General features: G+C 30.5%; 7 protein-coding genes across 8 annotated transcripts in view; 4 read left to right on the forward strand and 3 right to left on the reverse strand.

Annotated features, from left to right (window-relative positions):
- Window positions 1-2,663: 2,663 nt before the first annotated feature.
- LOC114370600 lies at window positions 2,664-4,996 on the forward strand. The gene is made up of 6 exons (XM_028327998.1): window positions 2,664-2,852; window positions 3,012-3,170; window positions 3,352-3,432; window positions 3,703-3,828; window positions 3,940-4,011; window positions 4,612-4,996. Exons 1-6 carry the CDS (start codon window positions 2,759-2,761, stop codon window positions 4,692-4,694), a joined length of 615 nt encoding a protein of 204 aa, XP_028183799.1. The 5' UTR covers window positions 2,664-2,758; the 3' UTR covers window positions 4,695-4,996.
- A 3,381-nt stretch (window positions 4,997-8,377) lies between these two features.
- Window positions 8,378-11,644, forward strand: LOC114371109 (PITH domain-containing protein At3g04780). Its single transcript, XM_028328525.1, has 8 exons — window positions 8,378-8,516; window positions 8,603-8,689; window positions 8,859-8,982; window positions 9,305-9,353; window positions 9,421-9,478; window positions 9,595-9,641; window positions 9,754-9,831; window positions 11,350-11,644. Exons 1-8 carry the CDS (start codon window positions 8,478-8,480, stop codon window positions 11,396-11,398), a joined length of 531 nt encoding a protein of 176 aa, XP_028184326.1. The 5' UTR covers window positions 8,378-8,477; the 3' UTR covers window positions 11,399-11,644.
- Window positions 11,645-13,133: 1,489 nt separating this feature from the next.
- On the reverse strand, window positions 13,134-16,798 carry LOC114371108 (probable aldo-keto reductase 1). The gene is made up of 7 exons (XM_028328524.1): window positions 16,636-16,798; window positions 16,393-16,560; window positions 15,971-16,174; window positions 15,690-15,862; window positions 14,821-14,917; window positions 14,539-14,692; window positions 13,134-13,610 (listed from the first exon to the last, which is right to left on the reverse strand). Exons 1-7 carry the CDS (start codon window positions 16,675-16,677, stop codon window positions 13,429-13,431), a joined length of 1,020 nt encoding a protein of 339 aa, XP_028184325.1. The 5' UTR covers window positions 16,678-16,798; the 3' UTR covers window positions 13,134-13,428.
- A 23,107-nt stretch (window positions 16,799-39,905) lies between these two features.
- LOC114371765 (uncharacterized mitochondrial protein AtMg00810-like) lies at window positions 39,906-40,481 on the forward strand. The gene has a single exon (XM_028329108.1). It carries the CDS (start codon window positions 39,906-39,908, stop codon window positions 40,479-40,481), a length of 576 nt encoding a protein of 191 aa, XP_028184909.1.
- Window positions 40,482-42,402: 1,921 nt separating this feature from the next.
- Window positions 42,403-43,464, reverse strand: LOC114369170 (calmodulin-like protein 8). The gene is made up of 4 exons (XM_028326360.1): window positions 43,275-43,464; window positions 42,913-43,073; window positions 42,727-42,807; window positions 42,403-42,603 (listed from the first exon to the last, which is right to left on the reverse strand). Exons 1-4 carry the CDS (start codon window positions 43,348-43,350, stop codon window positions 42,472-42,474), a joined length of 450 nt encoding a protein of 149 aa, XP_028182161.1. The 5' UTR covers window positions 43,351-43,464; the 3' UTR covers window positions 42,403-42,471.
- Window positions 43,465-55,141: 11,677 nt separating this feature from the next.
- On the reverse strand, window positions 55,142-58,621 carry LOC114371997 (GDP-mannose 3,5-epimerase 2). 2 transcript variants are annotated; one of them, XM_028329358.1, is made up of 7 exons: window positions 58,472-58,621; window positions 57,328-57,738; window positions 57,117-57,210; window positions 56,884-57,013; window positions 56,623-56,755; window positions 55,980-56,187; window positions 55,142-55,598 (listed from the first exon to the last, which is right to left on the reverse strand). In XM_028329358.1, exons 2-7 carry the CDS (start codon window positions 57,735-57,737, stop codon window positions 55,443-55,445), a joined length of 1,131 nt encoding a protein of 376 aa, XP_028185159.1. In that variant the 5' UTR covers window position 57,738; window positions 58,472-58,621; the 3' UTR covers window positions 55,142-55,442. The 2 variants fall into 2 exon arrangements, with proteins under 2 accessions (XP_028185159.1, XP_028185160.1); XM_028329359.1 differs by lacking the exon at window positions 58,472-58,621 and adding an exon at window positions 58,306-58,328.
- An 11,541-nt stretch (window positions 58,622-70,162) lies between these two features.
- The window catches only part of LOC114372291 (light-inducible protein CPRF2-like), a 3,211-nt gene continuing 1,284 nt past the window's right edge, over window positions 70,163-72,089 (forward strand). The window contains exons 1-3 of the mRNA XM_028329777.1: window positions 70,163-70,691; window positions 71,409-71,505; window positions 71,788-72,007. Of these exons, the coding sequence (XP_028185578.1) occupies window positions 70,338-70,691; window positions 71,409-71,505; window positions 71,788-72,007 (671 nt within the window). The 5' untranslated portion in view covers window positions 70,163-70,337. The remainder of the gene's footprint in view (window positions 70,692-71,408; window positions 71,506-71,787; window positions 72,008-72,089) is intronic.

Consider the following 72,089-nt stretch of genomic DNA (forward strand, 5'->3'; position numbering starts at 1 on the left):
CTCTTTTATTAGACAAAATATTCGAATATGATTTAGTTTCTTTTTCAATAGTATAATTCTTTTATCATCCGTTATTCCTATTTTAAAGGCTGCAAACAAATTTATAGGATTTTATTAGTCTTCCCTTTATATTAATTTGATTATAAATAATTTAAGAATTAAAATTTATTTATTAAATTTATCCATGGGATAAACTTAATTACCAGCACTATGTATGAGATTGATAATTTGAGGTTTGAGACACGTTAACAATATCGGATTGTAGTAAAAATATGTCAAAATTTGTTTTTAGGTATTGATATCGTTATGATACAACATTCTTCTTCTAGTTTTCAATAATGTAAAAAGCATATTCTTTTTCAGCGATTATTGACTACTATTGTATGATGAGTAACATGATTCTTTCTCATTTAATAGATTTTAGATCATAATTAATAGTAACTTTTCCTAAAAAAAATGTGATTTATGTAGCCATGTAGTACTAATTTTGATTATAATTAAGTTCATGATTTTTTTTTTGGCTGCCCCTAATATTTATTCCCGGCTCCGCCCTGGGACCATGCAACATAGCAGTATGTTTAATAGAAAATAAAAATGAGAGAAGTGGTATTGGTGAAGTACAACTTGATACATGACAAGATATCCTCCAAACGTAAAAGACAAAAGGCAGCAAGGAGTTTGAAAACAAAAGGAATATGGAACAAAAGTTGAACTAAGATTTAGGGTTGAAAGATGGGATAATAAAGAAGAGCCTAAACTAACTTATGCTGACAGCAGAACTTTAATTTCAATTACGATAACAGTAGAGAATAGTAAAAATCAAGCTAAGAGCCACTTGGTTAAAAAGACTCAAGGTATCCCAAAAGCTTAACGCCCAAGGAGAAGGGCCTAAAATGGTTTTGATCTATAGCTCTAACAACAGTAATTACACTACAATGGGACTCCAAAGTTATCTCTAGTTTTGATCTATATCATTGGTTTTAATTTTTTATCTATATCATTGGTTTTAATTTTTCTCTAATGGACCTATCATTGTCGTCAAGCCGTTGTTGTTTTCAGTGAATAGAAAGATCCTACCTCTCCCTCACACGGGTCACTTTTTAGTAATTTCACATCATAAATTTTTTTGTGACGCCTTAGAGTCGTCAAAACTTTTAATTTTTTAAACTCCAAATTACATTTTATTACAAATTTATTATACTCCAAATATATAAAACCAAACACAATATCATTCAATGCTATTAAATTAATGAAAGCATAATTTCCAAAAAATATATATGTTTTCTAACATACCGAATTTGTAAAGAATTTCTGTTCTTTTGACTTCTGACACAGCTTTATACGTTAAGAATGGCTTGGTGATTCACTGATTCTATATTCGCGTATATGTCATTGGGTAATACCCTGGTGTGACCGTAACTAATTATTCTGAATTGTTTATATGATGCGCAAATCTCACGTGGCTTGGGCAAATATATTTTTTCATATACCAATATACCATACTAGAAGCAAAATAAGGGATAGATGGTCAATCCTGCTATTTAACTTCAACTCAGTATCTAGAAGTTAATGTTGAAGTTGAACATGGACGCATCAAAATTAATTACTAAATATTTGACTTGACTTTCATCCCATTTCCCGTTACCCTTCTCATTTTGATATAGTCCATGATTTTAACTAAGGTTATCTTCTTTGTTGTAGATCACATATTAAATAGAGATATATGATAGTCTATTTATATAAATAGAAAGTAACTTACTTTTTTTTTGAAAGGGGAAGTAATTTACTTCATGAACTTAACTTTTATAACGAAATTAGACTCAAAATTCTAAAATTATACCAGTGTTTACTTTAATGGTTATTGTTGGATTTATTATTAAATCATCCGTGCTAAAATTAGACTCGTCATTATAAGACTACTTACAACACAAGTATTCAATCACACAAACTTTATATATGTTAAAGATATTTAATACTCTGAAAAAAAAAATATATCGAAAATCCCACATTAAGTAATATTACCGGTTAGAGTTAAACCCAAAATCTAATTCTAAACCATTTCAAGTCACACTTAACGAATCTATTATAAGTTGATTATAGATATATGTATTTATTTTGAGTAAGATAATATTATATCTGTATTAAAAAAATCCAAATTAGACTTATATTTACACCAGTGACAACTTAAATACTTGTATTTTAAAAAAATACAAATTAAACTTATATATATTCAGGTAACAACTAACTTGTACCTTAGGTTTAGATTTATTAACTGCAAGCAGCTACTCTTCCTCTGTTTTGACTAATTCACACACCATGATTGAATAGAAGAAAGCTTCCTTTGCTTACTTTTCACTCTTCTAGATGACAATAACACGTAAATTTCTTCGAATAAGGGGCAGCAGGAGAAGAAATTTGGCGATAAAAATTAGTAATATAATTGTTTTCTGTTGTCAATGGAACATGGGAAAGCTATTTCCACCGTTTTCTAACTCAAAAAGTCTGGGTATGTGAAGCATACGAATGGCTATACCTATGAAAAAGACAAGAAGTATATAAAATAGGAATATAATAATAAAGTTGTATAACAAAAATCCATGGGAGTAACAATATTCCTAAAACGCGTAACAAAAACACAATATATAAGGACTAAACCCAAATCCTCCTTCGATCACACACCTTCCAAGTTTTAATTCTTCTTCTCTTACTCCTCCCATCTTCAAGTCTCTAATAATTGGTTATATTATATCCCTAACAAATGGGTTCCTCCAAGTTATTGGGTATTATGGCCATGCTTTTCATAGTGCTTCTACCCATGGCTGCCAAAGGGGATAATATTACTGATTTCTTTGGTGCTTAACTCATCTCTTTCTTTTACAAAAAAAAATAAAAATAAATCATCTCTTTCTATTTTATCTATTTATCTAATGTATGTAAATGCAGGGCTACAAAGTGGTAGTAAATTAGTGTACTATAACTTTAAATGTGACATAGGATATGAAATATTGCAGATAAGGTTTGTGAAGAAGTGGAATGTGGTAAGGGAAGCTGCGTAGTAAACACAAGTTACCCATTAAACTTCGTTTGTGAATGCGATTCTGGCTGGAAGCGAACCCAAGATGACGATGATGAATATGCCACTAGCTTTCTTCCATGTGTCATTCCCGAATGTAAATTTCATTCCCTAATTAATTACTTGGAGTTTACAAGATTACCCACTAATTTTATAAATATGGTTAAAGTCTTCAAGAATTCATACACTAACGTGTTCAAAATTTTTGAGACAATTATTATTATTATAAAGGTAATGCCTAAAGCTAATTTAATGAAAATCGGCCGTATCATCTGCAGGTAGCTTGAACTATGGTTGTCAGCCAGCACCACCGCCAGTTCCAGAGAAGAGTTTTCCACATAACTTCTCAGCTTTTGATCGTAAGTTACATATATTGTTCTGATCGATGATTTATAAACATGCTTAATAATTAATTATTGCCATTAAGAGTTTCAATTTAATCATCAATTCTAAAAAGTTCACATTATTAATGAATTATATGATGATACTTTCTTATTTAATAGCATAAAAAAGAAGTTTACCTTGATAGCCGATTAAATTTTTGCTCCATCTAACAATAGCTTTGGCTATAGTCTATAGATTTTTTCTTTTTCTAATCATTTCCTATGCAAAATAAAAATATACGATAGCTTGCTATTGGGCGTACTGTGGGGAAGGTACATGCACCAAGAACAGAACACATACACACAGATGCGAATGCCAACCCAATTACTATAATCTTCTCAACATCTCAGTTTTTCCTTGTTACAGTGAATGTAAGGATCCAAAACAATTTTTTTTTTAATTTCTTGACAATGATAATAGAATATTAAGAAAAAAATTTGATTAAAGAGATATGCTTCTGGTTCTGTGCTTCTATTTTCAAGGTACTCTTGGATCTGATTGTTCGAGACTCGGAATCAAAGTTGCAAATTCATCCACTGATAGTGGCAGTCAAGGTGAGATTGGACTATTTCTTCTACTTTTTTTGTTATTAATGTTGAATTTGCAAGTCCTGCACAACTCACAAATCACCAATTTCTTTGGTGCCATAAATGAGAACATTAAGCAAAGTTGATATATGTTTATATAATATTAATAGACTTAAATATAATTTTATCTTTAATAAATATTTAATTTTTATGTTTATCTCTTAATAAAAAAAATTTATTTTACGTTGAGTTTATGATAAAATAATATTGATACTTATTTTTAGTCTTCGATAAATTAACGAATTTTATGTCAGTTACTAATAAATTTTTTTCATTTGTAATTAATTGGGATTAGAAAAAAATTGTTAATTTATTAAAAAATAAATTCAAAATTTACAAATTTATTAGGGATTAAAATAAAATATTAAAGGTTAAAAATAAAATTATTATTTTATTAAAGACACAATGTAAAATAAAAATATAATAGAAAATGAACTAAAAAATTAGTATTTATTAGAGGTAAAAATATATTTAAGTGATATTAATATTTAAAAAGTAAAAGATAAAAACAGACAAGTTTCTAGAAATGTGAATTCTGAAGCGTGTCTGTTTTGGTATTTTCTCCAGATAGCTCAGCCTCAATCTTCACAGGAAGGTTTCATTGGATGGTTATGTTGTTGATGTCCACGGGTATGGTTATGTGGAGCTAGTACGCAAAGGGATAGTCAAAATTATTTTGGCGAATTATTGATTTGATTGTTGTTCATCAATTGGCGTTTGATGACTACTGTGTGATGTACTGTATACATATACATATATATAGTTTTTTGTGTAATAAAGGGAGTGAGATTTGAACTTTAGAGCTTGTATAAACTAGTTATATTCCACGGTTAGTGGATTATACATAGATAATACTATTACTGCAGTGTTATTATTTTCTTGTATAATAAATTAATAACATATCTTCTCCCATTAGCAGTAATTGTAAATTACTGTTCATTGTATTGGTTCATCATTTTTAGTCCTCTTGTTGTGCCATAATAAAGCAGTAAAATAGAAACATTTAGCTTTTGATTTTGCTGCGATTCAATATTTAGGAAAAAAGAATATTCAATATTTAAAAAACTAAATTGGTGGTTTTTAGTTTATTTTTGAATGATTTACCCACGCTTTAAACAAGTTTTGCTAAATTTTTTTCATGTTGCCAGTGGTTAAAACTGTGATTAACAAAGAAAAACCAGTTTCAATGGTCACCCCTACTTGTAAGAAGGAGCAGACGAGGTCATTCCACTATATGAATATTGAGTGAGACTTCCAAGGATTTTGATAGATGAGGGCCTAAGTCTAACTGTTGAACACTACCAAAATGTTACCCACTTCCTAGAGCATAAGTAAGTGAATCTTAAGTTGATATATCTTGTGAAAGGAACATGACTCTTTTAACAGAATTTAGAGACGTAGGAATGACCAAAACCCATCCATTGGTTTTTGTTCCATCGTCATAACAAAACTTTGGACAATATTGTTCACGTTTGCGTTTAGCTTGCCGACACATGGGTTGATTCAAGTTGTATGTGCGTGTTAGTACTCTCCTAGGTTTTAGTTGTTTGGACAATGGGCTGTTACACCTTATATACAAGGATATATTTTTATTTATTTTTATTATTATCAAAATGAAGATAGAATCTAAGTTCTTAAGTATCTACCTTAAACCTACCACAGGGCACAGGTCAATCCTAAACATTAATTTCATCTCAATTAATACTTTTTTAGAGGAACAATATCATTAGGAAACGATATAAAAAAGAATATAATAAAAAACATGAGAACTAACATAAGATCTTGCACTTCTTGTTAAGTTGTGAACTACACGATTAATTTGTCTCTTTAACAAAATTCATCCTAGAGTTTGTGAGAGTAGATAAATTTGCTCTATATTTTTGTAATAAAACATGGAAATCTGTAGGGCCTTTCAAGTTTACAATCAAATTATCAACAACAGTTTTGCAACCCATCTCAAAAATGATATTGAGACTGTTATGTCCATTGAATTGCTTTATGAAGAGCCCACGCTTCAGCTTCCTTCGGTGTTGGTTTGCCATTTGCGATTATTGTCATAGCCTTGTAGAAGTTGTCATTGCTGTCTCTCCAGCATATATATCAGCCCCAAACAAGTTGGTATCATTAAAAGTTGCTGCATCAAGGTGTCCATTGTGTGTTGTTGTCCGATGTGGTGGTTTGGTGAGAATGGTGGACAGAATTTAAGTGCTGCCATTGATGGAGAGTTTGTATGGCCTGTGAGAAAGCTACAGATGGGCTCATGTCCTTCTCCTCCCAAAGCTTGGTGTTTCATGAATGCCATATACACTAAAGGCTTGCAACAATTTTTTCTCTCACATGGACATTAGAAAACTGCAAAAGAGAAAAGATTAGAGTAGTGAAACTCTCGGCCTTGTCCCACTCATTCTCTATAATTTGTCACAAATCTGCATGGAACCATATTTGCTTTGCGTAGGGACATGAGATGAATAGATGTCATTCATTTTCAATATTGGAATTGCAGCAAACACATTCAAGTGGACCCGCAAATTATGACGAGTTGGTGCGCATCCTCAAAAGAGTCTCCAAAGAAAGTGCTTGAATTTGGGTGGTACAGGAAGCTTCCATAGTGTTGGTCAATCACCTTGTTGCACCTTAAACTTGCTTCATCATTAATACCTGAACTTCACACCTTTCTTTTTCCAACTAAATACCATGAGTTGCAACTTTTGCTGTGTATATATCATGACTTTGACAAAAAAAAAAAAAATCACGATATAGATGATTTTAATATTAATTGTAAATCATGACACAATTTTATAATTTTGATTTAAAATATTTTAAATATTAATTGTAAAGTTGGAGAAAATAAATAAATAAATTGAATTTCTTATTTGAATTTATTTAGTTATATAATAAGTTCAAAATTGACATCAGTAAATAGAGATTATGAATAAAAATAGATTTACTTTATCTGTCTGAAATAAAGTTATTTAATTTTTTTTAATAAATAATAGTATAACATAAATAAATATAGAAATTATTCAATACTTAGATATGAATTAATGTTTTCTATAAGGAAATATTTTAAGATTTGATCATCTAGGTAATTATTATTCATCTTCCATATATTCAACGATATAAAATATTTTTATAGTACTTTTTAAGATCCTTTCATTTTCCATTTGTTTTTACTGAATTCTCCATTTTTCCATTTTTTTTATTCAGGCCAATTACATATCATAATCTTTATGCTTTTAGAAAAACATTATGATATTTTCTTACATTAAAAAGTTATATTCAATTACAAAGATGGTTTGTTTAAAAAAATGTTTATATAAATGAAAATAATATTTTATACCTATTTATTAACATATATTTTTAAAATTAAAAATTATTGAAAACGTGCGGAAAAAATGGGGAGAGGATTTTATAAACACATTTTTTCAATTTCTTTTAAATTTTTTAAAATAAAATCTTAATTAAAAAGTATTTTCCAAAACTTAAAAACAAAGAAAAGAATAAGACCCTATTGTTCTCTATTTTTATTTTTTTTTTTTTTAGTTACTTATCAGTCGTGTTTAAAATTAAATTAAATCAAACATAAAAATAAAAATTACATAAAAATTGATGTTTATTAGTTTGATTTTTTTTATTTTTCAAACTATGTGATTTAGTTTGATTTGATAAGTAAAAATCAAATTAAACCAAATCAGACCGCGAACATCCTAAAAGTTATTATTATAATTAGTGTTTTATTATTAGATATCCAATTGAGTTTCATAGTTGGAAGTATGAATATTGTTTTACTTTCTTTTTTAAGTTCAAATAGTTAGAACTTGAAAACAACTAATACATGTTGTTTTTACTTTTATGTTGATCGGTTACTTTTTAAGTTAAATGATTATTATTTAATTTGAAAATAATTATTATTTTATTTTATATTCAATTATTTAAAACTTTTGTTATTTATTTATACCGTTAATTGTTACAAGTTTTGTGGAATTAATACAAATTTTTAAGTATTTTTTTAATACTTAGTAGAATTTTCAAATTACAATAGCTAAATCCAATCAAATTATAAAAAATTAATTTGAATTTTATAAATAATTTAAGTCAAATTAAATCCCATGCTATTTAATTTTCTTGTTTGATTTAATTTAATTTTAAGCAAAAATTACATTAAATCACACTGCCAACATCCTTTATCGGTACGCTGACCTGGCAAAAGCTGTCAGTCTAACGTCGTCGTTTTGATCCCGAATTTTTCTTTCTTTCAATTGTCTACTAATTAATTAATTAAATTGATCAATACTATTAATTATATTAATTAATTTAATTTATTTATTAATAAAAGCAGGAGGTTCCGGCGTAACCTTATTCGGAGCTGGGTTTGTTTTCGGCCTTTGATCTTCGATTCTCTCTCTTTTTCTCTCGCGAAAACCGTATCAGCAATGTCTGGAGAATCAGCCAGCGCTATTCACAAGGGTCAAGTAAGATTCAAACCCTATCATCATCTTTTCGATTCGTTCAGAGGGAACCACGTTCTGACCTTGAATTATGTTTTTTTGGTGATTAGGTCGATCTCTTAGACTTCATTGACTGGTCTGGGGTTGAATGCCTCAATCAAAGCTCCACCCACTCTCTCCCCAATGCTATCAAACAGGTTAGGTTTCCTTTTTCTATCTTCTCCCCCTTTTATTTTCAATCCCCAAGTTTCTTTTCCTGCGATTGATAGTCAAGTTTTGTGCTTTTTTCAAAAGGGTCCTTTTTAGTGGATAACTTTTTTGCAATTGGGTTTGCTGTGTTATCTTACTGTGTTTGTTAATGAACAGGGTTATAGAGAAGACGATGGTTTGCATCTGGAGAGTGATGCAGACGAGCAGCTTTTGCTCTATATTCCTTTCACTCAAGTCGTTAAACTTTATTCCTTTGTTATCAAAGGTCCTGAAGAAGAAGGTAACATGTTCATACACATAAAAACTACGCCATTCATTGAATTGAAGACATGGAGCCTAAAATATGCTTTCCTCTCACAGTAGTTTTTACCTAATAAAGTAACAGTATCAGAGCTGTCGGTGCATCATAACTTAGTTCATTCATTTTACCTGAGATGCAAAATTTTGCACTAATAAAGATGAACTTGTACATCTGCCCTTTTGTGTTTTTGAACTCGTTGTCTATTTGTTGAATTTTGATGCTAAAGATGATTATTCGGTTTATATATAAATGATCTTCACTTATTATTTGCTGCTGTTCTTGTTCTCATGTTGTGTTTTAGGCCCCAAGACAGTGAAGCTCTTTTCTAACAAGGAGCACATGGGATTTAGGTATAGTTTTACGAATTTTGTTTGTGTCATATGATTCAATTGGTTGCTGATTGTTTGTTAATGACAGTAATGTCAATGATTTTCCCCCAAGTGATGTGGCAAATTTGTCTGAAGAAAACCTTAAGGTAGTTATTCTATAACTCTTCTAACAAGTTCATGATGTATGCCCTAAAGCAATTTGAAGACGTCTTTTCTAAATGTGTATGGATAACGTAACAATTATTTAATTTTTCTCTGACAGGGGAAACCGGTACTTTTGAAGTATGTCAAATTCCAAAATGTTCGTAGGTATGTCGTATGTTACTTTCCTGAACTTCTTCGTTTTGGAAGGTGCCTGCCTTTAGTTAGTGTCATCTAATTCATGGGAGTAGCTGCTAATTTATGTTAATTACTCGATCAGCTTGACAATTTTTATTGAGGACAATCAGTCAGGTTCAGAGATCACAAAAGTTCAGAAGATCGTGCTGCATGGTACAACGTAAGTTATAAACCATCTATTAAGTTCAATTATGACGATTTCTAACGTGCACTAGTCGTTCCAACTTTGGCATTGTGCACAAGTAGTATTGTGGGCCGTCTAATATGGGTCCAATAAATTAACTGCTGTATTAGTAGGCACGTGGAAAAGAAAACAATTTTTAAACTTTAACTGTGTTAGTAGGTGCATGACCCAACAGATGGTCCATGTGACCTAATTTGATCTTCCACCATCCCACATTCTTGTTGATGAGTGAAGCCCAGTGGTCGTCCTGCCATCTTTGCTGGTTCCGTTCACCGATGAAGATACACCAATACACACACTGCACACACAAGCAAACACGATAAACTGTTCATCATACCAACTGTTAAATTGTGCAATCAAAATACTGCGAATGGAATCATACCCCAAGTTTTACAAACAGCCAGATCGAAGGACATACCGACACCCAACGGTAGAGGAAGCTACTTGCTGGTCGCCGATGTGCTGTCAAACACTAGATCTGCAGAGCCTATAGTCTCCGGCGAGGAATATGCTGATTGCAAAATCAACTGGTCCACAACTACGGTGACCGACTGCAAATAACCAAAAAAACAAATGGAAGATAGTGACCACAGACGGAGGCAGCGCAGACGGCAAGACAGCTGCCAGGATCCACTTGTCGACCAGAATGTGAGAAGAAGGAAGATGAAATTAGGTCACCAGAAGAAGTCCAGAACCAACTGTTTGGCCATGTGGTCAAAATACTGATTCTTTTTCCACGTGTATTATTAGAAAATACATAACAGACAAATTAAAAAAACCATTTATAACAAAAAACCCACAGCCGTTTATTTATTAGACACACATGGACTGCACACAATACTTGTCCACAATGCCAAAGTTGGATTGACTTGTGCACGCTAGAAGTTGTCGTTCTGTTACCCCCTTTCTCACATACAGCTCTAAGTTTCCTTTGTTATGAGTACAGAACTATCACATCCTCTACCACATGCATTTTATTTGTCTGTTCCCCTTAATTGGATTGTGATTTTTCTGTCTATTCATCCATTATTCAATGTCATTTTTTATGTAGTTTTATTGTCAATTGGAACTCTACAGGATCCAGATATTCATTTAATTTTAGTTGCAATTTTATATTACAATTTACAAATTACTTTGTGTATTGCTGTGTCAGAAGCATTTGTCATTTTGGAATTAACACTTATAGCATGTTTGGTTAAGCTGAAGTTACATTATGCTGAAGCTGAAGTTACGTTATGCTGCTTCAAGATTTTTGCATAAAATACGCACGTTTGGTTGGCTCACCGCCAAACCAAACACGCATTTTATTGACCTGCATGTGGATTATACCTTTTTTCTTTAGGGAATGAAAAAAGGGGTGGATGGTGGAAAAACTACAAATTGAGCAGGCTTATTTGTGCAAATTTTCTAGTTTACAATCTTATCTACATCTTAAGGGCTTCTATTCAGGCCATATAAAAGTATTATTAATGCATGGATTTTCTGATATTGCAGAGTTGAAACAACAGACATGAAGGGTCTGAAGAAGATTGAGGATCATTAACCCCTGGAAAGAGGAGATTCAACTTTGCTCCTAATCCCTCCTTAGAAATTTTGATTGGAATTGTAATGTTAACTTGGTGAATGATGGTTTATGACTTCTAATGTCTATCTGATTTCAAATAAAACAGATGCACAATATATCTACATGGTTGTGACAATTTGTGATTGGAGGTAACATTCAAGCTGTATGGTTATCTATTGTGTCTTTTTACATGTTTTGAAACATGTAATCTTCATTGAGGAATTATACCTCGAATGACTGAATCTGGAACGAGCTAGATTGCATTGAAGGTGTCATCCTAATCAGTAAAACCACTAGGATTTGGGAATATCACCCCTACCTGCAGCAAATAGAGTCTTGCTTGTGTTTTCTGTTCACCCTTTTACCCATTATTCTATTTCTATATCATCATCACTTAAATCAACAGAAGAGTTGTGAACTGTAGTTGAGGCGTATGGCTAATGAGCTAGGCGTATAAATTTTATCTTCACAACACAACTATAGTGTAGCCTGTGATGCATTTTGCAATATCAGTTGTCAAGACGTATTTCCATAACTATAGTCGCCAAATTTGTGAAGTCACTATTCTGGCAAAATCAAATACTTTAGAAACTGCCCTAATCTGGTTTAACAGGTGCGAGTTTATCTCGATACAATATAACGACAGTGTTGCTTGTAAAATTTAGTGAGTTCTTTATGAAGACATTACTCGTTAAAATCGAAATGGATCAGATAACTAGGAATCGGTAAGGACTTTTGACAATCTAAGCAATTGACAGAGCAAAACTATTTTTCTCTCTCTCGATGTTCCCTATATAACAGAGCATTCCCCACAACATTTTTTCCTTGCACATTCTGTCTAATTTTCAGTCTGTCTCCTCATTTAATCACACGAAAAAATTGAAAAGTATAGACGTTATGAGACTAATCAGAATCTCACCATAGCTATTAGATCACATAAGATGTGATTAAATTTGGAAAGCATTGAAAGAGACAGTGAGCTAGCAAAAAAATGAGTTGAGGCTTGGTGCAGAACCGGTATATCTAGCTATGGTTTGCTGGAGTATTAGCAAACTTCCACGAGCACCGCATAAAAGGCTCAATGTTTCGATCCCCTACCACCTCAGATATTGGTATCGCCTTTGTTATTTCCTTCAAATCGTCATTGCTGAGCTTCACTTTCAATGAACCAATGTTATTGTCAAGTTCTTATTTTTATTTTATTTTTGTTGCTCCTACAAGATGAGGTTCGGGAAAAATGTTATCCATAGTCTAAAACTGTTGTAACTTGTAAAATTGATTTAGAACTTGCATAACAAGTAGCAAGGCAGTGTATAATATATTACAGGTGAAGTCCACGAGGGAGATAGTTCAAATGTGCATTTGACCCACAAACTGTTAACCAAGGAGTTATAAAAATGCTCAATTCAAAGCAATGATATAAAAGAAATAACAATAATGCATTATACACCATGCTTAATCCATACAGTGGAGACAGCGCTTGCCACACCCGCCATAAACTTTTTATGCCAAAGATTCATCAACGAAGTCATGTAACCTGTCTCTGCCCTCTCTTCGGTTGTTTAGTCATGCAGGGCAGAAATTACCGTCTACTTTAAATTTTAAAAAGGATAAAATAATATTGCTTTGGCAAAAAATTCAGAATAACAAGTCTTTTTTTTTTTTGTATCTACTTATAATGATGAAATTAATCTATTCTCTTAAAATTAGTCAGTTAGGTGTTGAAAGTGTTCTCGTATCATCTTTTCCATACACAAAGCTTACACATAAAGGATTTAGGCTCCATCGGCATCCACTGAGGTCTGAGGCCAATACACATGTAGGTAAAATAAAGTCTAATTTAAAAGTACACTACGATATCCATAAATTTGGAAAGACATAGCAAATTATAACTTGAGAAGGCTCCCTATGGAAATTACTCAAATTAGTTACTAATAAAGCTGATAAATATAATATTCCGTACCAATAATATGATAATAAAAAAAAACTTGAAAAGGTGTTGCCCGCATCTAGCTATGCTTTGGTGGAGTATTAGCAAACTTCCACGAGCAGCGCATAAAAGTATCAACAGTCCGATCCCCTACCACCTCAGATATTGGTATTGCCTCTGTAATTTCCCTCAAATCATCGTTGCTCAACTTCACTTTTAATGAGCCTATGTTGTTGTCAAGATTTTTTATTTTTGTTGTTCCTACAAAACATATGAGGTTCAATAATACTGTCTGTCATCCATTGCTTAAAACTTTTACAAGATTGAAAGCTCACGAAATGTTTTAGATCTTGCACAACAAGTAACAAGGCAGTACACAAACTACAAGGGAAGTCCATGACTCATCATGAGGAAGGTGGTTCAAATGTTCAGTTGACATACCAAGTGTTACCCAATAAGGTATGGAAAACCTCAATTCAAAGCAATATTAATAAAGGAAAAGAGAAGAATACATTGTTGGAAATTCTTCCATAATTAAGACTAGTTCAAATAAGTAAACATGCAAATTCAAATACATGAGAAATTGAAGAGCACATTCCAAGACAAACATAGGAGTTGCGGAACACTTTTCAAGGCTTTGGAATTGGTTCCTTTCACCTTGAGATTTACATACTCCACTTGAAAAATTGAATATTAGAGTTACAAGGAGCTTTGTGAATGTAACTCATTTATTGACATCCACCACTCACTCTTGAAAGAAGCTACACCCCTCTCCTATAAATAGGGAGACTTGTGAAGGGTTGGAGCATCCAATTTCATTCCATACAAAGAGAAGCAAAGCAAGAGTGAGGGTGAGAAAGAGAGTTTTAGTTTCCACCACACTTGGTGAGAGTTGAGAGGAATTTTAAACCATCCTTGTTGGGTGAGGTTAAGAGGTATTCTCTTGTATTGAGAGAATCATTGTAATCCTACTTTTAAATAGTGGAGATATTTACTGGCTTGGTCTCATGGTTTTTACTTTTCACATTGAAAGAGTTTTTCATGTTAAAAATTCTTGGTGTCATTTTTCTACTCTCTATTCTTGTTTTTTTCCGTTTCCGCTAAGTGCCTATTTTGAGTCTATAGAGAGGGAAATTGTGCTAATGTTTCCTAACATACATGTACATTATAAAATGGAAAAATCGCTCACCAGGGATGGGTACCACATCGTTCCCTTGATGAAGAAGCCATGCAAGAGCAAGTTGTGGTGTTGTACATCCATGCTTCTCTGCTAACTTTTCCATCCTAAAATAAAAGGTCTTGTTCTTGTCGAGCTTCTGCCCCTGAAACCTTGGCTGGATTGCCTGATGAAAAAGGATGTTGCTTAACCATATATTGTTATGAGAAACAAGGAAAACAACATAACATTTTCAAAACTATGATCCATATCATATCGTGATGTATTAAAAAACAGAAACTATTGGCTTCATACCAGATAACTGTCTGCAGGTATACTTTCTATGACCCCCTTACCACCAAAAAATCCACGGCCAAGGGGACTGAATGGTACTATTCCAATTCCAAGTTCCCTGTAAAAGTTGTCACCGTTCACCAAAATTATTTAGTGAAGATTTATTAAGGATATGGACAGGTAGGAAGAAAGGAATGAAACAAACTTGCTGAGCTACATTCTCCAAGAATCCAAAGGTTCCAGTTTCAATATATATACATAATACACACAAGGGATTTACTTCCCTGCTGGAACAAGTTTAACAAGTCTACTGAACTTGTTCCATTTATGCATCTTTAATTTATCTAAAATTTGATATTCATTGTTATCAAGATGACATATTATATGATTCAATGGATATATTTATTAAATTTGCATTTTACAAATAAGGTATATTCGACTTTGAACAAAATTATCTCATATGAAAGATACATTTAAATTTGTACTAAAAATATATATAAGATATTAAAATTTTCGAAATAACACTTTTATAACGTTTTATACAAAATAGTCCATAAAATTAATCAAATTGATAAACTTAAAATTATTAAAATAGTCCATAAAATTTCATTTAATTTAAAAATTAATTTAAATCGTATCCCATTACTTTATGCATACATATCTAACTCATAAATATATTTAAAATACAAATAAATGTCTACTATTAAATTACATTTTTAATGGTAATATCTATCTCATTTAAAATTTGAGAGATATAATATATCACATAATTTACCCTGCAGGCTTCAATTTACAAGCTTGATTTTGTTGTTTGGCAGAAGTTATTAAAGGTATGATATGAATCATGATCCAATCCAATCCAAATAATGTGCAAAGTGCAGCAAATTTACCTGCAAAGTGGAAGGAGTTGATCTTCAATTTCACGAGACCAAAGGGACCACTCCATTTGCAGAGCAGTAATTGGATGAATAGCATGCGCCCTTCTAATTGTGTCTGGGCTAGCTTCCGACAATCCTATGTATTTTACTTTTCCCTCTTCAACCAACTTTTTAAGCTCTCCCATCTATTCATTCATTCATTCAAAATACAAACCGATAGCAACCTCATCCAACACCAAATAAAACTATAAAAGACACCAATGTTGTCTGACTCATTGTATTGTACCACTTACAGTTTCCTCAATTGGTACTGTTGTGTCAATCCTGTGCGGATAATAGAGATCAATATATTCCACACCAAGGCGGCGCAGGCTTGCCTCACAACACGACCGAACATATTCAGGATCACCTCTTACAATGGCATCATTGGACTCAACTTTCACAATCCCAAATTTTGAGGCAATCTGAATTTGATCTCGTGGCAACTCCTTCAGTGCCTGAGAATCAACAGTTTATTATTTATTCACTTTCCCATCAATCCACTCACTAATTGTATTAACACTAAATGTAATTGGGGTTAGGATATATAGATGTGAATCATGAGAAATGCTAGTGATATTCTCTTTCTCTCTCTGACACTGTCATAATAAGACTCTTTATGATCAAAGAAAGCATCCTTAGCATTCCTCTGTGTATCATATATAATATAACATACCTTTCCTACGAGAACTTCATTAGTGTAGGGACCGTAAAAATCGGAAGTATCAAAGAAAGTGATTCCATTACTGAATGCATACTTGATTAGAGAGATGACAACCTCGTCAGGAACAGGGCCGTCAAACACTCCACTAAGCCCCGCACAACCAAATCCCAACTTGGAAACCTATAAAACATGACAAAATTAGATTCACATCACAACTAAGGCTATGTATGGATCAGTGAAAAAACTTAATGTTACCTCCAGGCCTTGGGTTCCAAGTTTCAGACGAGGTATATCCATTTTCGCTTTTCAACGATGAACGCCGGCGCCTATTTCACGCGTCAAAAATAACTTCAGCCAATATGTTTTCCTTTTTTATTCCTGGGCAAAAATTTAATTAATATGTTTCCTTTTTCATGACCATGCTCTTTGAAGTAATTTGTGTATATCTAAAAATGATTTAGTTAATATAATTCAATCAATATTCGTTTTATGAATATTACTCTTTGGGGTAAAAAATATCACAACGTAAATCCACTTATTACAAATTTACTTATAATTAAAATCAAAATTTTAGAATTATTTTCTACTAATCAAAACACCCCAGAAAAATAAATCTTGAACTGATCGATCACTTAATCAGATCCTCCTCTGGCCACCTATGAATGTCCCAAAATCCTCTACCAAATAAACAAAAGATAAAAGGAGATTTGCGTGTTTAATTAAGTTAGTATAAAAATCAAAACATTGGGTGAAGAGGTGCATAGGATCCCACTTGTGTGTGCATGTGCTGCTGTTGATAATAGATGCACCCTAACCTCCATACAGCACACATGTTCATTTTGCACTTGAGATCATTCGTACAAGTTTAAAGCCAAGTATTTATGATTTCGATCCAAGGTTTTTTTTTGTCTTTGCGTATGTTTTGTTTTAACTTTTGTAAAAAAATCATTTTTTAAATGGTAGAAAATTAGTTTTGAAAATGAATTAATTTAAACCTGTATTTATTAGAAGCGTAATTTATGAAGAGTGTTAATTGATCTTATGAAATGGTTTTGAGAAAAATGATCTACGAATTTATTTCATGTTTGTATAATGGATTTTTCCTTTTGTTTCCATGTTATATTTTGATTGAAAGTGGATGTTAATGGATGGCATGTCATTTGATAGTTAAGATAATCAATTAAGTTTCTCAAACTACAAAATATTTTCACTTTTAAAAAAGATTTCAACAATATAAAAATTAAATTATTTTCAGTTTCAACAATTTAAACATAAAAATATAAATAATTAAAAAGAAAAAAATAAATATTAAAAAATTAGAAAAAAATTTAATAAAACCAAATAAAATATTAAATGAAATAAAAAAAACATAAAAAATTAAAAACAAAACCAATTCATAACATTGTTTTGAAAAAAAATACTGTTCACAATGTGAAAAATAAACTATATCATTTGTATAAATATTTTTTACCTGCGTAAATATTTATTTTATTTATATTATTTACGTAAAAAAAGTCTAGTATTTGTTTTTAAAGAAATATAATATTTTATAGTACGGGAAATACATAGATAATTAAGATGGTCTTACTTTAATTTTTCATTTTTTTCCCGTTTGTTTTATTCATTGTTGGCTAGCTTTTGGCCTCAAAATGGGGTTATGCTTTATAGTCTATTCTTTATCTTCTACTCTTAAGTGTACGGCATTAACGGAAAGAAATCAAGCTTGGAGTCTTAAAGATGATTTACATCAAGATAATGATGGGAGATGTATTTCCCGTACTATAAAATATTATATTTCTTTAAAAAACAAATACTAGACTTTTTTTACGTAAATAATATAAATAAAATAAATATTTACGCAGGTAAAAAATATTTATACAAATGATATAGTTTATTTTTCACATTGTAAACAGTATTTTTTTTCAAAACAATGTTATGAATTGGTTTTGTTTTTAATTTTTTATGTTTTTTTTATTTCATTTAATATTTTATTTGGTTTTTTTAAATTTTTTTCTAATTTTTTAATATTTATTTTTTTCTTTTTAATTATTTATATTTTTATGTTTAAATTGTTGAAACTGAAAATAATTTAATTTTTATATTATTGAAATCTTTTTTAAAAGTGAAAATATTTTGTAGTTTGAGAAACTTAAGTTTGTGATAACAACATGGAAATAGAAACATTTCATAATGGTATATTTATAATCATGTATTTAGAAAGTAAATAAAGACTTGAAGGAAATGAAATAAAATATTTAACATCACATAATGAAATAATAAACTATAACAATTTTTTACAAATATTAAGAATACTCACAAACATTCTGTCATTTTTTAATATATTTTATTTTTTAATTCATATTCCAATTATTAAATAGATTTATTTTAAAATATTTTACTAAAATAAAATAAAGTTAATTTAAAAATAATTTAGTTAAAAATAACAATATTTAGTATTTTGTTACTTTTACATTTTTTAAATAAAAAAGATTGGATAGTAGTTCACCTTAACATACATTTCATGTATTGTAACTATATATCTAATTTTTTTTAATATTGTCTATTTTTATTTCTTAGTTTAAAAGTTCTTCTGATGCAATAATTGATTAATTGATCATAATTCTATGAGTAGTATAGTGTAATCTCATTACTCACATAAAAACTATATAATATTTTATACCAAAATTAAGATAAATATATAGAGAGAGTGTTTTTATTTCGTTGTATTTTCATTTTATTTGATTATTAAAATACATATTTAAAATTAAAAAAATACATGTAACCAACAAGTTGAATTGAACTAAAATATTTAATATATAAAATTACCAACAATAAATAAAATATTTAAAATACAAAAAATATGATATAAATTTAACATTGTTGGCTTGAGAGTACCGAATAAATTTTCTTTGGATGATTTAGGATGTGACATATGGAACATCACTTTTGTTTATCTGGTTTTCAGATATTCATTTCGGTGTGGATAAAAAGAAAACACGACTATTTTTATAATTTTTTTCTATAAAAAAATTAAAATTTATTTGTTAATAAAATTTTTCTTTAATCCACAATTTATATTTAGGGACCACATTAACATTTGATCAACAAAACAACATAAATATAAACATAAATAATTATTTATTTATCTAAGTCACATATTTTAGATTTACTTTATTTATTTATTTAAGCCTTTTTTTTAGTCTACTTCAATTTAGATGAATTTGATTTCATTTAAGGATTAATTATTATTTTTTAAATACTATTCTAGATCAATTATATTTTTTATAAGTTAATATATATAAATTAGTAAAATAAAAAAATAAGACAAATAAAAAAATCAGTTAAAAAAACTATTTTAAAAAAAGCACACTTCATGAAATCAGGTCCTAAAAAAACCTCAGTTTATATAATTCCAAAATTGGCGGGAAGAACTGATCTTTAAACTAAGATAAAAAAAAAAGTTAGCTATTCACGTTGAAAAAATGATTTTTGAAAAATCGATTTCTTAACGTGAATAGTAATTTGTATTATTTATGTAAATATTGTTTCACTTGTATTATTTTAGTAAATATTTTTTTTTGTATTTTTTGGATAAAAAAGTCACAAATACTATATATATATATATATATATATATTTATTTATATATAATTCAAGTAATGAAAATATAAATAATAAAAAAGCTGTATTTTTTTCTGTCAGAAAAACAAGTTGTACTTTTTTGTTAATTAGTGTAAGAACTCATGCAATGTATAGAGAATGTTGGAATTACATAGCATTCAATTTGAAAACAAGAAAATAAATTAATGATGTTTTACGAATGAAAAATGCAGACAACATTAGCATTTTTTATGATTCAATTTACTAGTAAAATAATGTTTGTAAGTAAAAAGAATAGTGTTAATACTATTCATATAAGAATATGCAAGATTTTTCATTAAAAAAAAGCATTTTATTCTATAAAAAATATTGTTGAATGTAAAAATAAAAGAGTGCTCTCAATACCAAAAAAATAAATTAAAAGAGTGATCTTTTTTATAAGTAATATACATACAATATGAATAACTTGCAAAGCGTCATGGGTACATGATTGTAATTAGACTCATTAATCCTTATTACGAAGAAAACATTACGTCATCAAAGATAAAAAAAAGTTTTACAAATATATAGTGACAACAACCGTTCTTGTGACTAGTGTTAGTAGTCATCGAAAAATATAAATTGTTGTTTTCTCAAACTTGACAGAAATAAAACGATATTAAATTTTTCTTTGAAATATAAATATTGTGTCTCCATTTTTTTTCCAATGAGGAGACAGTGACTCTAATTACATTTTTTCCTAGTCATTTTTTTTACTGCTTGCCTAGTCTTTTTTTTTTTTTAGAAGAACTGTTTGCCTAGCATTTATATTAGTATTGCTTCATCACAAAAACTAAAATATTTCCCAAAAGCATTCAGTAACAATCTATGATTTAATTAGAATTCAAAAACATTTATATCATTCAAAAACTCAATCGTAAATCATTCAGCTTAAATTTCAAAATCTTCATCAGAGCAACAATATAATTAGTATTTGAGCTTCGATATTCTTTTACTTCTTTAAAATAATTGAAAAAAAAAACATTTGAACGTTGGACCCAAAGTTACTCTCTTTCTTCAGCATTTAGAACAGGTCACACTACTTAGAAAGTTATGTTACTTCCTAAGTGAAATAATGAAACTATTTTAATTCACGACATTAAATATGTAACAATGAAATAAAGCCATAAAGAATGAAAAGTCGAAACAGCAAAATAACCAAACCAACTTGCTTTATTGATGAAGGTGAGGTGATATATATATATATATATATATATATATATATATATATTTTGGCGGTTAGTAACAGAAAGCAGTTACAACAAACAGAAACTATTCCTAACTTGGAACACAGATTCTTAAACATAGATGGAGGTGAAGTTTTAGTAAAAATGTCAGCAAGTTGCATGGAAGACGAGATATGGAGAAGCTTGATGAGACCTTTTTGCACTTTCTCACGGACAATATGGCAATCTAAGTCAATGCGTTTAGTGCGCTCGTGAAAAACCTGATTAGAGGCTATCTGAATAGCGGATTGATTATCACAATAAAGAATGGCTGATTGAACAAACGAAATGTGGAAATCTTGAAGAAGGTAGGTGAGCCACTGCAGCTCGCAAGTTGTATCTTGAGGCTAAAGCTTGATACTCGGCTTCGGAGGAGCTGCGAGACACCGTAGATTGTTTCTTCGAGCGCCAAGAAATAATGGAGTGGGCGAGATAGATGATGGAGCGTCGAGAATCACGACAGCCTGCCCAATCGGAATCGTTGAAGGCTTTGAGCTGGAGAGGACCAGTGGCGGAGAAGAAAATACCAGAGCCAGGAGTACCCTTAAGGTATCGAAGAACACGAGAAGCAGCTTGTGAGTGAGCAGTAGTGGGGTGAGCCATGTATTGGCTCAATTGCTGAACAGAATGGGCTATGTCAGGACGAGTGTTTGTGAGATAAATGAGGCGGCCAACCAAACGACGATAGAAAGATGAAGCTTCAGCAGATAGCGGATCACCTAATGTGGCATGCAAACGAGTAGCATAGTCCATAGGAGTGGTGTTGGGGCGAGAACCAAGCATACCAAAATCGGAGAGGATATCTAGGGTGTATTTTCGTTGACACAAGTGAATACCATGTTGGGATCGAGCAACTTCAAGACCAAGGAAGAACTTTAAAGTACAAAGATCCTTTATTTTGAAAGCTCGATCGAGAAGAGTCGTGATATGACGAATAATATCAATGTTGTTTCCTGTTAAGACAATATCGTCAACATAAACAAGAAGTGCAGTAGTTGAATTACCTGTGAAGCTTAAGAAGAGGGAATGATTAGCAGAGGCTTGTTGGAAACCATGAGAAAGAAGGAAAGAAGAAAGGCGAGTGAACCATTGTCTGTTTGCTTGTTTTAGACCGTATAAGGAACGCTGGAGACGACAAACTAGGTGTGGATTATCAACAGAGAGACCAGGAGGAAGTTGCATGTATACCTCCTCATCGAGCTCGCCGTGAAGAAAGGCATTGTTGACGTCGAGTTGTCGTAGGTGCCATCCATTGAGGGTTGCTAGGGCTAATAGGAAGCGAACAGTAGTAAGCTTTGCCACGGGTGAGAAGGTGTCCAAGAAATCCAGTCCCTCCTTTTGTGTATAGCCCTTGGCAACAAGGCGTGCTTTATACCGTTCGATAATGCCATCGGCATTGTACTTAATCTTGTATACCCATCGACATCCGATGGCATCTTTATGAGGTGGTAGAGTAGTAAGAGTCCAAGTGTTGTTCATTTGGAGAGCATGTAACTCGGCTGACATTGCTTTAAGCCAACAATCATGACGAGAAGCTTCAGCATAGGAAGTGGGTTCGGTAGTAACAGAAATGGACATAATGAAATGACGATAAGATGGAGAAAGACGAGAATAAGATAAAATTGAGTTGAGAGGATACCGAACATTGGTCGAGGCAGTAGCAGTCGTTGAAGTGAGAAAACGATGATAATCTTGAAGATAGGTAGGAGGGTGTTTATCTTTGGACGAGCGTCGTAAGGTCGAGGGTTGATGATTATCAATGTGGTTAGTGGGTACGAGTGAGGAAGAAGCAGGTGAAGGGAAAGGCTTAAAAATGGTATGATTATTTGTGAAGGGTGCTGGAGAGGGAGAAGAATTATTTGTGTGGGAAGTTTGTGTTTCATGGAGAGAAGGAAAATGGTCTTCGTAGAAAACAACAACATGGTGTGATGCATTAATATTGTGGGAATGCAAATCATAGACCAGATAACCTTTGGTATGAGGTTTGAAACCAAGAAAAATGCATGGGTGAGCTCGTGGGTCAAGTTTTTGTCTATGGGCTTTGAGTGTACTGATGTAACACAAGCATCCAAAAACACGAAGATTGGAAATATCACAAGGGTTACCATGAAGCTTTTCATAAGGTGATATGTTTTGCAGAAAAGGAGTAGGAATGCAGTTTATTAAGTATGCAACATGAAGTAAAGCAAAACACCAAAAACTGTGTGGAAGATTTGCCTGAAATAGAAGAGCTCGGGTTACATTCAAAAGATGTTGGTGTTTACGTTCCACGATTCCATTTTGTTCAGGAGTTTCAACACAAGTTGTTTGATGAATTACTCCTTTTAGGGCATAGAAATCATGCATGGAAAACTCAAAACCATTGTAAGTTCTTATAGTTTTAATTTTGCTATTAAATTGAGTTTCAACATATGCAGTAAAATCTATAATGTTTTTACGTGCTTCAGCTTTTGTATGCATGAGATGAACCCAGGTAAATTGAGAATGATCATCTACAATGGTGAGAAAGTGACAATGACCATTCAAGGAAAGCTTTGAACATGGTCCCCATATGTCTATATGCAGAAGATCAAAGCAACGTGATGCACATGAATTGCTAGAAGGAAAATGGAGCTTTTTATGCTATGCGTAATGGCATGTATTACACACAAAATTCTTATTATTTCGCAAGAAAGGATAAGAGGACTGCATGAATTGTAAGCGCTCAAAAGATGGATGCCCCATGCAAAAATGCCAAAGGTCTATAGGAGTGATGTTACATTTTGGGTGAGTGATGACAGATTGCACAGTGTGTGCTGCTATATGGTTTGGGGTAAGATGGTAAAGCCCGTTTCTCACTTCAACTGTACCAATCCTCGCTTGAGTGTTCGTATCCTGTAATATGCATGAAGTGGAAAAGAAAATGAGTTTACAGTTAGTAGAGGAAACAAGTTTAGATATTGAAATGAGGTTAAAAGTAAACGAAGGAATGTAAAGAATGTCTGACAAAATTATTGAAGCTGAAAGATATATATCGCCTGAATGGGTAGCAGTAACATGATGACCATTTGTTAATTTGACCATAATGGGAGGGTTGATTTGATTATAGGAGTGAAAGTGAGTTAGTGAAGACGATACATGATCAGTTGCTCCGGAGTCTAATATCCAAGAAGTGAGTGTGTGTGTGTGTGTGATTTACAAAAGGCAAAGGTTTACCCGTGATTGATGCTGGATCAATAGAACATGAAGAAACGGAGGCAACTTGTTTGACATTAGACGAAGTAGACGCTGAGTTCCCATGAGATGGTTGTTGGATTAAAGCAAGTAATGCCCCGTATTGCTCAGGTGAAAAATGAACTTCTTGAGACTCGTGATGTTGCGTTTGGTCATCTGTGACTTTGCTATCTGCTGTCACTATGTTGTTTGTAGTGTTCCTTGAATTGGAAAACCTGTATCCCAGGGGGAATCCATGCTTTCTATAACGTACATCAACAGTGTGTCCGCTTTTCCCACAATGAGTGCATGTCTTTCCATTTTTGATATTGCTTGCTTTGCTTCTCCCATCATAATTGGAAGGAAGGCCATGCTTTTTGTAACACACGTTCTCTATGTGTCCAGTTCTTCCACAAAAATCTCAAGTGGATTTTACGGCATTGATCAAGCTTCCCTTAGGTTCAAGATTGATACCTGCCATGCGATTATTTCCTAATAACTGCCATTATTGTTGTGATACATACGAGAAAATCTTCGATATCGTAGGCAATGGATCCATAAGTAGAATATGTGATCGAACATTGCTATACTGTTTGTTTAAACCACGTAGAAATTGCATCGCTCTATCTTCGAGTTTTCTTTGCACAATGATGGCAAGAGCAGAACAGGTACATCGCACAGTACAAGAACAAACAGGATTTGGTCTAAAATTTTGTATTTCATCCCATACAATGCGTAATTTGGTGAAATATTTAGTAATAGAAAGATCACCTTGTTTCATTGATGATGCCTCTTGTTGAAGATCATAGATTCGAAGGAGATTACCTTGCGAGTATCGGGATTTCTGATCACGCCATATTTCTTCCGTTTTGTCCATCCATAGAATATTCTGTCTAATGGATGTGGATACCGAATGCACGATCCAAGATACGACCATGTTGTTGCAGCGACGCCATGCACCATGCGTTCGATCTATTTTTGGTGGTTCAGGTACGCTTCCATCTATGAATTCCACCTTATTTTTGGCACTCAAAGCTGTCATCATCGATCTGCTCCATGAATGGTAGTTAGAAGAGTCTAGAACTGGGGATACAAGAGCCACTGTTGGGTTCTCGCTTGGATGGAGGTAGAGGCAACTATCCATGCTAGGTGTTTGCTATACTCTCTCACTCATGGTTGATAAAGGATAGAAGAGGATAAAGGGAATATATCGAGTGCGCAATAGAGCTCTTCCTAAGGGCTCTGATACCATTACAAAATGAAATTAAAGCCATGAAGAATGAAAAGTCGAAACAGCAAAATAACCAAACCAGCTTGCTTTATTGATGAATATGAGGTGATATATATACACTGATGAAAGAAAGAAAGTTGGCGGTTAGTAACAGAAAGCAGTTACAACAAACATAAACTATTCCTAATCTTACTGGATAGCTAAGAATATGGAAATAAAAAATTAAAATATAGAAACAATGGATGAACTAAACTTACTTTGTCGTCTTCAAACTCATAAATTTTTAATTGTTGCATTGTGTTCCAAAGAACTAAAGGCAGGAAAACATTTTCAATTATTTTACTTTGGAGAGTCTCTATATTGTTTTTTTAATAAATACAAGTTGATGATTGGGGTTTTATTGGCTGCAAGCTGAAATCTGCAACACACCATGAGTTATAAAAGTTTTACTTGCCTTTTTTTGTTTTAAAAAAATAGACCTAACACAGTAACACTTTGAATGGAGAATCGGTTTTTATTAAAAGAAAATAGATTTTTTGGTCAAAAGTAAAAAAAAAAAAATCAACTTTTAGGATCTCGTCTTATTTAGTAAATGCTAACAAGCAGTATGGAAAAGGCCGGATTGAATCCTGTTTTTGGTGACATGCTTGACATTTTTTTTTAAGAAACCAGCTCAATTCATTTCTATTTATTTAAGCATGCTTTGACATTTTGGTTATTAACATATTTAGTTTTTATTTTTTTATTAATTAAAAAGTTTATTTAATTTCTTGATTAATAATTTTTAAGTTTTTTTATTAATATATAGTCTTGATAATTTGTAACATTTTTTGAAATATTACTTCAAATAACTTTTTTTAAAATATTAATTTTTAATTTTTGTTTTATTTCACTTTTATCGTATTTATTTTTTTTCCTAATATTTTTTTGAATAAATTATGATTTTATTATTTTTTTTTTCATTTTTTACTTAAACTAATTTATCAAATAAGTTAATTTTTCAACGTCTAACTAATTTTTCGACTATTTTGCCTAACATATCATTTGTAGACCAAATTTCCTTAAAAAGAAAAAATAAACTATAAATAGAAAAAATGATTTTGCAGTAGAATCTTGAGAAAAATAAATTATGTTAAAACATTTATAAAGAATGAGAAAAAAAAGAAAAATTAAATATAAATAACAAAATATATTTTAATCTTTTTCTAGCCCCTTTGTTAATATATTAACCAACGGGCCGAACTCATATTTGACAGTCAGTTTAAATGGATTCGGCAGAAAATTATACATTTATGTGTTTCCTATTATTAACCTTAGTGGAATTGTAGATTATATATAGGTTAATCCGCAAATTGTAGATTATATATAGGTTCATATTTAAGCTTTTCCAATATGTCAAAGAAAAAGTTTATGGTGGATAAGTTAATTTATACAAACTTTTTCATTTAATTCCTTTAAAAATTGATTTTAACTTATGATAAAATTTTAATTTACTTTACTATCTAAATAGTTACTGAGAAGTTTATTCAAACTTTGTCATGCCAACAAATGTTTTTATTGTTAATAATAAGGATTTTATTTTATCCAATAAGAATAAATTAGTATTTAAGTCCGTATAATAAATATATATTTTTATTAAATATATTTGAAATAAATAAGTTATATTATAATTAAAATATTTTGAACTTATAAATTATATTTTAAATTTATGATAAATAATTTATTGTTATACGAGGTTATTTTTAATTATTGACTAATTGTTTTAAAAATGATTGAAATTTAATTTGAAAATAAAGATAAAAATGGCAAATTAAAAGACATGAATAGTTTTTAAAAAATTAACTATACAAAGTTTCCGAAAATGTGAAGAGAAGCAAGTGAGCAACTATATATATAAAATTCCCAATGCAAATTCAAAGCAGGCGGTCAAATGAAGCTAACAATGGTTTTGTTTAGTTTTTGCTTGTTTGACAATTTCACCTTTGCTTGCACTTCTACAAGACTACAACACCACACAATAACACTTTCTTTTTTATTAAACCTAACAATGGTTTTTTCAAAAGCTAATACTAGTTGACCAGTCAAATTGCTCGTCAACTTGAAAATTCAAAGGGTTTGATTTTGCTTCGGTATTTGATAACACTTTCTTTTTTATAATACATCGTAGTCTTAATCCCGCGTGCTCAAATATAGAGTAAGTTTTATTATAATGCATTTCACGCATTTTCTTTATTCATACATTATTCTCTGAAATTAGCAACAATAAAAAAAAAAACTTCCCATATATGTCAACGCAGTCTAATGCCACAAATTTTCAAATTTAAAAGCTTACCATATAATTTATTCATATTAAATAATTATATTCAATAAAAATCAAAGCAAGTTTCTTTATTCTATCTTATGTCACAGTTTTAAAAGGATTTTAATAATTTCAAATTTGATAAATTAGTTTTTCTTAGGATATGCAATAGTTATTTTACAAGTTGTACACTAATGAATTATTCATGTATAACTACCTTTTGTTAAAATCTTACTGACACTCTTATCGGAAAGCTCAGAATTTTATTCAAACCAACATCTTATTGATATTATAAAATTCTATATTTTTTTATTGTTTTACTTTTTATGAAAAATCAAGATTAACAATTATTATGATAATATTTTTATTGTAATATTTTTTGTGTAATAAATTAAATTCAAAAAATTATATTATTGTTCTTATTGTATTTGGAAAATAATGACCAGGCTATTTTATAGAGCATCAGGTTGTCATAAAAATAACTGATTATAATTTTTTAAGTTTTTATATCTAATTATTGTCAATATTATATGAATTTTAATTTTATATAAATAAAAAATAAAACATGTCTTCTTTTTTAATGACTAAATATTTATTTTATAGTTATTATATTATACATTTCATAATTTTTTTTACTTAAAATATTATAAGAATTACATAATAAATACGAATAAATTAATACACTTTGTAATATAAGATAAACCATAAGAAAATCAAAATGAACGGAGAGGGAAAAAAAATAAAAATAGACAAAATTAAGTACCAATTTTTAAAATGTATTAGCCAAAGTTAAACGTTAATTCATTGATTTATTGGGTTAGTTCGGATTAAAAAAGAAATATTCAAGAATCAAATCAATTATAGCGCATGTTTATATTGTTGTGCAAACAATTTCAACCTACATTTCCAAAAGCATTTTTTTTTATTCCTTTGTGGTGAAGGATCAGGATGATAATTGATTCCGTGGCTTCTAATGAATACAAATGTGTTACTTCAAAAAGAGGAGTATATTGTAGCTTGACACAGAAAGTGTTATGTCACAGAATAAGCTCATGTCTACTCAATTGGAGGCTATTACAAAAAATTTGAAGGGCTTACAAATGGGAAATCAACAACCTCAACTTGGACCATCAGGCTCGGGACATTAAATCAGCTACTTGAGAGGTAACCCAAATACTCGTTCATTTTAGTTTCACTTGTTTTAAGTGTTTAGATTGGTTTTTATTTTCTCTTATTTGAAATTCATCAATGGATGAGTATGATGACACATTATTTTGACTTTATCGTAACAAGTGTTGTATTCTTATAAAATTAACGGAGGTTTTTCTTTTCCTCTCCTATAATAGATGTCCTTTTCAACTAGTCATATTGGGCATAAATTAATAAGCAGCATTATATTTTACCTGCAGGGAAAAGAAAAGTACTTCCTTTTTTTTTACATTTCTTTAAAATAAAATGAAAAAAAAAAAGAAAAGAAGAGAAAGGACGGATGTTAAATAGAAGAAACTGCCTAACTGGTGTGAGAGGTTTGAAACTGAATGAAAATTAATTAAAGAATAAAAGGTCTTACAAATGTAGACCCCAATTTAAATCAAACTATCACTTTATTAATTGTTATGTTAAACATTAACAATGTTCACTGAGGGTTAGGACCCTCTATTTTAAGTAACTGCTAAGAAAAATAACACATTAACTCGTTTGCTTAACTTAATTATCTAAGCTAGTGCATGTAGTGTTTTATTTTTATGTTTTTATCATTTCAATTTATTTATAATAAATAGTATTTTGGAGTCAAATGTGTTATTAGAAGAATTTGAATTAAGAAATAAAATAATCAAAATTAAAATCACTAGCAATTTAAACATGCCGTATTAAATAACAGTAAAACTCCTTGCTATTGTAACTGCCACCAAAGCATATGAAGGCATGTAATTCACCGTTGTTTTTAGTGACAAATTTAATACCCACAAAAATATTATTTTTTGCGGTTAATACATTTTATTTATGATTATATTATCTATTGCATAAAATGGATACTAATAAGTATTAAATGTTTCTAGATGATATAAACAATGTACCAACGTAATTCTTTAATTGATGTTTTGCAACCTACATAATTGCAACTTCCTTGCATTTGTATTGGTGCCTTTCTCTTCTTTACGAAAAAGGGACGTGATAGCTTTTGCCTTAAACTTTTCTACCTAAACTTCCTCTCAACCATGTTATCTCAAGTTAACCTCAAAATTAAACATCATATATATCTGACTTTCACACATGATAAGAAATTAGGTAAAATAAACATTTGATTAATTTGGGTCTGTTTTGACTTGGGAGGTTCTTATTTCTTTTTCCTTTGATGCTTTCTTCTTAGATTCATATGGACCGAATACTCTTGAGATGCAAGCAAGCTGATTCGATACACACGCGTACACATGAACACCTTTTTTTTCTCCAACAACCAACTATATATAGGGTAGAGGTAATAAAGAATTACTTAACTATGCCACAAAAAGAGAATGAATGGGTTAGTTTTTTTGGCAGTGTGTTAGTGGGTTATTAAACTTTATCACTTCGGTATGATTAATTGCTCCGATTATTTCTGATCGTTTAGTGAGTTCAGCCAGCCTTAGGATACCAAAAAAGAGCTTAATTATTAATTTTGTTAACCCAAGAAAAGGAGTTTCTACAGTAAAATCTCGTTTTACCTTGTCCCAAATATATGATTAATTGGTCTCCATAAAGTGATAATAAGAATTATTCCAATGTTGTGTACATGGTGTTAGAATTATCAAAAAGAGGTTCGTTTGGCTCGTAAAAAATGATAGTGTCTCCGATTAAAAGTTTGATGTTTCGATTTTATGCCACGAGGGGAAGAAACGCCGCCATGATGAGAACTGTCAAGGTTCGTTGTGATTAAAAGTGTGCCCCCAAACTAGTGTTTCATCCCAACTGCAAATTCTCCCTCCAAGGAAGAGAAAGCATTTTGAAATGAGACAATAGAAACAGTGAAATGTGCTACTGAGTCAAGTCTGAGGTGTCACCACAGAAGTTTATGACCTGTTCAGGGGGTAGTAGTATATTTTAAGTTTTGAAATTAAAAAAAAAACTATTAAATCAATTTTCACTTAGTTTTTATTTTTGTGATTTTAATTTTCAATTTTAATATTAAAACTTAAATATAAGTTACATAAATTTGAATTTATTTCGGCAACAGTGACACTTTGTGACAACATTGATACAGATGGTGACAGCAATATTAGTAATAATAATGGTTGAAATGAAATGATAGTAACAGTGGTGACACTAAAAAAAAATTTAACAAAGGTTTTATAATACATTTCGTGATCATTTCAACCTCCATTCATATTTATTTCCAATTCTCCACTTGCTACTGTTCAGTTGGTATGCAGTTAAAATTTTTGTGACATATGTTTTAATATAAATCAAAGAGATAAAAATATAAAAAATACTTTTCCTTGAAAGTCATTTTTTCACCTGATTTTCAAGTTCTTAATTTTATATCTCTTTTTGTCCCAAAAAAAAAGGGAAATTAGTCTATCGTGTAGGGAGCTAAAGGCTATTAACCACAAACATTGAGTTTAATGATGTATAGAACACTTTATCTCCCTTGTAGAAAGAGAAAAGTTTTGAAAATGTTGCCTTTGTTGGTTTTCTTATTTTCCTTTTTGTGTGATTGTGTGAACCTTATGTTAGACGGATAAATGGGATCCGCGCAAATCGCAAAATGGTCCCCTATATACTCATTGTTCCCATACTCTATTTGGTTCATTCTAACTGATGCCTACCTTACATACAACACAGACAATATGAGAAAAAGAGAGGGAAAGAAAAAAGCATGAAAGGGTGCATCCAACCAAAGTTTTAAAAGCCCGTTGAGACATATAGAAACTCTCGCTAGAGTGTCTGCATGTGGTGGCGTGAGCGTGATATTATTAAATTCGTTTCAACAATAGGACCACATGCACACACATATCTTTTCTCCTTGTTTTACTTTTCATCATCTTCTAATTCAACTGTGAAGTTACCAAAATGGCCAATTGATAATAACCACACCCCGTGATTAATGGCCTGTTCTATTCAAATTTCCCTATGAAGCTTGTTAATTAGTGCTATATATCCCTTTCATGCAATAAATTCTCCCTCCCCAAAAGAGAAGGAATCATTTTATGTTTCTAGAGGGATTAATTAACGTATGATAATATTATATTAATTACATCAATTTAATTTTCCATTTTTCTTGATATTAATACATCGATAAATTCATGAGTATGACAGTACCCCTCATGCAGTTTCAAAAATTGAAAAATTAAAACAAATACTATATCAAAATATGTATATTGTAATACATGACCCCCACCCCCTCAAAAAAAAGAAAAAGAAAAAAATGTATAGACTAACACAAAAATACAAATTAAGAAAAAAAAAAAAAGAAAGACAGTGATCTATCTTCCACATATGAAACAAAAGAGATGAAACTGGAAACAGGAAAACTAGCTACTTAGAACTAGAGATGGTCCAAAATGTAGCCTAATAAAAAAAACGTACAAAAGAGGGAGACAAAAAACTAAAAAGGAACCACATACTTCTAATATGCTTTTGCTAGCTATACGTTTGCCATCTTCCCATCGCTCTTATCTGTAAGCAATCTTCACTCATCAACCTCTTGAAGAAGAAACGAGGAACAACGACACAACATGTGTGTGTATATATACATACATAGCCTAAGAAACTAAACATGTATAGATGAAGATGATAAGCTAGCTACTACGGTCCGTGGAGGGAAGAAGGGTCATCTATTTGTATATATACTCTCTTCATTGTTGTGCACCTGCAGCAGTTGAAGCTGCCAGCATGATCTGAGTTTACCTTCTATTGGTAAGAACAGATCATGTGGCTGCTTCACCTGTTGAATGGAAGCATATAGAAACCCTAATTTGCTTTCTGATCCTCCTCGAGATTTTCATCCGGTTTCATAGAACCCTAAAAAAGGTTTCTTCAATTCATTCTTGCATCTTGTATTTATACGATGGATGTGGATACTATTTCATTGTTGTTTTTCCTCTATTCTACTTTTCACATAAATATATATCTATATATTCATGTTTTCTGGATGGCTGAATATTGTATATTCTTATGTTGGCTAAATCTGGAGATTCTATTTGAATCAGCATTCATGTTTGCTTGATTCTTGCAAAAAGAAAGAGGAAAGGATGCTGGAAATGTTCACGATTCCAGTGACAGTAACGCACTAACGCGTTTTGGTGGTGCGTTCTCCTACCTTGAGGTTGGGGACACTTAGTTTTTAATTATTTTCATTAGTCACCTAATCAAAACTGTTTTTTTAAGTTCAATTTTTTCTGCTGCATATCTAATTATGCATTGATTAGTCTACTAATCTTATCTTACCATCACTTCTACTAAATTGCATATTTTTTGTTCTCTTTGCACCAATTATGATTTGGGTATACTTAGCCCAACTTTCAGATCTACAAAAACTGAATATAGATTTGCATCACAATTAGACATTGGATTAATTGTTCCTCTCTTTCCCCAACCCCCTATCATATATATATCTCGATCTCTATAACTTGGCCACTTTTAGTTAATCAATAAATACAGATCCTTGACTCATAGTAATAGATGCTTGTACTGACACAATCAAAGGTACTAAATTAATTGCGTTGCTTTTCTCTAGATTTGATCATATATTGTGAAAACCATTACTGCTGGATGGCATGAAAACTATAAATGTGATTCTATGAACAAATCAAGCAAAGACCATCATTTATCATTTAATTCAGTCCTTACCATATTTAAATGGAATGAATTACTTGGTCCACTTTGACTTGATTGAGAGGGTTAGTATACCTATAGGATATAGTTTCACTATAAATTTTTTATTTACGTGCCTTACTCTGCAGCTAACCTAATTTGGTGAAAATTATCTATAATTTTATGGGTGAAGATTTGTTTGGGAAACTAAATAAGGATAAAAAAGAAATAGAAAGAAAGAAAAAACAGTAATGTAAAGATGTATATATCTTGTTTTTTCATTCTCTATTTTCTCTCACCTCAATGTTGTTTTCCAAAAGAAGGCAACCTGAGACCACAGATATTGAGCATTTGGAATGAAAGAAAGGCACTTGAATCTAAGTTGGGTAGGTAGACAGTATCATGTAAAGAGGCACAACGGACATGAAGAGAGCGGTTCATAGTTATAGCATTTGGTTAACTAGTTAGTGGCATAAAACTTTCAAGTTTCCTCACTTCATAGATCCTTAAACAAAACGCATGGTATCTATATAGATATTCACATGTATACGATATGTGCCAAGTAAATTTACTTGCTAAACAGTCTCATTGCTGAAAACAAAGAACTCATATACTTTCAATTCAGATTTTGTGGAGAGGTTGCATAGCTCAGTTTAATTATATCAACTTATAAGTTATAAGTTTTCCTCTGTTATTTAGACTTTTTAAAGTGAAAATGTTAACTCCATTATATTAAATTTATATATAGGTATTAAGGAAATAATTTCTGAACAAAATTAAGATACATAGATTAATTTTAACTTAAATGAGAATTTTAATTTATTGCTTTTATTTAGTTTCTTTTTTTTTCTATTAATTTTGTTCAGAAAATTGTTCAAACTCACACATCATCCCTGTAAGTTTATAACAAATTTTACTAATATATCTTATTATGAGTAATTCATATGTGGACCAAAATTGTGAGAATATAGGTTATTTTCCAGTAAAACAAAATACTTTCTTTGATCTTGTTGGCTGACTTGAATTTCTTCCACGTGAAGGAAAAATCTTGCTTTCATAATTTCTCCATCAATCGCTCTCACCGGTGCTGAGGTGGATCCAAACTTTCTTATAATATCATTGTTGAATTTTGAATTTAATTATAATATATTTTATATTTCTATGTTGAAAAAAATATTTATATATTTAAAATTTAATTATAATATATTTATATTTTATATTTAAAATATCTATTTAATATAAATTTTTAGTTATATAAAGTAAAATTTTATTTTCTGCTTGCTACTAGTTCTTATTCCTAATCCTTTATATATAAAAAAAAATCCTATGTATATAAATTAAAATACTTATATTAAATGAGAGTATTTTTTTGGAGTTTCTTCAACTAAATATTTTAAGAAACTATTCTTCAACTAGAGCTTTTCTGAGATTTTTTTAACATTTTATCCCATTCAGTCTATCATTTTTATCTCTATTTATAAATTAAATTTTAATATTTTCTTAAAATAAATTATCATTAATTAAAAATAAGCTTATATCACAAATAAGGTTGTATCATTTTTAAAGTGTTTATCATAAATCTAACATATAATTTATATGTTTAAAATTTTTAATTTTTTTACAGATTTTAATTAAGATAATTTATATATTAAAAATATTTACTTATTTAAAATTTTAATTATAAAAAATACACATTTATCCCATGTGTTATAAATGTTAATTAAAACACTAGCTAGTAATATATATATATATATTAGGTATGACAAGATGAAATTCTGTCGGTCCTTCACCTTTCGTCCTAGTTCCGATTTCCATTTGACCAGGGTGACATGGAGATTATGATCATTAATTATAGACCCTGAATAGTGAGACACTGCCCTAATTTTCTTCAACCTTACTAGTATTAAAAAAAAAATGATTCTATCCTTCTCTGGCAGATTGTCAGAATCATCTAACAGATGACGGTGAGCAATAGCATATAATGGTATGAGGAGGATTTATTTTTTCCCTTCAAAGTTTGGTTGATGGGCATGGGAGCTAGATGTCACTGTTTTTTTTTAATTATATTTTTTACTCACTTTAGGTTCCATTTAAAAACTCTAGTCAGCTCAACTTCGCACTCTGGCCGCAAAATATACTTCACAATTCACAGTTGGATTATTTAATATTTTTTTCTTATGTCTGTGCTGTCGATCTCTCTCTTTCCTGGTTGATGTAAAGAAATGTTAAACGTACAAACTTTAGTCAACGGTTTCAATATGAATATTCTCCACCCACTCCTTCCAACAAAGTTTTTTTTACAGAAGAAATCAGGATCATTAGATTGTTATGTAATTGATTAATCACGAGCTTTGATGTATAGGACCCGAGAGTTACCATACATTTTTTATATATAATTATATTCTTCATATATAAATATTTCTGTTATTTATTCATTTTTTATACACTAACAATAAAAATCATTTCATCCCAATTAATATTAAAAGAAAAACTTTTGTTTTGTTCGAGCAACTCTAACGTAGTTGCTGTTGAATCTTAAAAGTTTAAGTAATTTTAGAATACCAGTATTAGAGTAAATGAGTTCTAACAGAAGTTATTTATATAAACAACTATAATCAAGGTTGTTGGATAGAAATAATTCAGATAATTAGTTAGCTAGTTTTATCATTAATATGTTAGTTAGTGGTTGTTATAACAGAATTAGTTGAAGAACTATATAGAGCAATACTGGATAATACATAAAATAGAATGTGAATGTGAATCAGATTGTTACAAAGAAAAATTCTCTTTTTCTCTTTTCTTCCTCGTGTGATTGCTTCATGTTAGTGTGTGAAGATATAACTGAGATTCTCAGTTCTAACAGTGGTATCAAGAGCAAGGATTCGTGGGTCTGTTTCTGTGTGAATCAACCTGCGAAAGGTGGGACTTGTGATTGAAGCAATCAAAGGCGATTCTGTGTGAATTCACGTTTTTTGAGGAAGATGAATTCGAGCAGAGGAAGAACCTTGAGCTATGACGAGCAATGGAGTTCCGATGAACAACCTCCCAGTTCTTGGTGAAAAGAATTTCGATCGATGGCATGTTCAGATGAAAGCTCTTATGGGTTTTCAAGATGTATATGAGATTGTTACGAGCGGGTATCAAGAACCCAGTGCCAGTGCTACTAAAACCCAGTGATCTACCTACAAAGATTTCAAGAAAAAGGACTGCAAAGCCTTATTCCTAATTCACCAGTGTGTAAATGATGCCAACTTTGAGAAAATTGCAAATGCCACAACCTCGAAGGAAGCATAGGACATTCTTGTAAAGAGTCATGAAGGTGCAGAAAAGATAAAGAAGGTAAAACTTCAGACATTGAGAAGATGGTATGAGCTTCTTGCAATGGAGGAGATTGAATCAGTAGCTGAGTATTTCACAAAGATTCTCACACTCACCAACCAGATGAAGTGATGTGGAGAACAGATTAAGGAACAATTAGTGATTGAAAAGGTGCTCAGAACATTGATATCAAAGTTTGATCACATTGTGGTGGCCATTGAAGAATCAAAGGATCTCACATCCTTCAAGCTTGAAGAACTACAAAGTTCACTTGAAGCACATAAGCAAAGATTAAGAGAAAGGAATCCTGAGAAGCACAATGATCAAGCCTTACAAGCCCAAACAAGTAGAAAATTTGACAAGCAAGGAGACAAATCCAAAAAGAACAAAGGAAAGTGGCGTGATGAGAAGTGGAGAAAGACTGAAGATTCAAAATGTGGTGATTCTGGATCATCTTCACAGAAAGCTGTGTCAAATCCAAGAAGCCAATTCTCAGGGAAAAAGAAATGGGTCGACAAGAAGAAGGTGCAGTGTTACAACTGCAGGAACTTTGGCCATTTTGCAGCTGATTGTAGATTCAGTAGAGGATTTCAAGTGAAAGGTGAAGAAGCAAGGTTGGCACAAGATGAGAATCCAAAAGATGATCATTATCAGCTAACGGTTACCACCAAAAATGATCTTCAGTGTGCTAACTTCTGGTACCTAGACACTGGTTGCTCAAACCATATGTCAGGAAGAAGATAATGGTTCACAACACTTGATGAGACTTCCAAGAGCACAATGAAATTCGCAAATCACAACTCAATTACAGTAGAAGGGATAAAGAGTGTGATGATTCAAAGAAAAGATGGAAAGAAAGCATGCATCTCAAATGTCTTATATGTTCCCAAGATGAAGAGCAATTTACTCAGCCTTGGACAATTGCTTGAAAAGGGTTACACAATGGAGATGAAGGACAACATGCTGAAAGTTTTTGATAAAGACAAGAAGAGTGTCCTAAAAGCTCCATTCTCGGCTAACAAAACATTTAGAATTGAAATTCAGATTAGTCATCAGAAGTGTATGCAATCCACCATAGAAATTGAAACTTGGCTATGGCACAAGAGGTATGGCCATCTAAATTTTAAAAGTTTAGAGCTACTAAATAGAAAAGGCTTAGTAACAGGTCTACCAAACATTAGAGTTCCTGAGAAGCTATGTGATGAATGCCTAATAGGCAAGCAAGCTAGAAATTCTTTTGTTTCAAGCATACCTACAAAAACTGTTAAACCACTTGAAGTTGTGTATACTGATGTGTGTGGTCCTTTTAAGGAGGAGTCTCTTGGTGGAAACAGGTGTTTTGTAACCTTCATTGATGATCTCACTAGAAAGGTGTGGATTTATCCTATTAAGAAGAAGAGTGATATGTTTGATACTTTTCAGATTTGGAAAACTCTGGTCGAAAAACAATGTGAGTCCAAATTGAAAGTGCTAAGGTCAGATGGTGGAGGATAATACATGTCAAATGAATTCAAATCCTATTGCACTAAGGAGGGGATTGAACATGAGGTTATAACTCCCTACACTCCACAACACAATGGCACAGCTGAAAAGGAGAATAGAACCATCCTCAACCTGGCAAGGAGCATGCTAAAGACAAAGAACCTGCCAAAGAAATTATGGGTTGAGGCTGTTTCAACATCTGTGCATCTCCTGAATAGATGTCCAACAAAGAGATTAGAAGACAAGACACCAAAAGAAGTTTGGTCAGGCGCTAGACCAAATGTGAGTCATCTTAAAATCTTTGGATCTATATGCTATAAGCATGTTCCAGACGCAATAAGGAGAAAATTGGATGACAGGAGTGAGAAACTCATATTTCTTGGCTACCACTTTACTGGTGCATACAGGGTTTTTAATCCTCAAACTCAAAAACTAATGTTGAGTAGAGACTTGAAGTTTGATGAGGGTCAATCCTGGAATTGGAGTGAGAAGCAAGGCACATCTGAATTGAGAACTAGATATGAAGGTCTACACACTGATGAAGAAACAAAAGATAGTGTTGTTCATGATGAAGCGGCATCAACAAGACCTCAGAGACATAGACAAGCCCCTGCAAGGCTGGATGATTATGAGATATTCCCAGATTCTTCAATTACAACTGATGGTGACTTTGTCCATATGGCCTTACTTGCTATGATGGAACCTATTAGTGTGGAAGAGGCTTTGAAGCACTCACATTGGGTTGAAGCAATGGAAGAAGAGCTGAGGTCTATTAAGAGGAACAAGACATGGAGTCTCACAAAGCTACCAACAGGAAAGAAAGCTATAGTAGTAAAATGGATCTTTAAAACTAAGTTGAATTCTAAAGGAGAAGTAACAAAGTTCAAAGCCAGACTAGTTGCAAAGGGACTTCTTCAGAGGCAAGGTTTGGATTATGACGAAGTGTTTGCTCCTGTTGCTAGGTTGGAGACAGTGAGACTTGTAATAGAAATAACTAGCTACAATTGTTGGGAAGTACACCAAATGGATGTAAAATCTGCATTTCTTAATGGCTCACTAGAAGAAGAAGTCTTTGTCACTCAACCACTAGGGTTTGTGATAAAAGGCAAAGAAAGAGAGGTGTACAAGCTTCATAAGGCCTTGTATGGTTTGAAATAGGCTCCCAGAGCCTGGAACAAGAGAATAGATACTTTTCTCTTACAAGTTGGATTCATGAGATGCACTATTGAATATGGTGTGTATGTTAAAAGAGAAAGTCTTTCAGACATCCTCATAGTGTGTTTATATGTGGACGACTTGTTGATAACAGGAAAAGATTTCAATACTATCTCGACATTTAAGCAAGAGATGAAATCTGAATTTGAAATGTCAGATCTTAGAGAATTATCATATTTTCTGGGCATAGAGTTCAAGAGGACAAAGGCTGGGATTTTTATGCACCAAAGCAAATACACAACTGATGTTCTAAAGAGGTTTCAAATGTTTGACTGCAACTCAGTTTCAACTCCTGTTGAAACTAGTGTTGTGCTGGATCAATCAGGGTTGAAACAATTGGTGGATAAGATTGTGTTCAGACAAATGGTAGGCTCCTTGAGGTACATATGCAATACCAGACCAAATGTAGCATATGGAGTTGGCTTGGTGAGTAGATTCTTGAAAGCACCACAACAAGGTCATTTGAATGCAGTGAAAAGGCTACTGAGGTACTTGAAAGGGACTATTGGTTTTGGTTTACTGTTTCCTACAAACTTGAGTAGCAATTCTTGTGAGATGACTGGCTTCTCAGATGCTGATTGGTGTGGGGTAAAACTGATAGAAAGAGTACCACATGGTATTTGTTTCAGTTTGGGAATGCAGCTATCAATTGGTGTTCAAAGAAGCAATATGTTGTGGCCTTATCGTCATGTGAGGCCGAATACATAACTGCCAGCATGAGTGCTTGTCAAGCAATATGGTTAGAAGCTTTGCTGACTGAGTTGAAGGTAAAATCTGAGAATGGAATGTTGTTGATGGTAGATAACAAGTCTGCTATAAGCCTTGCAAAGAATCCTGTTGCTCATGGAAGGAGCAAGCATATTGAGACTAGATTTTACTACTTAAGAGATCAAGTGTACAATGGAAGATTGAGGTTGGATTTTTGCACATCTGCAGATCAACTTGCAGACATTTTGACAAAATCTTTGAAGAAGGAGAGGTTTGAATATCTGAGGAGGAAGATGGGACTTAAAAGCTCTAACGAAATCTAAATTAAGGAGGAGTGTTGCATAGAAATAATTCAGATAATTAGTTAGCTAGTTCTATCATTAGTATGTTAGTTAGTGGTTGTTATAACAAAATTAGTTGAAGAACTATATATAGCAATACTGTGTAATACATAAAATAGAATGTGAATGTGAATCAGATTGTTACAAAGAAAAATTCTCTTTCTCTCTTCTCTTCCTCGTGTGATTATTTCATGTTAGTGTGTGAAGGCATCACTGAAAATTTCTGTCAATTCTAACAAAGGTTACTTAACTATAAAAAAATAACAATTCAAGTCAAACTTAGAGTCTGAGATCCCATAAAAATAACTTAAGAACTAAAATTTAATACTATCATCAAAATGAAAATTAGTGATTGTTCTTTAATTTTATAAAATACTCACTAGTTAAAAATCCATAATGAGACAATTGATGCTTCAATATACATTCAGGTTAGGTTGTATATGCCCATAAAAAAAATTCAGGTTGTGTACATCACTATTAGTTGTTTTGCTTAATTAGACAACTAATTATGTTTTTGAGTTGTTGCTCCCTCAAATCCTTTGAGGAAAGCACGAGATCACTAATGACTTGCTGGAAAGTCCTTCAGATTCTAAGAATTTATTAACCTGAATCTCATGGATGTATCCAATTCAAGTTCAAGCAAATTGTTTGGATACTCAATGCAAGAACCTTAGGCTAGCTTTTTAAGACAAAATGAACTTACATGATGTATCTATTTTTTATTTATTTTGTTTATAGTGTTTGTATATTTTTTAAATTAAAATATAATTAACAGTTTAATATATAATTTATTTAAAAATATATAAATTAAAATATAAAAAAATGGTGCATTAGATTACTCGCAGGTTTTCCCATATCTAATAAAACTCAACCGGAAATGGAATGATTATTACAATTTTAAGCATGTCTCTTTTAAATCTAAACATACCCTTTTTTTAGTGGGACGGCAACGAGTAAATCCAAACTTGTTTGTAACCCACTCTTTTGTCATTAATCCTAATACAGTACGCTTACCGGATCTGAATTTAATATATATATATATATATATATATATATATATATATATATATATATATATATCCAATACAGCCACCCTTATCTTATTTTCAATATTTTTTATAGAAAAAATTATTTCTTTGTCCTTATCTAATTTTCAAGCAAAGTGATTGAATATAAACACAATTAGGAAACCAAGTAATTAACCTTTTGCTTCATTAGTAAGTAAAAAGCTTGTGTACAAGCTAGAATTCATCTGTTCGCAATAAGTAGTACCGCTAATTAATCAATGAAAAGTTTGTTAAACATCTCAGTACGTTGATAACGAAATTATATGGAGTCTGATGATTTCGCATTTGTAAACATAATATATTTGGTTTGATACAAAGTAATGATAAAAGATCAAATTGAAATCTAAAAAATATAAGGGAAATTTTGTGCCAGGTAATCAGTCCAACTAGACATTTAATGATTAGTACGTTTGTAATAGTTATATAGAGTCAACTAATTTTATAAACATTGTTTTTTCTTTAAAGGCAAATATTTTACTTTTCATTTCAGATATCATTTGCATTTGTTTCATATAAAAGAAAATAGTGTCATTTTGCATTTATTGATCATTTGAGCTATATAGCTATTAATATAACAATGAATTAAATAGTCATCATCCTCATGAACTCTTCATAATTAACTCGACCATCACCATCCAAATCAGCGACTCTGATCATATGCTCCAGCTCTTCTTCTGTGACCTTCACTCCAATATTTCTCATCACAGATAACAACTGTACATAAAAATCAATTTTATATATATATATATAGGTGTGTGTGTGTGTGTAACATTAATTACACTAACGTTTATGGTCAAACAAATTAATTGAGATGCTTGCGTAAGAAGTTAACTGAACCTCTGTGGGTGATATGTAACCATCTTGATCCTTGTCAAACAGTTTGAAAGCTTCTTTTAATTCCTCTTCTGCTTCACTTTGCTTCTCGATCGATCCATACACATAATGCATTATTAGCATCCATTTTCAGCATTATAATACGATCATTTATAATTGAATTAAATATATTTCTTGATCCATACGCACCTTCATTTTTCTGGCCATGAGATTCAAGAACTGCCCAAATTCTATGGTTCCGCTGCCATCCATATCCACTTCATTCATCATGATTTGCAACTCTTCCTTCCTAGGATTATTTTGATTCAGTGTTCTAAGTGCACTAGCTAATTCCTCCATGGTTATGCAGCCTTTTTTTAAATTTACATTACGTAGCATATATTACATAAGAAATAGTGAAATACACATGTCATTTCTATAGAAAGACTGAAGAGAACATATTCAAGGACAAAACAAGCAAGCACAAGAGAAAAAAAAACAATGACAGAGAAAATTAATCCAATTATTAAAAAAAAAAAAAAGAAGCATGCAAGGTAAAAAGAGATACACACCGTCTCCATCTCTATCAAAAAGACAGAAGGCTTCTAGAAACTCAACAATCAAATCTTCACTCAGCACCTCCTTCATATTAACTGGTTATAGACCCACACCTAAGCACAAAAATTCGAGAGGAAAGGAGACGGAACAATAGAGCACTGAAATGATGAAACAAAAATAAAAGCAAAGGCACGATGGTATTTATATGCATATATGCACCAACCGTCCAAGTAAAAGGCTCAATCTATCTCAAAAATTATGAGGGAACTTCTGATTGTTATTAATTACATGCATGCACCAACCGTCCAAGTAAATGCCCACCGGCTAATTATTGAAAAATAATTGTACGAAAGTAGGAAATGAGATTAGCAAGAGTTACCTCTTAAATTGTTCTACTAGTTTAGACACTTCATATATCTATCATCTAAAACTGTAATGACCCTATAAATTCAAACAGCGTTTCACTATTTTCAGCACAATTTGGGAGTTCTCTTTGTTCCGAATCTCCAAAAGTCTTTCCATGTGACTTTTTTGTGAAGTGGTGGCATTACACTATTGATGAAAATCTCTATGGTTTTCCTAGTTCCCACTTTCGATTCCCACTGTCTAGCGTGTAGGCGCCGGAGCCCAATTTATGTGCCATATCACTCTGCTTGTTCTTATCATGGCGCAGAAATTACACATCATGGGAAAGAAATTAATGTATATATGCTGTTTTGTTAGAATTGCGTGGAATATATAGCATGTAGTTAGTTTTGTTTCTGTAAAGTGAAAGACAGTTTTAAAAAAGAGATATAAAGTTATAGAGGAGCTAAATTCTATAAAATAATAAATGAATTGGTGGAGCTTATTAAGTTTTTTTTTTCCATATTTTTTGGTCAGGAGTACTGAGAGACGTGTGAGGATGGGATTTTAAGATGACAAGGTTTGAACTATTGCTTTTGCTGCATATTCCTAGCCTCTACTAATTTTCAAACCTTAGATTGAGAACGAATGTCCTCTTCAATTTAAAAGGATCCAAATTCAATTTGCCCAACTTCTTCAATAGTCTTCTTTTTTTAGGTGAAACTAAATTCCGATCGAAGGCCCAAAGATTGACAAAGATGTAGGCTAAATAAAAACCCAAAACCAAAGAAAAATTGCAATACGCAAATGGACTGGCAAAGTTTCAAATTGAAACCATTAATGCTATACTATATTTTAACCCTAAGATTCATTTATATTTGAAATTTTAATGAATGGATAAGATACCTAATTGATAATTAGTAGAAAAGGTTAAGATGCATAATTTTTTTAAGATACATGCATGTAAATACCTAACTCATACACTAGTTTATTATATTTTTTTCAATAACACACAATATTTGTAAATTAAAATTTTCATATCACTATTTTATTTATTCTATATATAATAATGCGACTTAATTATTTAATATATAAAATATTTTATAAATTCCATAGCGTTCATAGTTTTAGTCCTTTTTTAAATTATTTGCAGCAACGAAAATTCAAGTTACTAATTCATAAAATAAAAATAGAATAACTAAAAACTATAATTAATATGCTTATTAATTTATTTATTTTACATTTTTTTATAAATAATAACTAAAAAAATATTTTTTTAATATATGGTTAAATTTTCAAATAACTCACAATGATTTTTTAAAAAAATAGTAAGATATGAATTATGACATTTTTTTATCTAGAATTATGACATATATTTCATAAATATGATATTTAATCATTTTGTTTATAAATAATACTATTCAATTTTTGTATAAATGTTACATCAATATAACATTAAATGCATACCTTATTTTACTTGCTTTTTATATATATTAAAGTGAAGAAATAGTCAAGTATCAGTTTTGAATTTAATTTAAAATATATCGTAATTGTATCTTGATCAAAATTTACGAATTAATCTGAACCTCTTAAAATTTATAATTTAATACAAATTTCTTTGTACTTAATTTTGGGACAATCCCAATCCTATGCTTTGTGTGGCTCACTGATTTCCATAAAGTCTCATGTCAATATTTAGCCTCACAAAGTAGCCACGTCATGTAATATCCATATTCACGAATCACAATTTGTTTGTGCCACTTCAATCTTCCTACTTGGACACACATCAATACGCACGTGAAATTGCTTTTGGTGGAACCCGTCCGGTTAAAATTGGAAAGACGCTGTGATTTGTCTACGAGAATATGGTCAAAGTCTTGTTGTTCCATCTTTCTGTCCATTGACAAAGAAAGAGATCAGAAAAAGACCGACACAGCTTCGGATGATAAAAAATAAAAATAAACCTAAAAGGAAAAGATTGTTATGGGCTCCATTGAGATCTGATATTATATGTATAATTCAAAATCAAAAAGGATGAAAGAGTAGTTGGATGGCAAATATTCATCTATCTTACAACAAAGATGAACACATATTTTTTAGTGCAAAGAGAGGCAACTAATACTTGAACGAAGATTTTCAAGTATCTCTAAGACCGTCAATATGGCTCTCCAAGATTGACTCACACTTAAGCATTTAGTCTTCAGTCAAGAGATTCAATTTGGTGAGTTGTGAACCGTCCAACCAAGAATAACTACTATGAGTTGACTTACACTTGTCAATGGCTCAACTACTAGTGACCTATAAGCCCAAATGAACTCTATCCCACACATAAGTTGCTTAACCGACTCTAGAAAATAACCGATTATTATATTCAAGTATCTTAAGAGGATTATACTATCAAGATCATATCAAATACCATTAGGATATGGTAACAATGCCAAGCGTACGTCACACTGTGTCTCAAACAAACAATGCAATCGTATCTCATATGGAGTTGGCAAGACTGTAGGCCCACGTCTACAAGACCCAATGTGAGAAGGACACATATATAGGATTACCAAAGGACACTGTTAAAATATTTGGTATACATTAATATCAATCAATAATTATCATATTATTTTTTGGTACTACCATATTGACAATTCAAGATAAGATATGAGATTATAGATAAAATTGATCATGTGAATGGTTGAGTTAATCATTAATAAATAACCTATTTGAGAGGTTCCTATCTACTACTAGGAGATTATAAATATGTTATCCTACTAAGCAAATTTACACTTATGACTGTCATTTTCTCATTCACTTTCTCTTAAAGTCCCCTAAAAAGTGGACAAAATTTCTCTCAAAAACAATCAAGTTTCTATTGTTTAGCCACGCTGATGGAGATGAATGTGAACATAGGTATGTCTTTGACAATCTATAAGGTTTTATTGTTACACTCAACATGCTATAATTTGGATCTTTATGTGTCGATATTTTATAATTTTCCTTTAGACACCACCTATGAAAAATGACTTTATTATATAAATATTAACTAACTAATTTGTATATAAAATTATTAAGCATAGAGTCAAAATATTATTTCATTATAAATATATTAATTAATTAGATTTAAATTATTGTTTAATATAAAAATTTCAAATTCATAAAATAAATATTATTTAGTAAGATATTAATTTATGAAATTATATAAAATTATTTTTAATAATTTATAAGTAAAAAAGTATATTGTTCAACCTTAGGAATGAAGTTTTGTTAAATATATGAAGAAAGTCACCAAAAAAAAAATACTGGTAGAAAAAGTTTTTTTACTATAATAAATTAATGATTCTACTCGACTTGATTATTTTCTCATGAATGATACTTATAGTTTTTACAATTAAAAAATAATTATTTAATTTATTGATATTATTAATAAATTCATTTTAAACTATTTTGTAATGAAAATATTTGTAATAAATTAGTTTTAATATATTTTATGATTTATTTATGAAAAATTTATATTATTACATAAATAATAATCAACAAATATTTTTGAATATAATATTATTAAACATATAATCAAAACGCTATTTTATAATAAATATATTAACTAATTATATTTAAATTAGATTTTAGTATAAAAATTTCAACTTCATAATATCAATGTTGTTTGCTATGATATATAAGTAAAAATATTTAAAATTTCAACTTCATAACTATTTCATTAAAAAATAATTTAAAATTGTTTTCTATGAATTTTATGTAAAAATATTTTATAGGATTTGAAAGTAAAAAAAAAAAAAACCATTGAGTTTTAGGAATTGAGCTATATTAAATAATTAGATAAAGAAATTTCCACCAATAATGGATCTATGTGACTCGAATGTGAACGATAGTTGCACTCTATATCGTTAAAAAAAACAAAAATTAATATAATTTATTATATTATTAATGAAATAATTTAAAAATATTTTGTAATGAAAATATTTTTAATATATTTCATTATATATTCATGTAGAAAAGTTTAACATATATATATATATATATATATATATATATTAATCAATAAAATTTTAATATATAAAGTTATTAAAATATAATCAAAATATTATTTAATAATAATTACTTAAAAGTAAAAAAAAAAATGAATCTTAGAAATGAAGTTGTATTAAATATTTGGAGAAAGAGACTTGTCATCCATGATGATTTTACCTAATTTAAACATGATTGTCTCTAGTGAATGATATTTGTGATCTATTTTGTGAATATAAAATTCATAATATAAATATTATTCAACAAAATTATTTATTTATGAAATTATTTTACATTATTAATAATTAATTAATTTTTTGTAGAACTTAAAAGTAAAAAAAATGTTGAATCTTAAGGATGAAATAGTGTTAAATACTCAAAGAAAAGATATTTATCACTCGTAATGTTCCTACCTAACTCAAGTAAAATTATCTTTGGTGAATAATAGTTCCTACCATTAAAAAAATTAAAATTAACTTAATTTAAGAAATTATTAATGAAGTTATTTAAAATTATTTTGTAGTAAAATATATTAAAAGTAACTCAATTTATGATATTATTGAGGAAGTAATTAAAAATTATTCTCTTCATCTCAAAATAAGTGTCATTCTAGGTTATATTATTGATGAAATAATTAAAAACTACTCCCTTCCTCCAAAAATAAGGGTTATTTTAGGTTATTTTATATAGATAAAGAAAAACTAATAAATAAATGAAAGAGAATGATAATTTTACAAAATTAATTTTATTAAATAGATGAAAAAGAATAAGATTAATGTTAGATTCAAATACTAAAATAACATTTATTAAAAATATGGTGAAAAAGAATAATTAATGTTATATTCAAAAATAAAATGTGAAACTTATTTTAAAACGAAAGTAGTATTTTATGTTAAAAATATATTTAATAAATTAATTTTAATATATTTATCACTCCTTTGTCCATAAATATAAAACTTTTTTAACTAACTTATGTCCTTTAAAAAAAGTAATTAATTAAGGCAGTAACATTAAATTTATTAGTAATATATATTATTTTTTTCAAATCTGGATTCTTTCTCTTTCCACTTATGAAAAGAGACAAATAAAATTGGAAAAAAAATGTAAATACTTATTACAGAATTTTAGTATATGAAGTTATTAAACAGAGTTAAAAATAATATTTTTGTAGTAAATATATTAATTAATTTAATGTTTAGTTTAAAATTTCAATTTTGTAATATAACTATTTTTCTCATAAAAGAAAATAAAAACGTCAAAGAAAGAAAAACATATAAAAAAAAGAAACATAAAAAAGAAAATAAATAAATAAAAATATTAAAAAACATAAAAAGAGAAGAAAAAAATAGAGAAAATAAAAGAGAGAAAAAGAAGAAGAAGGAAACATGAAGGATGAGGGGGGATCGGGAGAGAGAAAAGAAGGAAACAGGGTGTTGACAACACTATTGCCAAATAGTATATGTGTCAAAATTTTGAAATAAAGTAAAGATGTAATTTCCGCTGTACGTAGATTTATTATATAGTAATAAGTAGAGTAGAAGTAAGTAGATTGCTTTTTATTTACACATATTTTAAATAGCTTTTTTTGCGCAAATTTGAAATAGCTTTTATTCACATTATCGTTATATCAGGTTTAATTTGAAATAAAATACCTTTTTTCCTGTATATCCTTTCTTTTTAACCGTGTATATCAAGTTTACCGTTTCACTATGAAAAACAAATTTACTGTATCTTCGTGAATTACAAGAATAATTTTATTTTTGTAAAACTGATAGTATTGGGATATTTTTTTTTAAAGCCAACCGATAATATTAGATGAAAAGTGAAGTTAATAAAATAGGCGAAAATACTTATTAAAAAACAATATACACTTCAAGTTTGATTGAAAATTAAACAGAAGATTAGCATAATGATAAAATTTGCAAAAATTAGATAGTTGAATCATAAAATTTGTGAAAATAAAAGTTCAATGACGTAACACATTTCTTTTGTCCACGAGAGTTGCCTCTTAACATTGCATTTCCTACAACGTTTCAGTGCAAATCTCTAGTCCCAAAATCTGCAAATGCATAGAAAAGAAACAAGAGACTTTAAAATAAAATATTACGATGAATTCATGAAGATCAATGATGGCTTTTAAATTATAAATTTTACCCTTAGGACATAATCTGTTATCACATTTGCCTTCTAGCCTTCAGATGAGCCTAAGAGCATTGAGTCAAAAGAACAACCACTTAATTATCAATCATTTCTATTTTGTATGGAAAAGAAATATATGATGCACTTGATTTCAACATAACGAACTGCCAATGAAACTGAGATTTAGAAGTAGTTGTTCTGTTTGTTGTTATCGCCTACAACTGGTGAGAAATTTTGAAATAAATAGCAAGCAATAGAAGAATAGAATCTAAAAAAAAAAATAGCTATTGATATTAAAAGGTTGTCATATTTTTTCTCTCATGTGTTTGAAAGGCTACCAGCTATTCAACAATACAAAAAGAAGGACAACAGATGCATGCATATCCCCCACAAAATAAATATGTGGATCATGCTCGATATTTGCCTCTTTTTCTTTTCGACAACTCCACTAGTAAAAGTCTGCAATGTCAAACGTAGTATACAAAGTCAAAAGTTAATTTTCATTTAAAACTAAAATGTCAGTCTTTGTTTTCATCTAAAACTAAAATGTCAGTCTTTGTATATTATAATAACGGTGAATTTAAACCAACAAAACCAACAGATTCCTCCCCTATTTGTTGCACTTTAAAGCAAAGTGTCAATATATCGGTTACAAATCATTTAAAGCAATGATAGACCATAAATGATAAGTAAGCATTCATACATGTAATTAGTGCACCCACATTTATACACCTCCCTCCCCATCAGATCATAAGTAGCCAAAAAGAAACCCCACTTGGTTTTCAATATTGAATTCAGGGTGTAAGCATAACGAGAAGGTTTCTCTAAGTGTCATTCTCCTGAAGACATTTTGATTGACATAAGCAGCAATTCTTTGCGATACAAACTCATTAATCGCATAACCATTATAAGTTACCTTTCCATAGAACTGATCAAGAAGTTGTACGAGCAAGAGCTTTTATTAGGTACGAAATTAGCTAGAACTTTAAAGATAAGAAAATAGAACTAAAAACACATCGTTAAACAAAATAAATGTACGTTTCCTCAATGCTCTAACCTTCAATTATGGATCAAGTTCTCCAGCCAAGGCCAACAGGAGTATGTTTTTCCCAGAACTTGTAGGGCCTAAAGCAATGTCATTCTGGAGAAAAGCAAATTGAAAATCAAGTTATATGCATTGGTTCCAAAGGTCCTATAGCTAATAATGGTCTTGTCCTCCATAGAGATATCAATGAATACAACAGTATTAGGATTGGTACCTGTCAGGCTTTATTATTCTACTAACATCCTGGAGAATATTTATAGGTTGTTTTCTACTTTAAAGTATATGAAGAGAGTTCAACATGCCCCTTAACAAAAAAAGTGAAACCAAATTGATAAGTTAGAATCTCCTTTTGGTAAGATCATTTACCAAGTTCTACTATATACACCATTATATTTTTTTCATTTTACCGAACATCTATAGTTAGTAATTCCCTCAAAAACAGAATAGTGAAATGTTCCTCTGCAGCAAAGTTGGCCAAGGAGAGGAGCAAAGTTGGCCAAGGCAATCTAAATCCTTATTATTTGAATGCAATGAATTTAATTAAATTGAGTTATTTTTCTTAATAGGCAAAAGGAATTTCATTAAAATGAAAACTGAACTGTAGCACAAGACATGTCACCATCCAGCATAAAAGAGTAAAAATCTCCAACTAAAGAAGCAATACTTCAAGATATAGATAAATCCCTCAGTGAAGCATAAAAGAAGCTAATGCTTGCAAAAGCATTACAATAAAAAAGAAGCAAAGATTCCTCCATCTTATAACACCCGCCACCAACAAAGTTTCAGCTTGCTAAGAGAAAAAACTAGAAGCAACTACATGTTTACCTCCAGAACGTTTTGCAAGTTGCAACACCTGAGCACAGATTGTTCAACAGCCAACCAGAGACTTGCAGCACTGCAAACGAGTTAAGAGGAGATGCAAGAAACTAGAATCATACAACGTAAGAAATAAAAAAATTTACTTCCTATAAAAGATTTGAACCACAACCAGGAGCAAATCTTGATCATGTCAAGCAACTTAGTCACAGAGAAATTGTCCTGCCCAAAATTAGAGTTTTGAATCAACCATAAAGACCATACCACTGCATGCCACAATATACCAAGTTTCTTTGTTTTTTTTTCCTTTTATAAGACCTCTATGTTGATGAATGTGAGCCCCCCTTGAAGAAGGAAGAACTGTATGAATTCCAGACCAAGCCTATATGAGATACCATGCTTGAGAAGTTACTATACAATTAAAGTACAAATTATTGACTGACATCTTCTTGATTGTGACAAAAGGACCAAAGTTTATCCCCGAGGTTGAAAAAAACTTCTCTTTTGAGGGCAATTTGTTCGTCATCAATCTCCATGAAAAGGCTCTAACCTTTTGAGGGACAAAGTCACAAAAATCTTCCAAATGTTTTAGAGAGCAGAAGATTAATTAAGACAAAATAAGTTGAACTAACTAAATATTCAATTTTTTGCTAGCCAAATCCAAGAATCCTTTTCATTCCTGATTTCCTGCAAATATTAACATAACCAAAAGATTTGACAGCTGTAGAAAAATATTTGCCTCCCAAGAGAACATTTCCCTATGCTACTGCCATCCTCGAAGCAACTTGTTATTGCTCCTACCCATTTTTCAAAAATTAAGACATGTTTGTCCTCCAAGATTTGATACAATCTAGGAAAAATCTCCGTAAGAGGAGTTGAGCCTAATCAAGTGTCTTCCCAAAATTAAATTACAATAAAAAAGAAGCAAAGATTCATCTATGTTATAAAACCCACCAGCAACAAAGTTTCAGCTTGCTAAGAGAAAAAACCAGAAACAGCTACATGCTACCTCTAGAACGTATTGCAACGCCAGAGCACAAAATTGTTCACAGAATTTAAGATCACTAAGTATCATTAAATTCATAAAAAATTTGTTCTTCTCACATAATCTAGGGTCACCAAGGATCATTGAATTCATAAAGCATTCAAAATAAAAAATCCGTTCTTGCCAAAAAATTTAAGCTCACCTATGGTCATTGAATTCATAAAGAATTCATAATAAAAAATATGTTCTTTGTGAGAGAATTTAAGGTCATTGTGGATTAGTGAATTCATAAAGCATTCAAAATAGAAAATCTGTGAATTTAGGGTCAGCGAGAGTTATAAAGAATGTAGGGTCATTGAATTCATAATAGAAAATTCTGCTCTTGTCACGTAATTTAAGGTCAGGGAGGATTATTGAATTCATAAAGAATTTACAATAAAAAATTCATTATTGTCATAAAATTTAGGGTCATTGAATTTATAAAACATTCAAAATAGAGAGTCTATTCTTGTCAAAAAGGTTATGAGGATCATTGAATTCATAAAGAATTCAAGCATCACCGAAGGTCATTAAATTCATAAATAATTTTTTTCACAAAATTCAAGGATCATTGAGAATTATTGAATTTATAATAAAATATTCATTCTTGCCACACAATTTAGAGTAATAAAAGATCATTAAAGTCATGAAGAATAAACAATTCACAGCAAAGCACATCATTTTGAAATAAAGACTTCATTTTTCTCACAAAATTTAGAATCATTATGCTGTTAATAAACAATAATGAGAAAAGATAAAACTACCATTCCGTTCTTGAATACGTAAAACTACCAAAAAACATTTGTTCGAAACTAGATTTTGAGACATTGGGGCGTTTGCTTAACAAAAGGCACATCATTTTCCTCATATCAATTATAAAAAAAATTGAAAGATAAACTGACAGAAAGACTTATAAATTTTAATGATTTTTATAAGGATCACAATAATAAAAAATAAAATAGAATTTTAAAATATATAATTCTTTATATTAACAACTTATTTTTTTCTGTAGTAAAACTTCTCTCAGTTAAGATGACAGAAATAAAATTTTATTTCTTTCTATTTTCTTTATCTTTCGTGATTATGAGTAAGGTTGAGAGAATTTGAAGAAATCCTTATTTCAGTGGATATTAATTTTTTTTATAATCATTACCTCCATCAATGAAAACAGAAAAAGATATAATTAAAAAATCTGGGAGACAGAAAATATGAAAGTAACTTCATCCCATAATTTAATAGTGGCAGTGGAGATTATATTTAAAACAAACTGAGTAATTTTCATAAATTAGAAATCAAATTACCTGAGAAGAACCGCACATGGATGCTAAAAAAAATTAGTAGAAAAAAGAAGCTTAATTATTATATTGGTATAGATTGAAGGGGCAACTCAGCCCCAAAAATGTGTACACTACAAATAGTTACCAAGAAGTGTATATAATGGTACAGATTACCGTTATATCAAGTTTAATTTGAAACAAAAATACCTTTCGCTGTGTATATCATTTTTTAACGGTGTATGTCAAGTTTACCGTTTCACTATGACAAAACAAATTTACCGTGTTTTCATGAATTACAAGAATAATTTTATTTTTGTAAAACTGAGAGTATTAGAATTTTGTTTTAAAAGCCAACCGATAGGAAGGTGATGTATAGGGTTGCTTATAACTAAGTTTTATTGTTTACATAAGTAAAGGTTGCTTATAAATAAAAAATATTTTTTTTTCATTTAAGGAGAAAGATAATTTAAGAGTTGTTTGAAATTATATCATTTGAACAAAATGTAAATAAATTATTTAATTATGATGTGACATTATAAGAACTAATTAATATTAACATAAGGTAAATAATTCAAAATGAATGACTTAAATTACATCCATCGGATATGCTCTGAGATGAAAAGTGAAGTTAATAAAATAGGCGAAAATACTTATTAAAAAACAATTAATCTCTCTGTTTTGTTTTTTCCTTTGTTGTAATTTAAAAAATAATTAAATAAATGAAACCTTTCATTTTGGATTGGTTAAATTAGATTTTTAAACCTCTAATTTATTATTTTAGTTCAATTTAATTCTCTAATTTTTTTAATTTAATTTAGTATTCTAATTTTAAAAAAAATCAATTTGATCCTTGCAATCCATTCTTGTCTAATACCATTAACAATTTTGATGGAATGAATGACAAGGGCCAAACATGTAGCTGGTGTAGTCCACATTCCCTTTTGAAACTTCTCTTTGTTGCATGTATCTTTCTTTAAAATGTCTCGTGAACCCTAGTCATCGGCCGAAAAATAATGTCCCCATTGATTTTGGTATACCAGATGTGATCGTGAAAAAAACTTAGTCAAAATTATCAATATTTATATTTAAAAATATTTTTAATTAAATATTTCAAAGTTAGATAATGTTTATTTTCTAAAATAATGCAGTTAGGGTGCCTTTTTTTCACTAGTCGGTTTTACAGTAAAATCAATACATAGAACATTCAGAGATACCATATTCACAAGGAATAAAAAATTATTTGCTTAGTAATCAATTATTTAGACATCAAAATTCAAAACAAATAATTTAGAGCTTCTAGTGCAGTAAACCATCTTAAGCACCACGAAGTGCCTTAAAAAACTATTAAAATACATCAAGGCTTCCGTTCCAGACATGAACTACCAGCAGAGACATAAGAAATCCTTAGCAGCTAATTAAACATAACCAGATACCGCTATTTAGTTGCTATATATAATATAATCCAACTCTTCACTTGAAACATTAAGGTGAATCCTACTACAGCCATATGTTGACCACCTCATTCTTTGCCATCTGCAGCTCGAAGTGAGCCTAGTTGAACTGGGGCTTGAGTCTGCACCACTTTGGAAGACCCATACACAGATATATCAATACCTTGAGCCTTCTCCTTCTCGATCTGCTCCTTAATCCAGAAGTATGTGATTCTCAACCCATCCTACAACATCACAATTGAGATACTGTTAAGTATTCATAGAATCTTGACGCTGTTTATCAAGATAAAAAACTGGGAAAGAACAAGGTATAAAACTAGGAAGATTTTCATCTAGAAAAGCTAAATATTCCATTAGAGCCTCTTGAAGAAGTTAAAAGAGCTCAAATTGGATACAAAAGTTTTTAAAACACAACACAAGGGGGAATTCATGGAATAGTTTGACATAGAAGGGAGAATTGATTTATACAAGTACCATAAACTGAGCATGGTGCAATTGACCTATAAGCTATGACTGTTCCACAGAACTTAATATGAACATGGAATAAATTATATAGGGTGGAAATAAGATAATTTTCGCCCAATTCATGATAGTAATATTATTACCTTCAACCTCATAGTTGGAGCCCAACCAAGTTTTTCTTTTATCAGTGTATTGTCTGAATTACGACCTCGAACACCCTCAGGGCCAGGAATGTGGTGAATAGGAATATTCTTGTTCTCAAAGCCAAGAATAATCTCAGCCATCTCATTCATGCTAACCATCTCATCGCTTCCAATATTTACTGGCTCTCGGAAGTCAGATTTAGTCAATCTAAACAAAACAATAGACCATAATATCAACTTTTATCAAAGATTACAAACTAACTCAAGAAAAGGATAAAACATCTCCATTATTGTTTGATAAACACCATATCGTGTTCCCCTATCCAACCAAATAAAGAAAATCCTAAATTATGTAAATGCAGAAATTCATACTGCAGCCATTAATCCAAAATAGTTTGAATGAGCTAATGATTTTTCTTTCAGAAAGCCCCAATTTTAAATAAATGGGTTTTGCAGAGAAATCTACTAACAAATTGGCAACTCCTTAAAATAACAAACTTAACATAAAAATTTACTCTATAGACTCAGTTTCCATTAATCATGAAAAGTGCAAGTTCAGAATCTTAATATTAAACTACAACGTACAAACAATAGAAAGAACACAATAATTCAGCTATGAGCCACAAAATCAGCCAAGACATACCTAAGCACACCTTCAACACACTCATCAATGAAGGTAAATGATCGTGTTTGCAATCCATCTCCCCACATCTCAAATCTATCCGTGGAAGTGATTACTTTACGACAAAAAGCAGCAGGAGCCTTCTCCCTTCCACCTGTATGACAAAACAACAAAACACAAACTTATTAAATCCGAAAGGTTACCAAAATATAAAATGACTACCAATTTACCCATTTGGTAAAGTCAAAACTATAAAAGCTTTCAATTCAGTGAAAAACATGCCTTTCCATGTCCCAAAAGGACCGTATATGTTGTGGAACCTCCCAATGCGGCACTCAATTCCAAAATCCTTGTTATAGTGCTTGCATAATTCCTCTGTTGCAAGTTTCTCTAGCCCATATGCATCTTGAGGCTAAAAAAAGTCACAAAATTAAACAAATTAATCCTAATCCCAATCCCAATGTGAAAATCAAGAACCAACATAAATTGAACAATTCAAAAGATCACCAACTAACCTCAGCTGGCCATGCATCGGACTCCTTCAAGCTCACATTAGTTTCCAACTGTTTAAATTCAGGGTAGATACAAGCACTAGAGGCATAAAAAAACCTGGAAAAATATTTTTCAGAACGCATAAAACACATCATCATCTAATCAAAACAGACACCGCATCATAAATGTTTGGTCCAAAAACAAATAATTGAAATGATGTGCATGATGGCTAACCTCTTAATGCCGTTAATCCTGGCAGCCTCAATCATGTTGAAGCTAATCATTGTGTTGTTGTACATAATGACAGAGTGGTTAGACTGAATAAAACCCATCCCACCCATGTCTGCAGCAAGATTGAAAACATGATCAACCCCCTTTGTAACCTTGAGGCAGTTATCCATGACCCTGAGATCAACAAGATGGAATTCATCACAGAACATGTCCTCAGTCATGTGCTCATTTTTCTTCCAATCCGAAGCAATAACGTAATGCCCCTCTGTCTTGAGGCGCCGAGCTATGTGTGATGCGATAAAACCCCCAGCACCGGTGATGGAAATCTTAAGCTTCTCTGATGGCCAGTAAGGCTCTCTCTCAAGATTCTCATAGGTGTATGCACCATAATCAGTTCTTCCAGCACTTCCCATTCTGCACACCACATTAATTTGGCAAACAAACAGAAAATGGTTAAGAAAATTAAATCCAAAACATTATCAAATACTCCATAAACAAAACAATTTTTTCACTGTGAGGAAATTGTGAGGCAAGGGTAATGTGACATCAAGGAAGAAGAAAAGTGCAATTGACGAAATTCCCCCATTTTAAGGAATAACAAAAGAGGCAGAAAAACACGACATACAAGTGATACAACACATGCTGGCACATGAGGGGTACTAGAATGCAATTAATTAATAATGAAAACAATTAACTCATTATAGTTGGCACTTATAAAAAATAAAACTTTAAAAAATAGGTGTATGGAGAATTAAAAAATAAATAAATAAATAAAATCCTCCGACCCACCTTTCCCAAAAGAAAGGGGGGAAATTAAACTAGAATATATATTTCCCCTTTGGGTGAAGGGTATTGAATTGAAGCAAAGGATAATATGCGTATACATAACAACAGGCATAGTGGGTGAGAGTAAAACAAAAAAAGGAATGATACGAAGAGAAGAGGAGGAAAAAAACGAAAACGAAAACGAATGATCCATACAGGCAAAACCGTTACATGAGACGTTGAAGACAAACCCATGAATGAGTATTCAACGTTTAAACCCTAAAAAACAAAGATGATAAATTTATATAAAAAAAAAAAAGGTTTGATATAAAGAAGTGGTGCAGTGTGAGTGAATAAAAGGGTTGGGAATTGAGGAAGAAACCTGTTTGAGAGAGAAGAAGGGGATAGGAAGTGAATTGAGAGGGCGTTGGGAGTGATGGGAATGCAATATATAGGATGAGAATTGAGAAGAAGGGAAAGCCACTTATTGGTTATTTGCTTTGCTCACAACACAATAATTGGCTAAGTACGACCCACACACAGACACAAACAATGTTTGTTTCATTTTTGGTTACTTGCTCCACCCACAAACAATTATCCTCTGCTTTTAAATTATTTTCCGAATATACTGGTGGGAAATGGGAATCATATCATCAAAGGTGTCGTACCAAAAGAAATGTGGTACGGCTGACGCATTTAACATGTTGAAAACCCAATGTGAGTCAGGAAAGTGCTTCAAATTTACCAAACTTGTTTTGCTTCAAATTTTTTACTTAAATTTTAGGATTTTATTTAGTAAAATCACTTATTTTGATTTTTTATCTTTTTCATTTTTCACTTTAATCTTTTATTTTTAAAAAAATATTTTGATTATTTATCTTTTTTATTAAATTTGATCTTTTAATATATTTAAGATAGACCCTGTTAATTATTTAAAAATGAATTTTTTTTTAATTGAAAATAGAGGGAAAGGAAAGAATATTAAAAAAATATTTATAAATGATTGATTACATCAATATTAAATACATCAAAGGATTAAACTAAAAAAATTAAGATAAAAGATTAAATTAAAAAAAAGATAAACAATCAAATTAAGTTTTTTTTTAAAAAAATAAAAGACTAAAATGAACTAAAAAATGAAATAAATTATTAAATTGAACTTTTAAAAAATAAAGAATCAAACTGAAGAAAAAAAAACAAATAATCAAATAAATCATTTAATCTTTTTATTTTCAACTTTAGTATGAAATCCGTCACACAAAATGAACCGGGCGTGAAAGGATCATTAATTAGGTTTTAAACAAAAAATCTTAAATATCTTTTGATTACACAAAAAAATATTTTAAATTTAGTTATTATATTTTACTATTATAAATAGAAATATTTTTTCTTGATTTGTCTTTTTTATTTGATTAAATTATAATTTTGGTCCTCTAATCTTATAAATTAGTATTTTGGTCCTCCTCATAGATTATTAACAAATAATGTTGATTAATTGAATTATTAATTTAATTATAAATTAATTAAAACCATTAATTATTAAAAATTAAATAAAAAATTATTCCATATTAGGATTAATAGTTTTTTATTAAAAAAATTTAATAATAAATAATTTTTATTTAATTTATAATTAACTTAATAGCTCTTATGATTATAATTATTAGTTAATAATTTATAGGAGGATCATAATTAAAAATTTATAAAGGATCAAATATTACAAGATCAAAATTATGAATTTAAAAAATTAAAATGACCAAAATTATAATAACTTTTTTATTATTATGTAGATATAGATTGCAAATATGCTCCACGGTAGGAGATGTATTTAATCCAACAACATATTTAAAACTACAACTTGACTATCGACTTATTTGCTAATATTTGATGCGCCTTTTATATATAATTAGAATTAGAATAAAATGTATTTATAGTGTAAAAGATTTTTATATTGTAATCTAATAATGAATTTTTATATAAGATAAACTTATCTACTTTTATAATAAAACAATAAGAATTCTTTTGGTGGTTAAAATATGATAGCATGAGATGAGATATGAAAGTGAAATAAAAATATGAGATAATAATATAATAAATTTTAATCTTATCAAATATTATCACGTTATTTTGTCTATGTATTTATGCAGACCAAAACATGATTTGTGATAGCAACCCTTATAATATAGTAATAATGACAATAGCAATAACAATCATAACACTCACTAAAAATTCTCATAAGTTATAAAATTATACTTCGAATTATAGACGAAGTTTAGCTGGGTCATGCTTTACTCTTTATCTTGACCCATTATAAGAGTTGAATGACTATGTCAGTGTAAAAATCATACAATCACAAATTATGTTTGAATAACAATCATAGCACTCACTAAAAATTCTCATAAGTTATAAAATTATACTTTGAATTATAGACAAAGTTTAGCTGGGTCATGCTTTACTCTTTATCTTGGCCCATTATAAGAGTTGAATGACTGTGCCAGTGTAAAAATCATATAATTATGTCTGAATTAATTTAAAATAATTATTTCAAAAGTTAACAAAGTTATTTAATTTAAAATTTTAATTAAATCATAACATCAGTAAAAATAGATTTTATACTTTTATTCGATCTTAAATTATCATATATGATAATATAGTTGACTTCTGTAATAAAAAACTAAAATAAAATATATTGACAATAACAAGGATATTTTTTTACTCCTGTAATCTAATTATAATTTGTCATAGTAATATTATTTTTGTAGATAATAATTAATTTTTAAAAATATTTAAAATCATTTTAATTAATAAATAGTATAAAAATATTTATGCAAATAATATATGAAAATTAAACTCATATAATTATTACTTTTAATATTAAATATAAGATGATTTTTAGTTAATAATGTAAAACAGTACTAAAGTTGTGTCAAAATTAAAATCTTAATCTAATGTGGTAGAGAGAGTGAAAGCTGAAACGTGAAAGGGGAGGGTCAGTAGTTTACTGGAGAGCACACCGTGACGTAGAGGTTGGGTTGATTGAAGGGCATGTTTGGTTTGGCCAGTGTATGGGGTCCAATGGGACAGTGGAGTAAAGTTGAAGTGAACATTTTTGCCATATAGAATAGAGTTCAAAGCCAGAGACAAGAGGAAGGAAGCTACTTGGAAACTGCTTTCCCCTGCCTGCAATGCAACTGGAAGCTACTTGCCAACTTTATTGCACACAACATTTATCATTTTAATACAATTTCTGTATCTAAAAATGTTAACAAGAGGATAGACCCATCATGCACTTTTTTTTCTTGTTCTTATTATATTTATTTATTTTCTTGTAGGAAATACATACAAAGTTTGATGTTCAGCATCTAATACTTTCTGATCAAATTGGATGTATTACGGCAATGGTTGTGCTTTATGTTTACAAATTAGAATAGTTATTTAGTTGATTAATTGTAATGTTTCACTTTTTTATTGTTGATTTTATTTAAATTCTTTTATTAAATAAAGATGAACTACACTTATTCTATACAAATATTCATTTTTTTAAAACATTTATCTCATTAAATTATCTTCTTTCTCTTTTATCTCTTAATTTAAATTCTTTTGTCTCTTTATTAATTTAAACTAATTTGTCCTTCTCATCTTCTATCTCATGAGAGTCTTCTCTGATTTCTTGAAGATAAATTATCCTTATCCTTTGCACAATAATAAGTAATACAATATTATCAAACCCGATCAATATCTATATTACATTTTCTTATAAAGAAAATAAAGTACATTGCAAATCATTTATAATAGATTAGTCACAGTGCCACACACCGCTGATGTCTTAAACTCCAATACACATGAAATAATATTGTCATTTTTCAAAATTTCAAAAACTACTATATAGTTTTACAAATTAATATGAATAAATTAAAAGAGGAGTGTGATTTGGTTCAATTCAAAATTATTTCAATAATAAAAAAGCTAAAAACCAAATCAAATCATAATAAAAGAAATGTATTTTAATTTATTTTATTAGTATCAAAATTTTGTAGATGGACTCAACAATTTAAAACTGTTTGCGTTCTTTGAACACCAGGATTACATCTTGGTGTTTTTCATTCGGCTTTTCCTATTTTCACTCCCGCTTGTTACTAGTACACTCTTCTTTTGATTTTTTTTCTTTCAAAAATACCCAAAAAATGCACTACCCTTTGCACAATCCACAAGTCTTCCATTTCAGAAATTACTCCCAGCGTCTCAGAGTTGCATTCCAGAAATTTCTCTAGAGATTATAATAAAATTCTTATTCCTCAAATCAAGTAAGCTTGCCCTAGATCAAGAAAAACCATTAAACTCACACAACTACCTATGTTTGCTTCTTGAAAAACTATAACAACAATGCAAAAACTGGTCCTGTTTCATGAGCTCAAAGCTTAAACAACGTCAATATCTTTGTTTTTCATGGCCACAGCACGATGCAACAATCGCAAAAGAAGAAAACGAAAAGTGAACTATGAAGGAAATAATGATTTTGGGAGGAAGGTGTGGTTTTTCTCTAATTAAAATGCATGAGAGCAATTGAAAATCAAAGATAGTGCAATTGTTTAAGCTTTGAAATATGGAAGAGGAAAACTCAACCTAAAGGGGACTGTATATTGTAGGATATTTTTGGAAAAAATAAAATAAAAGGGAAGTACATTAGTAATAAAGGAAAGTAGAAATAGCAATAGCCTTTCATTCTCCTTTTGGGTCATTTTGGATCGAATGTTGTTATTACCTTTTTTGGGCATAACCATCGATTTTGGGCTTTGGCCCAAATAATGACATATTTTACCCATCTTAGTATCCAAATAGACTAGGGAATTGCTTGGGACACCAAGTAAATTTCATAAATGCCAGAAATAAAATTATGGGTATTTTCAGTTATAAATAGCAGGAGCAGTTTTTTATTTCTGCAGCGTCATTTTTTTTTCCGCAAAATCTTGATCACTTAGTATACGTTGCTTCCCTTAAGGTTGGTTTCGAAGCGTATTTGGTCTCTGGTGGTGTACGTGCATTGTTCAGGAGTATACGATGAAGTTTTGTTAGTTTTCGTCACCGGAGAAGAAGAGTTATGCAAAAAAAAATTTACAAACCTACGGATTGGCAATCCGTATGAAGCATACGGATTGACAATCTGTATGTCCATACAGATCAGCAATTTGTATGGCTCATAAGGATCAGTAATCCATATGAACCATATGGATTGACAATCCGTATGTCCATACGTCCATATGGATTGTTGATCCATATGAACCATACGGATTGCTGATTCATAGGTTTGTAATTTTTTTTTAAAATTGTGAATAAAATTATATGAATTATAATTTTATCAATTTTAAAAACAATTTTTGTGTAATAATTTTAGCAATTGTGTGATTTTTTTTTAATAATTTTAGCAATTATAAAAATATTGATTTTGTGATATCATTTTATAGTGGTATAAACAAATGTATTTAGTAATTAGATTGTTAAAAAAGTATAATATATATAATTTTTTTAAAAAATGACTAAAACTAACATTTGATTGCTTAAAAATTAATTTAGTGATTAATTAAAAATAATTTAATTCATAAACATGACCAAATTAATTACTGAAAAATACTATTTGTCGCAAAATGTTACTTCAACATTGTAAAAAAATTATGATCAACACATAGTAAAACAACTATTATATAAGAAACTGATAAGTAACAAAGGGATAATATTAGACAAATTATTTGTAGCAAAAGCATAGTTAGGGAATTCCTAATAATTAAAAGGAATAGTGTCCCAAGTCCTAATAATGTTTAAAGTCGTAATAATGTTCCAAGTCCTAATAATGTTGAATTTAATTCATAAATATGGCCAAAATAAAACATGGTTAACGGCTGGATCAGGAAATTCAAAGACAATTTTCATGCCAGCTTTGAAGGACAGGGTTTCACAAAAATATTTTCATCTAGCTCCAATTTTAATTGTCTTTCTCCAGTGATTGAACACAAGTCGACATTCTGCAAATACAAATGAATCCAACCTTTGTCTTTAAGAAAATAATACATGGTGCTTGGAACGTCTTGATATTAAGAATAATGTTATGTCAACAATTTATGAAATTTAAAACTTGAAAGATAAGGAATTGCTAGCAACTAAATTGAAAAGTTGCTTACTAGGCTGTTGCAGGTAACTTTGTGCAGAGTGAGATACATCTTCAAAGTGATAGAATTTGGCACTTGATGGTATAATAAGTGCTATCTTGGGAATAATTTTGGAAGGCTACTGCTCTTGAATATGGTGAGAAAGAATACATTATTACTATAATGAGTTAACGACACTTGATGATCTCCGATCAGGTGATAAAAATCTCTTAGTGTTGTCCACCCTGCTACAATGGTTGGTTTGTCCAAATTTTGGTTGTAGACAACGGTATGGAAATTTCCATTCTTGTCAATGAAATGCCATAAACGATCAAATATGTCTTTCCACCTCACAGCAAATGACCTACTAACTTCACCGTAAATCTACATTTGATATAACAAAATAAGGTTGGTTAGTTACACAAAATAACAAAATAATGATATGTTAATTAAATCAAAATGAAGATGACCTCGTCCTTGGCGTTAACGGTGTTTAAAATAGCATCTGGTGGAACCGCGACCTTCAGCATGATCTTGACCATTTTGCAGCATTGTCCGTGCTCTTCATTTGTTAATTCTGACATAATTCAAATTCAAGCATGATATAACAAAATTGGCATTCAATTAGCAGTCATGATGAACGCCAATTCATTCTTAGTAATTGGCATAATTATTAATCTATTAACTCGACATATATTCGAAAGAAAAATGATTTCAAATAAAATTGTTAAGTAGCAAAAACATAAGTTGAAACAGACATATAGATGTTGTTCCAAAGCATATAGTTACATCAAACAGTTTAAAGCATTGGGAAAACATGACAAAAATTAGTCATCAGAATTACATAATTTTTTTCACCATTAATGTCAAAGTAGGTGAATGAAAACTAAGCTCTAGAACAAGTGACATATTCTTAATGAGACGATGAGCCAAACAATACCATATTACTACTTGTTAAGGTATTTGACAACAATTGATCAAACATAACATCCTACTACCAAAGCTAACTAACTACAAACATGTCACATGTGTGAATAAACGTATCAATATGAAAGGTAAACATTCTTACTAGGCAGAGTCACAAGAACCATTTCTAATTCCTCGTTAAGGGTGCTTAATCGTGATGGCGGTAGATCAGAGCCTGAATGTCATGTTTCTTGCTTCATCAATTCTGAAATATATTTGAAATTTTGATCAGCAATCTGTAAGGTGTCTATACTATATTATTTTCAATTAAAAAAATGAAAAAAAAACCATACGGATCAACAATCCGTATGGTGTCTACACTATTTTTTTTACCAATTAACTAAATTTTGTTTACAAAATAACCAACACTAAAAAAATTCTAAAAAATAACTAACAAAAATTTTACGAAACATAATTACACAAAAAAAAATTTAATATATTTTGGAGTTTATTACTTTCAATTAAAAAAATCATACGGATCAATAATCCCTATGGTGTTTACACTATATTTTTTTTCCAATTAACAATTTTTTTTTTACAAAATAACCAACACTAAAAAATTCTAAAAAATAACTAACAAAAATTTTACGAAACATAATTACACAAAAAAAAAATTAAAATATATTTTGGAGTTTATTATTTTCAATTAAAAAATAAAAATAAAAAACATACGGATCAATCCGTATGATGTCTACACTATATTTGTTTACCAGTTAACTAATTTTTTTTTACAAAATAACCAACACTAAAAAAATTATCAAAAATAACTAACAAAAAATTTATGAAACATAATTACACAAAAAAAAATTAAAAAATAATTACGAGTTTATTATTTTCAATTAAAAACAAAATTAAAAAAATACCTTATGGATTAGTGATCCGTATAAATCATACGGTTGCTAATTCATCCATAATCCTATGAACCATACGGATCGGTAATTCGTATGGTCATACGGATTACCAATTCATATGACCAATCCGTATGGGTTTTTCCCACAAAACTCCATTTTTTCCGACAACGCTTCATACGAACAACAACAAACAACACCAAATACAGTCATTCAACAACATCAACAATAACGACTTGAGAGGGAACCACTTAGCTCGAAGAAGATGACCCACCAAGAAGACGAAACGAAAGGACCACTGGAAAGAGGAAGAAGCAGTGTCAGGGATAACACGAAGACGAAAGAAGAAGAAGCGGTGTCGGGGCTAAAACGAAGACGAAAGAAGAAGAAGCGGTGCTAGGGCTAAGAGGAAGACGAAAGAAGAAGATGCGGTGTCGGGCTAAGAGGAAGACGAAAGAAGAAGAAGCGGTGCTGTGAGGAAGACGAAAAAAGAAGAAACGCCACGGGAGAGAAATGAAAAGTGAATACATATGAGTTACTTTAGCTTTTTATATCAAAATGGTGAAGAACATTTTAGACATTTTAGCAATGTTGCTGGGTGCCCCAGCAAAACTGCTGGGTGTCCAAAGCAACAACCAATAGACTATGGGAAAAGTCACATGTTTTGAACTCAAGTTCGGCAGAGGTTAGAGTTCTTGACTCCTAAGAATTTATGTATTTCATTTGTTAATACATAATTTTTTCAATCAATATTAAATATGATTAAGAATTTGTAAAAAAAATATTAATTTTTTTAATTATAATAATTTTTTAGATTTTTAAAGTTTAAAATATATTCACATTTATGTTTATTTCATTACAATATTTTTTTCTCAATTAAATTATTTTTTGTTATATTTTTAATTTAAATCTTATTTTATAAATATATTCATAGGTTGCATGAAATACTTACAAGTTGTGAACAAAAATACTATATTTAGAAGCTATTCTCATTTGAAAGAAATATGATAAAAGTTAGACTAAAGAATTCCTATAATTATACCTTACTAAATACTATATACATGACCGAGAAAGACATCAAATATTGAAAGAAATATGATAAAAGTTAGACTAAAGAATTCTTAACTTTTTAAGGAACCGATTTCATTTCAAAACGTATTTTCATAATAACTAATTTTAATTATCAAACACCCTATATTTAGAAGCTATTCTCATTTGTCTTATCTTAGTTATGTATTTAGAAGTTAAAAACGCAGCAAAATGACTTGAGATATTTGTTGTCCACTTGTTATCGAGTACGTTTATGAGGCAATCAAATCCAAAGATGATTTGTCATTTGATAACGCATGACCATTGACCTAGCTCACTTTTGGGCTTTGGCTGCCTCGTAGTGCCACTGATGTTTTGAGCTATGGCTTCCTTCTAGAGACATCAATTTGCTTTTCTGGTCATCGTCATTATTATCTTTATTTATTATAATGATAATGATGTTAATTGCTAATCCATGAAGAAACATTAAACACCACCAAAAAGTGATGTCCCCGGCCAAAAATAAAGCATCATGTCCTACTCCTAACATTAATCAAATGCAGTTTAGGATTCAGTCAACCATTCGAAACCATTTTTTTGTGAGCAAAATTGTAATTAATTAAAATACAGTATCATGTGATTTAATTAGTATGCAAATTTAGAGACTAGTATTGCATAATTTTGAATTCATGTTACTATAACTATATAAAAAAAAAAGTCAAGTTTCAATTTGGAATTTTAAAAAGTTTAAAATTTTGTGAACTTCGAACAAAATACTACAATACAGCTGCCAAAAATAAAGATGAGAAAGAAGCTTTGATTTCAAGAGAAGTGAAGTGAAGTTGATGTGCGTATAAGCCCTCCTCCCATTGGGATTTGGAGCCACCAAACAAATTACTCCCTTCACTCCTTTAAGAGTCGTTTCTGTTTCTGTTTCGATTCTTATCATAATTTCACACTCCACAATGATCAAAGTCCAAACAAATTGCATTGTATTTGCCACTGTAAGCACCCACTGGGCTCAACTATTTCTGTATTCCTATTCTATAGCCTTTTCTGTCCTTTCACCGGCTCAATTTATTATTTTTCTTTTTTATATGTCTGAGTTAATTTATCATTTTTATTTATTTATTCATTCAGGAGCACACAATAATTACTAGGTTCACTCTGTGATCATGCAAGAAGTTAATTACTTTCAACGCAAAAATTATATAAACTGAAAATCATATGTGTTTCGTTTAGGTTGAACTTGAGAGGAGAAAATGGTGGTATTTTTTTTCAGAATTTTTCAATATTTAAGAATTCCTTTCAACCTCGACTAATTTAATTGAGTCTAAGACTCAAATGGTGCTATTCAACAACACATGTGATGTAATTCAAGGTAAATACATGCACCTGGTATTGATATTAAATATTTTCCATGTAGAGTGATTCCAAAATTCGAAGTTCTCAATTGGTTGAAGAAAGCGACCTATTGAGCTTGGATGACTTTGAATATAAATAGATGGATATTCGGATTAGGATGCAGAAGAAGACCAACCAAAATGGATGAATAAGACAAATGTATCAGCCATATTCATAAATTCATTTTCATTTGAAAATGTAAAATGTAAAATGGTAGTACTATTATCAAGTTTTGATCTTATTTTTTCTCAAAAAATATAAAGTTTTGATCTTATTTATAAAGTTATCGTATGATGCGAGTAAGACAGATTTTTACAGTTCATAAATCTGTACTGAAAATTTACCATACACCAGCAGGACACAACATAACCCTCTTCCTTATATGGATAACTGGATTGAAAAAAATTAGATCCTTTTATTGGGTGTTTGGTTAAAATTTTGAATGTTGTGTCAATTTTATATATTGGGTGTCCGCTGCAAACCTACTCTTTGTAGCTTCCAAATTTTTCGTCATAAATGCGAATATAAGAGGAAAGATGCGGAACCAAACAAGCTTTAAAATATGATTGTTGAAAAAAAAATTCACAAACAATTTTATATATTTTTTCTATATCATTTAATATTTTAAATATTAAACATTTTTATTTTTTACTTAAAAAATAAAAAGTATAAAATAGTGATTCAATACTTTTATAATTACCAACAACAAAAATAAGAATTAAAGATGACAAATTACATCAATCCATCTTAAAGAATTAAGAAAATGATCTTTTTTATTTTAGGTTAATCAAGAAGTTGGTAAGAAATATTTATCTCAATGATTAATTCCTACTAATGAATCGCGTTCATAACTTTTTATGAGATATTTTTTATTATATTTTTTATCTACAAAACTTAAACTTGTAAAATTCATTCATTTTTTATTTTACAAAAAAAAATATCAATCCATCTTAATCCACTAATTAATGTAATGGCAATATACGTTAGGTCAATCTTATTACACCTTTGAAAAACGGGTCCAGGCATAAATCATTATAGAGGTATTCATAAGATAAGTTTGTTTTAATTCTTATTTTCCCAAAAAAATTGATAGGATCATATGATTTAATCAGCTCTTGAACTTAACACAGTAAAAAGTCAATATACTAAATAGGACTAGTTCGACACAATTTGTTCAGCTACTAATCACCAAGTCCTTTGTTTAGCCAAATCAGCTTGGGGTTGGTGAGAGAATGGAGCATGGTTATGATTTATTATTAATCATAACATACTATATGTATAAACTATACAATTATAAAAGTATAAAATTAAAAGGGAAAAGAGTATTAGGTTTCCCTTTTTTAATAAATATCCTAAATTTGAATTTTATTTTAATTAATCCTTAAACTTTTTTTTTTTAATTACTCACTCACATTCAAAAGATGATTTTGACAGAAATTTCCTCTGAAATCTTAGTTTTTATCAATGTCATTATTTCTTTTACCATCGTGTCGGAATAACAAAATTTAAGCTTTGATTATTCTTGAGCTTACATCACATCAACATGCATGTAAAATAAGAATAATTATAAATCTGCTTATGATATTTTATTTATTTAGTTATTTGAAAAGATTAAATATTTGTAATTATTTAGAAGGAAACGTTTAATAAAAAGCTAGTGGTTGGTTGCATGGTGATTGGTGTATAGGAGTACTGTTACTGGTCGATAGGAAAGAAAATATGGAATGCCCTGGCCCCGGTATTGTACTATTTTCATTTTGACCAATATGCCCCGGGCCTCTCCTTTTGTGTAGCTGCGTGCCTCCCTCCATCCCCATCGCATCACACAGAATCAAAGGAAAGGAGACGTACGATACGATACGATATGGATAGGGTATTCTCAGTGGACGATATCTCCGATCATTTCTGGCCGCCGCCTCCGATCCCCGTCTCCGGCGCCAACACCTCCTCTCAGATGAGCCGCAGCGCCTCCGAGTGGGCCTTTCAGCGCTTCATCCAGGAAGCTTCCGCCTCCGCACCCTCTCCTCCGTCTTCTTCCTCCCCCGCCGACGTCGTATTCGTGGAGATCGATGATCAGCCCAAACCCACCCCTCCGCCTCCGTCACACGGCGGCGTTCTGCCCAGTGACCCTGGTCCCGTGGCCCTTGACTCCGAGGAATACCAGGCCTTTCTCAAGAGCAAGCTCAACCTCGCATGCGCCGCCGTCGCCATGACTAGGGTAATTCTTTCCCCTTTCTTCCTCCTCCAATGCTTCCGATTTGGATCTCTTTTTTGCCTCCTCGTTTTTCTATTTGCATTCCGGGATCTCCTTATGGAACTTTTGTAAAGTGTGCTTTATGTTTCAATTAAAACCTAAATCAATATTCTTAAAGTCAATTCGCCATTTTAATTCCATATGCATAAAGTTTGTACGCAATATATGTTATATAACATGTTCATGCGCAACTATTCCTTAGTTAATGCTCCTAGAACTTCAAGTATCAGAAAACATGATAAGTCGTCTCTTAAATATTAAAAAATCCTTCAATTTAGTCCTCAAACTTCAATGAAATACATTAACTCATAGGGGTTAAACTGAAGAATATTCAATATTTTAGTAATTACTGTAAGTAGTTTTGTTACTTTAGAGACTATTTAGGAGAGAGAGTAATAGTTTAAGGATGAATTTGGTGGTTTATTTATTATGTAGTAATTCAGAGTGATACTGATTGAATACTGATGTATTTGTCTGTTTTTTACTTCCTCGGGTACAAATCAGTTGAAATTGTCAGTGTGTTCTTTCAACAAATAGCTATACAGGAATTAGGATGAAGCATCCAAAGAAAAGGTCTTCAATGGCTACCATAAACGGCTTTATATTTACATCTACTTTTTCTCATATTTTCCCACTGAGAATTGAGCCAGTATCTAATGTTTTCCCCTACTCATTCAATAGGGATCTTTGGCTAAATCTCAAGACCCGTCCCCTTTTTCTGATGGTGGATCACAGCCGACTAATCCTTCTCTAGTTGGATCTCAGACTACTTCTAAAGGTTTGAATTGGTAAATATTTATGCATACATGTATTAAAAAAGTTTAATGACAATACAGGGTCAGTAAGTAAAGTAGAGTTGCCTGAATGCTGAATGCAAAATAAATTAGTAGCTATTAGCAACAGTTGCATGAGTAGGATGAATGCATGATCTATATCTAACATTTTATTTTAGTCAGAAAACTATTGCTCTCTTTCATTAAGTAGCTTTAGGGTTTGATTTTTATTTCTCTTTATATGGATAACACCTATTGAATTATGTCAAATGTATCTGTCTATGTAGGATCTATTCCTTCTGGAAATGATCAATCTAAGTTACAAGATAAAGATACCAATGCACCAGTTGGGATTCCTTCCATACCTGCCATACAAAAGAAACCTGCTGTTGCAATTAGGCCATCTACAAGTGGATCATCAAGAGAACAGTCAGATGATGAGGACATTGAGGGAGAGACATCTATGAATGACAACACAGACCCTGCTGATGTAAAACGAGTAAGGAGGTAACAATATTCTCAAAATTACCTGACTTTGTTTAGAAAATGCCAGTGCTTCTTGTATACTCAGGAGTTAAATGTACTATCA

Source organism: Glycine soja, chromosome 10, assembly GCF_004193775.1.
Source record: "Glycine soja cultivar W05 chromosome 10, ASM419377v2, whole genome shotgun sequence".
Classification (NCBI taxonomy): domain Eukaryota; kingdom Viridiplantae; phylum Streptophyta; class Magnoliopsida; order Fabales; family Fabaceae; genus Glycine; species Glycine soja.

What these genes read in the sequence shown, in the direction of transcription:
- LOC114370600 (XM_028327998.1), top strand. Translation starts at nt 2,759, where the DNA reads ATGGGTTCCTCCAAGTTATTGGGTATTATGGCCATGCTTTTCATAGTG. An exon ending in TCCATGTGTCATTCCCGAAT is followed by an intron (nt 3,171 to 3,351) that starts GTAAATTTCATT and finishes TATCATCTGCAG; the next exon opens with GTAGCTTGAACTATGGTTGT. An exon ending in CACTGATAGTGGCAGTCAAG is followed by an intron (nt 4,012 to 4,611) that starts GTGAGATTGGAC and finishes TATTTTCTCCAG; the next exon opens with ATAGCTCAGCCTCAATCTTC.
- LOC114371109 (XM_028328525.1), top strand. Translation starts at nt 8,478, where the DNA reads ATGTCTGGAGAATCAGCCAGCGCTATTCACAAGGGTCAA. An exon ending in GCGCTATTCACAAGGGTCAA is followed by an intron (nt 8,517 to 8,602) that starts GTAAGATTCAAA and finishes TTTGGTGATTAG; the next exon opens with GTCGATCTCTTAGACTTCAT. An exon ending in TCCCCAATGCTATCAAACAG is followed by an intron (nt 8,690 to 8,858) that starts GTTAGGTTTCCT and finishes GTTAATGAACAG; the next exon opens with GGTTATAGAGAAGACGATGG.
- LOC114371108 (XM_028328524.1), bottom strand. Translation starts at nt 16,677, where the DNA reads ATGGATATACCTCGTCTGAAACTTGGAACCCAAGGCCTGGAG. An exon ending in TTGGAACCCAAGGCCTGGAG is followed by an intron (nt 16,561 to 16,635) that starts GTAACATTAAGT and finishes CATGTTTTATAG; the next exon opens with GTTTCCAAGTTGGGATTTGG. An exon ending in CGATGTGGTACCCATCCCTG is followed by an intron (nt 13,611 to 14,538) that starts GTGAGCGATTTT and finishes TATGTTTTGTAG; the next exon opens with GAACAACAAAAATAAAAAAT.
- LOC114371765 (XM_028329108.1), top strand. Translation starts at nt 39,906, where the DNA reads ATGAAATCTGAATTTGAAATGTCAGATCTTAGAGAATTATCATATTTT.
- LOC114369170 (XM_028326360.1), bottom strand. Translation starts at nt 43,350, where the DNA reads ATGAAGGAGGTGCTGAGTGAAGATTTGATTGTTGAGTTTCTAGAAGCC. An exon ending in TCATGGCCAGAAAAATGAAG is followed by an intron (nt 42,808 to 42,912) that starts GTGCGTATGGAT and finishes TCGATCGAGAAG; the next exon opens with CAAAGTGAAGCAGAAGAGGA. An exon ending in GTTACATATCACCCACAGAG is followed by an intron (nt 42,604 to 42,726) that starts GTTCAGTTAACT and finishes TTTTATGTACAG; the next exon opens with TTGTTATCTGTGATGAGAAA.
- LOC114371997 (XM_028329358.1), bottom strand. Translation starts at nt 57,737, where the DNA reads ATGGGAAGTGCTGGAAGAACTGATTATGGTGCATACACCTATGAGAAT. An exon ending in AGGATTAACGGCATTAAGAG is followed by an intron (nt 57,211 to 57,327) that starts GTTAGCCATCAT and finishes ATATTTTTCCAG; the next exon opens with GTTTTTTTATGCCTCTAGTG. An exon ending in TCCTTTTGGGACATGGAAAG is followed by an intron (nt 56,756 to 56,883) that starts GCATGTTTTTCA and finishes TTTGTCATACAG; the next exon opens with GTGGAAGGGAGAAGGCTCCT.